Source organism: Pinus tabuliformis, chromosome 4_1 (assembly GCF_031772625.1).
Source record: "Pinus tabuliformis cultivar Carrire ecotype Pingquan chromosome 4_1, CPIR1, whole genome shotgun sequence".
Lineage (NCBI taxonomy): Eukaryota > Viridiplantae > Streptophyta > Pinopsida > Pinales > Pinaceae > Pinus > Pinus tabuliformis.
The window spans coordinates 958,773,570-958,845,658 of record NC_142303.1 but is presented as its reverse complement, the minus strand read 5'-3'; the positions used below and the strand labels follow the sequence as shown (position 1 = coordinate 958,845,658).

Sequence of the window (72,089 nt, the reverse complement as noted above, 5' to 3'; positions counted from 1 at the left end):
CTCGAGGACTTATTTTTGTTTCCATTCTGGGACTGTCCTCATAGAGATAAGGCATCTCCATTCTGGATCTCTATATTTTCCCACCTCAACTCCTATGACAATAAGAATGAGACTATTTCATCAAACTTCTAGGTAGTTGTATTTCTACCTATTGCAACAACCATACTATCCCACAAATCTAGTAGAGAACACAACAAACTGATGCACTTGTCTTCATCCGAAATTTTTATATTAACAAAAAACTAGATTACCACAGTATTAAATCCGTTCACATGTTCTATCATTGAGTCTCCATCCTTCACCTCACATTATACATTGTTTTCTATAGGAACAATTTGTTCAACAGAGACTTATATCAGTACAAAGTCCCTAACTTGACCTAAAAATCATTCATTATAGCTTCCCCTGATACATTCAATAATATTGAATGTAAGATACATAACCATATTGTGCTTTTCCTTCTAATCCAACTTCGCCCAGTCTTTTGTTGACAGTGTTTTTGTTTTAGTACCCAGATCTATTGCGATCCACTGATCTTTATCCACCATGAGATCCTCCATCTTGAGCTTCTACAACTCAAAATCTGACCGTTAAATTTCTTGATCTCTATCTTTCCACTACTCGCCATCTTCTTTCACTGCAAGAATCGATCCTGCAAATCTCCCACTGAACATGGTCTACCACAGGCCCGAGCAAAACCCCTCATCAACAAATGCATCCCCTTGAAGTAAAAAAAATGTTGATACCAAATGTAGCTTTTAACCTTGTACAAAATCTACCTACAAACGAATTGTTAAAAATAGAAATATATACAATAGCAAGAAACACAAAAGAATACATAGATATTTTACCCTGGATCCCAAAACTAGTACTACCAAATTGATTTTTCATTAAATTGCTTTCACTGTTACAATAAATATATATACATGTCGAAGCATTCATAAACCCCAATCCATTAACCCTAGATTAGAACATAACCATAGTTCCCTTGACTGGATCTACAAAATACCATGGGCAGAAAAATAGCATGCCCAAAACCATGTGTGAAATCCATGCATAAAACCATAGGTAGCTCCGCCCACCTAATATAGGGTCCAAAAAAAAATTCCCGGGGCCCTGCCCCAAACCCCATACAGGGGGGCTACGACCACCCTAAAACCCCTCGATAGGATGGGTTGCACCCCCCTATGACCCTCCTGCTACACCTGGTGCAAAAAATGGGGGGGCTATTGCCCACCCCCATGACCCCCTCATGCATGCGACTAGTCATGGAAAGAATATAGCACACACCCAACATCCCTAACAAAGGAATATCCTATAACGGTGGTTGTGTGGTGTCTTCTACAACTAAATGGAGAGAGACCTGGCACACCTCCCGGTAACGGGGGTAGTCTTTGAAAACTTCTAGTTCAAAGGGGAGTCGTAGGGTCCCCTGTGGTGTCGAGTAGAGGGTGTGTTACATTGTGTGATTGAGGGAATGAGATAAATCTCAAAGAAAGTAAATCACATACATAAAACAAAGCTAAAATAAAATGATTACTTTCCCTTTAACTTACACTATGTGATCAATCATACGAAAAAATGGTTTTCATTTGTTTTTGTATATGATAAAAGAACCTATAAAGACCTATTCATCCTTTCCACTCTCAAATTAACTGGGACTTATAGAGATATATTCTGATGGGTACTAGGGAAATGCCCAAAAGAACTAATGATGCTTTCCAGCAGTTGAAGAATCAACCAAGGCAACAGATGAGGCTTTAGTGTTGCCCGCATCTCCACCTATAGGGATGGGTTCCCTAGATTTTGGCCACTAAAGTACCCTTGTCCCACATGAGAATTCAATTCTTTAGCTTCTTGGTAGTCAGTTACTAGTACTAAGCACTAGACGGGTCTTGTAGCCCCAAATAGTAGTGCACACATTGGACCTAAGTTGAACCCCCTTTGAATAGGGTCTTTGCCATGCTAGGGTATTATTTTTAGTGGGATGATTGAACGATTTTAAGATTCACCCTAAAAGTCAACTTCTATGTTTCAAATATGTAGCATGACCATGGTGTATTATGGGAAACCTACCCCTAATGGTATTAACCTGAACTATTATTTCTTTTGTGGCCCTTATGGGGAATTTAGTTGGTTCAAGTTACAACTTCTTTTAAGAGTCTTTCTTTTCTTAGGGTGTGATATGTAAGCCAAAACAAGCTAAGTACAAAAAGCTCCGAAAACTGGATGCTTTCTTATACAAAGGTTATAAAATCTTAGTGTGTGATTTGTTATGATGTGCAAGTGGGAAAGTGAACATACAAAGTGTGATAAGATGTGGATATGTGATGATCCTTTTCAATATCCTCCTAATTACACTAATTTTTTATTTTTCCTTGCATGAAAAAGAAATAATGCATGGATAATGGGCCACTTACTCTTTTTCCTATTACACTATGTGAGTTTCAACAAAGGGAGATGGAAACTTAAGTTCTTTAAGAAAGTTTTCATATGAAAGCCCAGGTTCATCTAGGAGACACAAGGGAAGCAGAGATTACTTACTTTCTATAATAACACTTAATCCTAGTCCCAAAAATGAAGAAAAATAAATGCTTTGGTTAGTAACAAGATTTGTGGATCATGGGCCACTTACTCCTTTACTAATTAAGCTATGTGAGAAATGTAAAACAAAAAAGAAAAGATAATATAATTACCCTACTAATTGTGATTAGTAAAGCAATTAAATAATCTAAACTGGCTGGAATTTTTTTTTACAAAGGTGAATCCAATTCAGTAAATGCTCCCAATCCCTTGAGAAAAGTGAAATTACAATGATTTTTATGCTTTCTGGAAACTATGTGGATTTTACTATGCACAGATGCGCCTGTGTGTCTGTCTGAATAAAAGTCATGCTTGCATGTATATCTAAACAAAAGTCGTGTAGTTGAAAAAAAAAGAATTAACACTCAAGCTTTTCAGTCGACAACAGGTCCCATGGGTCCTGCAAAAATTCCAAAAAGATGTTGCACACCCAATGAGGTGATAATGCAGAGAGAGGGTCCTACAAACACAACCGTTAGAGTAAAGAAAAGAAACTAGTGGAGTCACCAATTATTGTAATAGTGTTTTGTAGCAATAGGATACCAAAAGACACCTCCTTAGTAATTGGTTGTTCCCTGCAAAGGAATACAAACAATTTGGTTATTGTTAGTAGACAAGCATGAAGAAACAAAGCATTGAAAATGGTGAGAACAATGCATATATAAACATAAACTAAAACAAAGAGGTAAACACACAAATATTGCTTAATGAAGCAAACAAGTCAACAAAATTATGGAAAATGACTCCCTTTATTGATTGTTGGTGGTAGAAGATGAATACTAAACACTTCAAGGCAATTATTTGAGCTATGGTGCTAAAAAATCCTCAGCAAGGAGGTTCCTTTCCTCAATCTCTTTGCAAGCTTCTCCTCTCTATCAAAGAAGTATCAAGGCTCTCTCAATGGTGAAATCCTCTCCACACTAGAATGATGGATTGCTAAGAAGAAACTCTTCCAACACAATAGTGCTCTACTTTTTCTGCTTCAACAATGAAATGAAGGATTTCTCTAATAGAAATTTTTCCAACATAACATTGTCTTCTCTTTGGTTCTCCCATGGCCTATTTATATAGAATTTTTTGAATCTCTCTTCCCTCTCTTGGTTCATGAATGAAAGTGACTTATGAGTAGGACAAGAGGATTCCTTTGAGGGTTACATATCTTCAGGGTGACTCGAATTCAGTTTTCCTTGACTAGAACATGTTAGGGAATCATATTCCAAGTGTGGGAAGTGGTCCTGAATTTGTTGAGTCAGCATTTTCTTCGACCGCGTGGCTTTTGAAGGAAATGTCACGCGGTTGTAATTTGCTTCTGAGGATAAGTCACACAGTCCAATTTTATGCCTAAAACCTCAGGATAATTTTTATTTTTTTTAACTTCATAATGTCTTCAGCTGGAAAATCTTCACTTTTACGTTCTCGTGGATGAATTTGGGCATCTTTCGGATTGTACAAATATTGTACGATTTTCTGGTGTTAACACCTAACTCAATGGAAGAAAGAAGTAGCCAAGGCGAGGAGAATAATCTTGGAGGGAGTGTGAGACCACATTGTCTCAAATATCCATGGGAAAGAAACTCCTTTCACAATGTGGAAGGCACTGGAAGAGTTGTTCGAGAATAGCAGTGATCATAGAAAATTGGCCCTCAAGGATAAGCTTTGAAACATCAAGATGCAGAAGAATGATAATATTATGTAGTATCTTAGCATATTTACCCAAGTTCATGATGAGATTGGAGGGGTTGGTGTGAATGTTCTAGAAGATGACCTAGTGAGCCTAACTCTTCTAGGCCTTCCCAAAATCTGGCACAACTACTAGGACTCGATGAACGGGAGGGAGAAATTAACAAATTGGGAACGCTTGTGATCCAATTTGGTACAAGAAGAGATCAAGCATAATGCTAGAGATGGAATATCACCCAAGGGAGTGGATAAAGAAAATTTCGCATTGGTTGGAAACAGAAATAAGGGAAAAGGGAAGAAATATCAATCCAAACCAGAATCCATCCAAGGGGGCAAGAAGAAAGACTTGTCCAAAATAAAATGCTTTAATTGTCATGAATTCATGCACTATGCTACAAAGTGTCCAAACAAAATTTTTGGAAAAAAGAGCTTAGGAGGAGCAGTAGGTGAGGCATTAGCTTCATAGTTTAAGCTAGACTTCACCATTGTTGCATGCGTATCCAACACTATGATGGGGAGTGTGTGGTACTTGGACTCTGGTGCCTCGTTCCACATGATAGGGTGTAGAGACTTTTTCAGTGACGTGGAGGAGAATGATCTCCAGATGCATATTGATGATCCGAAATTAAACAAGAACACAACAAATTACAGATATAACCATAAATACAGAGATGCGGCACAAATAACAATTCATTTCATTAATATCAAAATACTGAAATATGCTTACAAACAGAATAGAAATAAACTAGCTCGGACGATGGTAGCTTATCTCTTAGAAGAGATATGACGGATACATGCCTACGAATTATGTTGCAATGAGGCTCAAGGGCCTATTTATTATTGAACAACAAGGAAAAACCCTAAACAACTAAAACCCTAACCCAAGGAGATGGAACACCAAGATTTTGGGGGCCCCGTTGGGGTTAGTTGGGCAGGAAACTTACCGAAGTTGTAAATTGGTCATATTATCTCCATTTGGCACATACGATGAGTTTTTGGAAAGGTTTCTTTGAGTACTACAAAGTAGTACATTGCCTATGTATATGGGCCTGCAAAAAATGTCGTTTAGGGGGTCAAAACTGCTCCAAAAGTTCATGACCTGAAAAACTGCTAAAAATAATTAATGTTGAATTAAACAAGGAAACAAATGAAACCAACTAGAGGTCTAGGTGGAATAGGCGGGTGGCCACCAATATCCACCTGGATCAATCCTCTATCCTTAGGAAGCAATGGTCCACATTACGTGTAGAGCCTCCATGAGGTGAGGAAATTTTTGTTGAAATTGGTCCCTAGTGAACCACTTGGCACGGAAACTAAAACGGGAACTGATACTGTTACCCGTTTCGTAGAGATAGCAAAAAAGTGACCTGATTTTGAAAAGGAGCGATGCAGAACACATTTTTTTTAGAGCATAGTTTTTGGCACTTTAATTTTTTTTATGTACATTACGTTTTAGAATGGTAGTGATTTTCATGCTGATCTAAAAAAGTGAGTATTCTGCATCACACCCTTTTTTAAAAAACCCTGTAAATTTGATAATTTTGGACACTTTAAATTTGTTAATGTATTAAGTGTGGATATTTTTTTTAAAGTTTCATTTTTTTACACTTAAAATTTTTTTATGCTAATTTTTTTTATATAAAAAAACAAATATTAAAAAATAAAAAATAAAAATAAAAATAAAAAAATCTCGTAAGCAAAAAAAAATTGGAAAAGAATAAAACAAAATTTAAAAAAAACTTTAAAATTAAGTAAGTAAAAATAGAAAAATTAGAAAAAAACAATAACAAAAACTAAAAAAATATTAAAAACACACTAGATTTTAAAAAACAGAAAAGAAAAGATAAGATATTAGAAAATTAACAAAAAAAACATTTAAAAAAATACTAAAATTAAGATTAAAAACATTTTAAAAAAAACAAAAATATACTCAAATAAAAACAAAAACCAAAAAACAATTAAAATTTAAAAAACATATATATATTTTCAAATTAACAAAAAAAAATCAAAAAACATTTAAAATTAAAAAAAATATCTATTTTTATTAAAAAAACATTTAATTTTTTTATAAATCTATATATCTTTTATTAAAAAAAAAGTTAACATTAATATATATAGATATATATATATATAAACACACATACGTTTATTTTATTTTTTAAATAAATAATTTTTATTTAAAAAAACTACTAGCATTTCGTTTTATTTTTTTTATTTTTTAAAGAAACATTTAATATTTTTTAAAATATAAATTTCATACTTAAAACATTAAAAAAATTAAAAAATATATTTTTTTCCTTTATAAAAATTGTAGTTGTTTTGTTTTTTTTTAAATAAAATTTTATTTTAAAAAAACGTTAGTCCAGACTGGGCGATTCCCGGAATCGCCTAGCTGCTGCCTGGCCGTCCCAGGGCCGCGCCCCCACGGGCGCCTAGGCGACTCTCGGTGTAAGGTCCTTGGGTACGGGCGCGTTCGGGCGCCGGGCAAAGTCACCGTGCACGGGCACACGGGCGGGCGCTGGCGACCGGCGGGCGGATCTGCACGGCGAGCGAGCGAGGCTGCACGGCGGGCGGGTCTGCACGACAGGCGGGCGGGTCTGCACGACAGGCGGGTGAGCGCACACGGGCAGGTGAGCGCACACGGGAAAGCGACGTTTCAGCAAACTAAAATGCGACGAAAGACACTTGGGAAGAAAATTAACTAAGTGTCATGTACGCATGTTATGTGAGCACATATGTTATGTAAACATATAAAGATAATAAACAATAAAATATAATAAAGCCGACATCATAAAAGAAATGACGTGGGGGCATTCATATTAGTATTTAAGAGGTCGGCCCAAAGATTATATGCCATGATGTGACGTATATATATGGGAGGGCTGCTCCTCATTCAATCATCATATCTTCGCACTATTCATTGGTACAAGGGGTAAAACAACATAAGGGTAAAGAAGACTACGCATATCTCATGCGTAGTACTTCTAAAGTGTAGTTTTGACTTAAGTGCGATTTGAGGTGTGAAGGTGGAAGTTGTGTGCGGTTTTATGCAGGATTTGGTAGGGAGGTTGAGTGGCTCGGGTAAGCACTCCTTCTTATGCAAAGGTGCATGAAATGTTGTAAAAGGCAGGTGGCCTGTCTTTTGTAAAAATTGGTTAAGTGTGAGACTTGGTTCGGCCAAGACACACTTGTTGTAAAATCTGATATTCTTGATATAATAATATTGTTGGGCAGACTGTTCGGGAGTTGCCCCTCCCTTTGTACTTGATTATTGTTGATGTTCTCGGTTTATTGTTCATGGTTAATAATTGAGAATGGTCTTCAGTAAAGTATAAAGGATGATGCTTTATTCGGTTGCAAAACATAAACTAAGTAAGTTCATGTTGAAGTAGGCGTAGTCCACGAGTGTTAGTATTGTTAAAAAGAAAGCGCTTGGTGGTGCCGCACCTCGCTACAAGCGGTTGGAAGATCACCGCAGGTGTAGGGGCGTGACAGTTGGTATCAGAGCTCGGTTGGAGCTGGTGAGCAAAGGTTGCTCGTGACAGTGACAAGGATACTTGCAGGTGAAGGAGACCGTTTCACACGAAGTGAGACAAGGGTCGGTTCAGGTTGCAGGTGAAGATGTCTATCTTGCAGAAATTGGGTTATACATCCTTCAAAGAATTCGGAAGGAGTCTACTTGAAGAGTCAGAAAGAGTAACACAAAGATTTGTAGAATGTGGCAAAAGGATGTTTGAAACAAGGGATGCTCTCCGTGCCTTGGTTAAGGAAGGGGTTCCTGATATGGGGGAAGCTCTTCGACTTGCAAAGGAAGGAGACTTGATTGAAGCAGAATTCAAGGAGCTCGAGATAAGACAGAAGGAATTGAGGCATCTCATAGCCTTGAAGAGGGAGGCTGAAGCTGAGAAAGAACTTCTTCAACCCGGTTGGGCAATGGAGCAAGGTGAAGTTGCAGATTGTGCCATCAAGGAAGAGGAAGCCATGATGATCAAAGATGTTGAAGACATGACTACGATGAAGGATGAACTTGAGGATGATCAAGTTGAACCAGGATCGTGCAGTTTGTCAACATGTATGGATGAGGTCACTCATATGGAGGAGCCTCATGATGATGATACTTGTGTTTCATTTGGGCATTTGGGAGATGGACCGTGTGCAGGAAAGGGCAAAGTCAGTTTGCCAAGACAAGGGGACATCTTACCATGGATGACTATGATGGAACCTTGTATGAAAGAGCAAGGATTGTCAACCGTTGCAGAGCTTGTTGGGGCTACTTGTGACCTTGTGATGGAAGGTGCAAGAACCCGTGACAAGGGTGGAACTTGATGATCGTTGTGGAGGATTGGGTCATGCTTTAGCCACATGAAGAATTGGCTAAGTGCCCGGCATGACTCATGGACAGATTGAGGAGGGCACACACTTGTGATGTTTTGGGTGGAATTCTCATGGCCAAGACTAAGAGATAGTCTTGATGGACACTTTGGTGGAGGAGCTATGGTGGAGGGACTCATGACATGATGATGCAATGATGAGATGGTTGAGTGACCGAGTTCACTAAACCGAAGTTTGAAGACTTGGATGAGATGGCCAGATGTTGTGATGTATCTACTTGGTTGGACTACATGGGCAGCTTAGTCATGGACATCAGGTTGGAGACTTGAAGACATGGAGCATGGCAGAGACCTATGCAAGGACATTGTGTGGAAGCACTTGTAGAGATGTCAAGGACATCCAAGGAGGAGTGCTAGGGCAGGAATGTTATGCAGGAGGACTTGCTAGTGTGACATGGGAACTTGAGGATGGCACATTGCAGATGATGAAGAGGACTTCATGGACCTGAATGGGGCACATCAAGAGTTGATCAGATTGGAGACTTGAGGATGGCACATTGCAGATGATGAAGAGGCTTCATGGACCTGAATGGGGCACATCGAGAGTTGATTGAAGACTTGAGGATGACACATTGCAGATGATGGAGGGGGCTTCATGGACCTGAATGGGGCACATTAAGAGTTGGTTTGATGAGATGGTCTCTTCACGCTGAGGAGGCACACATATGGATGATGGTGCAGGGATGGCTTGGCATCAAGCATCATGACATGTTGCAGATGAGATGGATGGAGTTTCCATGGACCTGAGCATGGGTTATGGAGATACATACTTTGGTATGGGGAGCTTGGTGGCAGTGGTCACTAGGCCGAGACATAGTGGAGAAAGAGTCTCTACATATGTTGCAGGGATGTTTGATTTGTGTGGAAAGTTCGACATCGTGGATGATGATAATCTTGGTGGATGGCTACCAGGATGGTATGTTGTCGAGGACGACAATGATTTCAGGTGGAGGAGGATGTAAGGTCCTTGGGTACGGGCGCGTTCGGGCGCCGGGCGAAGTCACCGTGCACGGGCGCACGGGCGACCGGCGGGCGGGTCTGCACGACAGGTGGGCGAGACTGCACGGCGAGCGGGCGAGGCTGCACGGCGGGCGGGTCTGCACGACAGGCGGGCGGGTCTGCACGACGGGCGGGTGAGCGCACACGGGCGGGTGAGCGCACACGGGAAAGCGACGTTTCAGCAAACTAAAATGCGACGAAAGACACTTGGGCAGAAAATTAACTAAGTGTCATGTACGCATGTTATGTGAGCACATATGTTATGTAAACATATAAAGATAATAAACAATAAAATATAATAAAGCCGACATCATAAAAGAAATGACGTGGGGGCATTCATATTAGTATTTAAGAGGTCGGCCCAAAGATTATATGCCATGATGTGAGCGTATATATATGGGAGGGCTGCTCCTCATTCAATCATCATAACTTCGCACTATTCATTCGTACAAGGGGTAAAACAACATAAGGGTAAAGAAGACTACGCATATCTCATGCGTAGTACTTCTAAGGTGTAGTTTTGACTTAAGTACGGTTTGAGGTGTGAAGGTGGAAGTTGTGTGCGGTTTTATGCAGGATTTGGTAGGGAGGTTGAGTGGCTCGGGTGAGCACTCCTTCTTATGCAAAGGTGCATGAAATGTTGTAAAAGGCAGGTGGCCTGTCTTTTGTAAGAATTGGTTAAGTGTGAGACTTGGTTCGGCCAAGACACACTTGTTGTAAAATCTGATATTCTTGATATAATAATATTGTTGGGCAGACTGTTTGGGAGTTGCCCCTCCCTTTGTACTTGATTATTGTTGATGTTCTCGGTTTATTGTTCATGGTTAATAATTGAGAATGGTCTTCAGTAAAGTATAAAGGATGATGCTTTATTCGGTTGCAAAACATAAACTAAGTAAGTTCATGTTGAAGTAGGCGTAGTCCACGGGTGTTAGTATTGTTAAAAAGAAAGCGCTCGGTGGTGTCGCACCTCGCTACAAGCGGTTGGAAGATCATCGCAGGTGTAGGAGCGTGACACTCGAAATCGCCCGGCCGCCCATGGCGGCGCGGCCCTGGGCAGCACAGCTGCAAGCAGCCACACTTTTCCAAAAGAGGAGGAAGAAATGTAAGTTGAACCGATAAATTTAACCCTGTTTTCAATTATCGCACATGGCACGACCAAAACATCTCATAAAAGATCCGAAAGTTAAACTTAAGAAATAACAAGTGAACTCTGGCGTCGAGGAGTAATTCGGGAGGTTGCCGGACGGGAAAACTAGCCATAGCGTCCATGAATCGTTTCACTGACTTTGATTAATGTCCTATAACTACACGAAGGATGCTGAGAGTGACACCAACGATGAATTTCAAGTGTATTGAGTGGCAAGCCCAAAAGCCACCCTGTGTGAATTGAAGGTGCTTAAAAAAGGTTCATAAGTGCAAGTTGGGTTCTAGTCCCAGCCCTGGAGACGGAAATTAACAATATTCAACGTCATATAAAATATTTAGGCGCTGTTGAGGGAAAATTTACAAGCTGCCAGTTATTTGTTTGTGTATAAGGAATTCGGTCATGACAAAGTCGAAGCCCAACCCATATTAGGTATCTGGGTGTGCAGGATTAGGAGCCAGTCGCATGTCTGGTTGATGTACAAATTCTGATCTGAACTACGTGTCAAACATTCTTGGAACAATAGGTATAACGCACTCCTTCAATGGTGCATTCAATTCTTTTTCTAAAGGGTTAATTCTTTTTCTAAAGGGTTATTTAAAGAGGCGATTTTGATATCGAACTAGTCAACGTGTCAATTCAAGTTGTTGCATGTAGTCTCAAAATCTTGTTCGTGAGAGGAAGTTTGTTCATTAAAAGAAACTCATGCTTTAGAATCCTTTATCTCTGATTGTGACTCTTTCCAGGGAGAAAAACTATATACATAATTTGAGTGCATTAAAATGCAGCAGTGTCATTATTCAAATAACATGTTGATATTTGGCTGGTGAATTCCAATGTATGGTTGGACTAAACTGATGATAAGACATTTTATTCAACTGGTTACATCCAAATCCAGGTGTTTTGATGGGATTCAGCCAAAAGATTCCTTGTGGAATGTTAAATATGTACCGATAATTTCATGTGAAATTTTAAGCATATACCGACGAATTCACATAAATAAATCTATGAAAACATAGAAATAATTTACTGACATCAATATTATAAAACTTTTAACACTCGTGGCAATAGAGCCATAAGTAGAAGCATAAAACTTATGAAGAGAATTTACTAACATGAAGATTATATAATTTATGGAGAATAGTATTCATAAAATATATTTGAAATGGATTTGTTAACATAAATATTCAAATTGTAAATCAAACAGATTTATTGTATCAATAGTGCATTTTTCATTTGTATTTAAAGCTTGTGAAATAAAAATGAAATATTTTTTAAATATAAAAACAATATCTACTATCTTAAATAAAAATATTTTAATAAAATAATTAAATAAACAATTTAAAAATATATTTTAATTAATTGTGTTTTATTATAATAAAATATTTTAAAGAAAAAAGTATAATTGGAAAAAAAATCTAATTATTTTTTAATAAAATTAATAAGAGAAATATGTATAATTCATCATATTTTTAATATAAAATTAATATATAATATTTAAATACTGACGCAGCTAAATTGGTTTTTTTTTTTTATAAAAAATTATTTTAAAAGCTTTTATTTTATTTTATATATCTATATATATATGTTTTTGAAATATTTTAAACATATTTATTTTTAAATCAAAATTATATTTCTTTCTTCCGTTTCTAAATGCTTTTTGTTTTAAATCAAAAATATATTGTTTTTTAATTTAAATGTTTTTTATTTTATTTTATTTTTTTAATTTGAAAATATGTATGTTTTTTAAAATTTTAAATGGTTTGTTTTTATTTTTTAAGTTTTTTTTAATGTTTTTAAGGTTAATTTTAGTAGTTTTTTTGTTTGTTTGGTTAATTTTATATATATTTTTTTTAATTTAATTTGTTTTATTTTATTTTTTTCCTTAGTTTTGTATATTCCTTTTTAAAATTTTTCTATTTTTAATTTCTTAATTTTATAGTTTCTTAAATTTTTTTTTCCCAATTTTTTTTTAATGTTTACCACATTAATTTTTTTGAAAATATGTTTTTCTTATTATTTAATTCTCTATATATATACATATATATTAGTTTTTTAATTCTTATTTTTATAGGTTAATTTGCTTTTTTTTTTTTACACTTTTATGATTGATTTTTTTTTTTGTTAATTTTTTTTTATGTTTGCTTCTTCTTCTTTTTGTCTTTTTTGTATATTTGATTTTTTATTTTTGATTTTTAGTTTTATGTTTTGTTTTTTATATATATTTTTATTTACATTTTGCTTTTTTTTTCACTTTTTATTTTTATTTTTTTTCATTGTTTTTATTTTCAATTTTATGTTTTCATTATTCTTTTGAAATTTTAATGTTTTTTGGAGTCATGATAAAATATTTTACACAATTATTTTAAAATGTTGTAAATTTCCCTAGAAAAAAAAAGTGTTATTCCAACATCAACACTTTTCGTTTTCATGGTGTTTTTTGCACAATTTTTGCACATAAAAATTCGATTTTACTCGCATTTTTTAAAAATATTGAAAATTGACCCTAAAAAAAACAACCGTTGTTCCAGTATACACATTTTTCGTTTTTAGCACTGTTTTTCATGTTTTTTCGAGGTTTTTTGGCCAGAGTTCCCATTTTGAGTTTACAGTTCCCGTTTCAAAGTTTACATCGATTTGCCCTAGTGAAGGAGTTGGATTTCTTTAGAAACTTGATGTAGCTAGATCCTTTGTTGGCGATTTTTCTTGATCTAAGTGTTCATGATCTGATCAATTGTGGCTTGTTCCATGCATTCCAATTTTAGCTCTGTTGGTGTGAGTTGTTCTGCAATATCGAATGTGTCCAACAATGGTGGAAAGTATGGTCGAAGGTGGTCCACATTGAACACTAGGTGCATACCAAGGAATGGTGGGATGCTCAGCTCGAAGGAATTGTCCCCTACAACCTTGGTGATGGTGTATGTCCCATATCAGAGTGGGTGAAGCTTACAGCGGCATCCAACAAGGCACTCCTTCTGCAAATGTAGCCAAAATTTGTTGCCCACCTAGAACTTGTGTGACACTCAATGTTGATCATGGCGATGCTTGTACTTAGCATTGGCTCTGTCCAATATATCATTGACTTGTTGGCAGATGTGTTCAATGCACTCAATGAAGTTGTGAACCCTGTTGGCTTCATACTGAATGTGAACCAAATCTGCCTGAGTACTTGCAAATGGTATGGCTACATCAATGGGACATAATGGTTGAAATCCCAGGCCTACTTAAAATGGGATATGGCCCATTGAGCTATGTGGAGCTCTGTTGTAGTTGTGTTGGACATAGGGAGGGTTTCATCCCATGTGTGTGGATGCTTCAATTTGTACATGCACAAAAATGTGTACGATCATCATGTTGACGACCTCTATTTGGTCATTAGTTTGGGGGTGGAACATCGTGAACTTAGTAAGTTTGGTATCCAACATTGACCAGAGACTTGACCAAAATGCACTAAGATTTGTCTTGATATAAAATAATGGACTGTGGGATCACAAAGTGTACCCACACTCGCTCAAAGAAGAGCTTAGCAGTGGCCTCTGTTGTGATACTCTTCTTGCAGGCCGCCATGATGGCCATCCTATAGAATATGTCAATGACCATGAAAACGTAGTCGGTGTCGTGCTTAATAGAAGGAAGGCCCAACATGTAATCCATGGAGATGGACTCCCAAGGTCAACTAGGAGTAGGTAGAGGAGTATATAGGCCTTGCTTCTTGATGGTTGGTTTGGAAATGGCAAAAGAAGTGCATGATCTAATGTACTTCACAACCCCCTGACAATGTTTTGGCCAGTAAATATACTTCTGCAGTACTGCCACTATTTTCTCTATTATGAAATGTCCAACAACTCGACTATAGTGCGCCTCCAAAATCATATTTGCATGCTTGCTTGAAGGAACACATATGTGTCCCAACTGGCATAACAATGCATCATGGAGGTGAAAATTTGGAATTTTCTTACCTTTGAGGAGTGTCTGGTATGTGCTATCGAATTATGGATCGCTCTTGTAAAGATGCAGCCACTCCGAAGTCTCATGCCCATAGGAGTCAAGCATAGTGATCATTGCCATGATTGGTGGCCGACTGAGGCAATCTGCAACATTATTGGTGTTTCCCTTCTTGTACTTAATGTTCAAATGGAACTGTTGCAGGTATGTGGACCATTTCTGATGGCGATCGTTCTTAAACTTCCCTTGAGTCTGTATGGACTGTAAGGGTCAGTGGCCTGTGTGGATGACTGTTTCCTTCCCCGTAATGTAATGCTTCCATTGAGGGACTTGACTTAAAGGCCAAGTGATATGAGGGAACCCCAACACGAACTTGTTATAGAAATTGGCAAGACCCAGAAAGCTACAGAGCTCTATTAGAGAGTTTGGGGTTGGCCAATCCTGAATGACTTGTATCTTGGTTGGGTCCACATACACACCTTACTCATCAATGGTGAACCCCGGATATTGAACTTGGGTCATGCCAAAAGTGCATTTCTCCAAATTGGCACACAACTTGTGTTGTCGCAGGGTTTGAAGGACTTGTCAAATATGGTGGAGGTGCTCTTCTTAACTCTGGTTGAAGATCAAGATGACATCTAAATACACCACCACAAATGCCTTGGTGAAGGGTCACAATATGACTTCCATCAATCTCATGAAGGTTGCAGGGGCATTCGTTGACCCGATAGGCATGACCAACCTTTCAAAGAGGAACTCCTTATATTTGAAGGCAGTCTTCCACACATCAGAGAGTTTGATCAACACCTAGTGATAACCAGACTTTAAGTCAATCTTGTTGAAATATTTGGTCCCCTTGAGCTGGTCCAGAAGGTCATCAATCTGTGGGATTGGGTACCTATTCCGGATAGTGACCTTGTTCAGCACCTAATAGTCAACACAGAGTCTCCAGGTCTATTCCTTCTTCTGTACCAATACAATCAGGCTCCCATAGGGTTATGAGCTTGGCCTAATGTGCCCTTTCTACAATAGCTCTTGAATATGCCTCTTGATCTCATCGTTTTCTAGAATAGAGCATCGATAGATCGATCCATTGGGTAGCGGCACGCCCAGGGTTAGATCGATGGAGTGCTTGAATTGACAGTGCAAAGTTACCCCTATAGGTGAGGCAAAAATGTCCTTGTACTCCTCCACGACCTTGTCCATCTACTGTTGATGTGTGGAGGATCCCAGTTTGGAAGTCATGGCCACAACCTTCTTCCTGCCCTAAGTGCGATTCATAAGGAAAAAAAATTTCTTGGTCTCGAAGATGATCTTACTACATTGCTTTATAGTGATCAAATAGATGGCGGTAGGTCGGGCTACCTCTGGTATCTTGTATAACTTATTTCCCAAAGTAATAATCATAGAGCGAGGTTTAAACTCATATACAACATGTCACTTCCACAAGTATGGTTGTCCTAATAATACATCACAAACTTCAAGAGGAGAAACATCACACATTACCTCATCCGTGAAGGGCTTGATGTTGTAGGGAAGGCAACACTACTGGACAATGCGAAGATCTCGTCCTTAGTGAAGCTACCCAATGGTGTACGACTGCAAATGTGTTGTAGTCAGGAGGCCCAGTCACTTCATGACCTCTGCTGAAATGAGGTTTTTTTGGCTCCCATTGTCAATGAATTGCAACGGAGAACTCTTCACCCACATCTATGAGTGGAAGCGGCGTTCCCCCTGCTCTCGATCTTTAGGCTCATTCTTTTGGATCTTGGTAGTGACCACGGTGGAATTGGGCTCTGCGTCAATGATATGCTTCCCTTTTTCATTCACCTTGTCAGGTTTTGACTTAGAGTCAGAACATGCGTCTGATTTGGAAGCCTTCAACTTAGCCACTAGTGACTGCTTGGCTCGACACACACTTGTGTTGTGAGTGGAGCTCTTATGGAATTCACATCATTTTCCTGTGTCCTTCTTCGTCTTCGTGGTGTTTTTATTTACTTGCGACTTCGGTGGGTTGTCCCAGTTCACCTCGCCTTGGCTCTTTCCTTTGCTCTGTGGTTTAGGGGTGCCTTTTCCTAGCTTCGAATTCATAGATCCAAAGTCTCACTTCTTCTGTTTAAACTTCTGCTCAATCTTGACAACATATCGGTACATCGTACCAAGTGAGGATATGTCCAAGAACTCCATCTCGTCACAGATGTACTTGTGTAGATAGTTGCGGTACTTGAGTACCAAATGCCACTCAAAATCCTTGATACCTAGCTTTGTATGAAGAGTATGGAAAACATTTGTGATATCTTGCACATCTTGGTCCCTTCCCTGCCGTAGCGTGGTGCACTTGATGTATTTACATTCATAGCTCCCAATAGGGTAATATTGTTCATTGATGGCGTCTCAGAAGGAATCCCAAGTGGGTGCAGCTAAAAACAGTGAGGATTCCCTCTCATCCTTTTGTTCACAGTAGGTTTCCCACTAGTCCTTGATGTGTGGGCGTCTTTGAGAAGTGCAAAAGTAATATTTTCCTGATTGGAAAAGTCACAAACTGAAAAAATATCCTTCCAACATATTTAACCATTTATCTACAACATCTTCATCTATCTGGCCCTCAAATATGGGAACATCGAAGTTAAATTTCACCTTAAAAGGAGTGACACCTCCAGGGTGGTTTCTGGATGAAGATGAGTCGCCTGTGGGTAGTCGTCGAAGGATCTGTGCAAAGTTATCCATAAAAGTGTTCCTTTGTCACTCGAGGGCTTTCTTGAGCAGTGTTTTGAAAGGATCTCTTGCCCCCTCGTCTTTATTTTCTTCCACCATAGGAGGTTGTTGGGGTTTGCGAGGCTGGTCTTGCAAAGGTTCAACCAATTTGATTCCTAACTCCTTAACCCTGACCTCATTGGGGACATGCAAAGAAAAATAGAGAAAGAGAAGACCACTCTAATACTTCTACTCCAAACTTAAACATGAATGCAAAAAATTACAGATATAACCATAAATACAGAGATGCAGCAGAAATAACACTTCATTTCATTAATATCAAAGTATTGAAATATGCTTACAAACATAATGGAAATAAACTAGCTCGGGCGATGGTAGCTTATCTCTGAGAAGAGATGTGATGACTACATGCCTTTGAACTATGTTACAATGAGGCTCAAGGGCCTATTTATTATTGAACAACAAGGGAAAACCCTAAACAACCAAAATCCTAACCCCAGGAGATGGAACGCCAAGAGTTTGTGGGCCCCGTTGGGGTTAGTTGGGCAGCCAACTTCCCGAGGTCATAACTTGGTCATATTATCTTTGTTTGGCACATACAATACCTTGTTGGAAAGGTCTCTTCGATTACTACAAGATTTGTAGCAGGCCCCCGCCTATTGCAATGGGCCTACGACGAAAAAAAATGTCGTTTAGTGGGGTCAAAACTACTCTAGAAGTTCAGGACCTGAAAAACTACTAAAAATAGTAAATGATGAAATAAATAAGGAAACAGATGAAACCGACTAGAGATCTAGGTGGAATAGGCAGGTGGCCACCAATATCCACCCGGATCAATTGAGCTTGGGGATGACAGAAGGTATAGTACTACAGGGATCAATACAATAACCTTTAAGAGGGAGTTAGGATACCCTCTTTGCCTGAAAGATGTCATATTTGTTGCAGGCCTAAAGAAGAGTCCCATCTGTGTAGCAGTTTTGGAAGATAGTGGTTATGATGTGATCTTCAGCAAAGGGAAAGCATTATTGAGACACATAACCATTAGACAGGTGAAGCAGATTGAGGTTTGTGTGAAGAACCTATACAAGTTGGATGTGAAATATTGTGCTACATTAAGCAGTAAGGCAGAGAAAGAGTAGAGTCATGATTTATGTGAGCTCTGGCACAGAGATTGGGCCATTTGCATCATGGTGCCTTGAGTATTATGCAACAAAGAACCATTGACGTCCCTAAAGGAGCACTTGAGCAGTAGGATTTCTACAAAGGTTATACCTTGGGGAAGTATGAAAAATCCACATTCCATGATTGAGACAACAAAGCACATGCAGTCTTCAAAAGAGTCCACAATGATGTTTGTGGAACTTTCTCAACAACCTCCACTGCTAGGCATAAGTATGTTGTTATTTTTATTAATTATTTCTCAAGGAAGTGTTGGATCTTCTTCACATGGAAGAAGGATGAGACATTCTCAAAGTTCGTAGAATTCAAGGCACTAGTTGAGAAAGTGACTAGCAAGAATGTGAAGGCTCTCAGGAGCGACAATGGAAGTGAGTATGTTTCGAATGAATTCAAGGATTTTTGTGTGAAAGAAGGTTTTCGAAGAGAGTTGACAACACCCCACAAACCATAGCAAAATGGGGTGGCTAAGAAGAAGAACTAAAGCATTGTGGGAGTTGCAAGAGCTATGCTACATTACTAAGGCCTACCAATGAATTTGTGGGTAGAGGTATGTAACATAGAAGTCTACTTGCAGAACCAGAGTCCTCATCGGGTTATTGTTATGATTACACCAGAGGAGGATTTCTCGGGGAGAAAGTCGGATGCGTCTCACTTCAAGATTTTTGGGTTACACCGAAACTCCACACAATTACGATGTGTACTACCTTCCCTCATAATGGCAATTGTGCAAATGGATGTAAATTTTGACGAGGAGAAAGTGACGCGATGCTCTCTTGAGAGGGAGCTTTAGATCCCACAAAAAGAGGAGATTTTGGCTCCAAAGGAGGAGGCCCGAGAAATTATGGAGCAACCAAAAATAGAGGAGAAGGGAGTGGAGACATCCACTTAAGCAAAACCATCCAGAGAAGGCAGAAAAAGAACTAAGGAAACTGATAGACTTGTGCAGGATGCGAGGGAGAATGTGGGAGCTCCTTAAAATTTGCGTAGGCAAAGGAGGTCACCTGAGAGGTACACTAGCTACATGGCTCTAATGATTAAGCTTGTAGAGACCGAGCCATCCTCTTTCGAGGAAGCAGTTGAGAAAATTGTTTGGGTTGATGTAATGGTGGAAGAATATGAATCCATCATGAAGAACAATGTTTGGGAAGTGGTCCCAAGACCAAGAGATAAATCAATTGTGGCTTCGAGATGGATTTTCAAGGTTAAAAATGTAGCAGACTGAATCATAGAGAAGTATAAAGCCATATTTGTGGCCAAAGGATTCTCTCAAGTTGAGGGAATTGACTATGAGGAAACCTTTTCTCCCGTAGTAAGGTATTCATCCATTAGATCAATTATTGCACTAGATGCACAGATGGGGTGGAAGATCCACCAGATGGATGTAAAAACAAGATTTCTCAACAGTGTTATTGAAGAGGAGGTGTACATATAGCAACCAGAAGGTTTTGAGACATTTGATTGGGAGTCTCATGTGTGCAACTTCATGCAAGCATTGTACGGTCTCAAACAAGCACCCTGTGCTTGGTATACCAAGATCGACAATTATCTCACAGGATTTGGCTTCACCAAAAGTGAAGCATATTCGAACATCTATCATATTTTGGTAGAAGGTAAATTACTTATCTTGTTTTATATGTTGATGGTTTAATATTAACAGGTGATGAGCAGCTGATCAGCTCTTGCAAGGAGGACCTTGCAAGGGAATTTGAAATGAAGGACATGGGTCTCATGCACTACTTCTATGGGCTGAGAGTATGGCAAGGTGATGGGGAATTATTTGTGCCTCAAAGCAAGTATGCCATCAAGATACTACATAGATTTCACATGGAGAGCTGTAAACCCATGGAGGCACCTCTAGGTACCAACTAGAGGAAGGAGATTGTCACTTCAGGTGAGGAAGTGGATGCTACCATTTACCGACAGTTAATGGGTCCACTGATGTATCTTTTGAACACACGATCATGTATACACTATGCAGTCAACCATTTGAGCCAAGCTATGGTTAGTCCAACCAAATTATATTGGAAGAAAGATAAGAATGTTTTACGATACCTTAGAGGCACTACCCAGTATGGATTATGGTACAGACAAATGGAGAGAGTGAAGTTGTGTGGCTTCACAAATGCAGATTGGACAAGGATTCCACCTAACTAAAAAAATACATCAAATAGAATTTTCAATATTGGATCTGCAACGATTTCCTGATATAACAAGAAGCAAAAATTTGTAATACTCAACATTAAATCTTATAAATAAAATAAAACTTCTCCCATTTTTAAAAAAAATGTATTCGTACCCAAATTCCTCCCAATATCTCCCTTAAATCAACATGGGCTAGGTAATCTAACACTACACACTTACCACAAAACCACTTCTTATCATATTGCCCTAAAGTTCGTTTCAAATGGGGTAATTTAACACCATGCACACTTACTAGAAAACCATTTTTTAAAGTGATCTCGTGAAGAGGAGATTGTGGATAACATTAATAATTATCTTCCAAGTGCTTTTAATAAGATGGCTTCTTATCATTTCATTATCATCTCACATATTAATTTTCCCTCTTATACATTTTTTTGGGTGCATGTATGGTATCCCTTTGGAAATTGGGCCCAATAATACTTTTATTTTTCAACTCCGTGTTGCACCCACACCCACTTCTAACATAAAGTATGTCTCTCACGTACTGAATTTTGCCATCATGTCTCCCATATACTGAATTTTCCCACCGGTGTTTCCATCATACTTAATTTACATTTTCTTGTAATATCAATCAAATCATGACATTCAGTTGTGAAAAAAGTAGGTTGTAGGATATAGCACTAAGGAAAAAATGCATCGCGGGATGTACATTATTGAAAGAAAAATATAGTGGTGTCCGAATCGCACCTTTATGTGGACGTCATTATGGATTCAAATTAAAATTTATATTAAGTAGTGATAAGAATTAGTAGCGGTGAAAATTTTGTGTTTATATATGTTGTTTAAGAAATGGTGTTAAATGTTTGTGAATTTTATGGGTGGTAAAACATATTGTTGAGTAATTAAAAGGAAAGGAAAGTTAGTATGTTTTAATTTTATTTTTTAGGTTTAGTATATAATTTTAATTATGATATTGTTTTATAAGGGTGTTAGAAATATTATATCAACAAAAGAGAAATGATTTTATATTTGAATATTGGATTAGGTTTATTAGATAAGTTCTGATTTTATATTTGAATATTGGATTGAGGTTTATTAGAGAAGTTTTTATTTTGTTTAAGATTTTTTATTTTATTCATAGTTAACTATTTATATGTATTTTAGATAAGTTTTGTGGGTGTTGAAATAAAGTGGAGTTGAAAAATCTAAGAACCCAATTTTTTGTATTGTTTTTGTTTTTATTTTCAATAGTTCTTTTTATAATATTTTATAGAGATGGTCAACTCCTCATAGGTTTTTGAGAATAAGTGCTAAAGAGATGAACATCATTATGAGAATAAGTGCTAAAGAGATGAACATTGAAATGATGGAATGAATTTTCTAGACACAAAGTGAATCATAAGTTGGAATGAATTTTCTAGACACAAAGCGAATCATACATTGATATAACAATTTTTATTGAGGAAATTGATAATATGGATAAATTTAAAAACTATCCCAAAGACAATGTGTTGTGAACGAGTTTACTAATAAGACTCAACATAGTTATATAATCTCAAGAACAATGAAATTAAATTGAAAGTGTAAATAAATGAGAATATTAAATTTATTAATGAGAAGAGATAAGTTTCCATGAGCGAATTAATATAACAAATGACTCATACTTTGCTTGATAAGAACTAAAATTTTAATTTTTTATCTTACTAAATTTTTATAATTAAAAAAACAGATACCACATTATTATTTATTTATAGTATATATTTATCTTTTAAAAATATTTTTATCAATAAAAAATATAATTTTACATAAATTTTAAAAAATAAAAAATAAATTAATATATACTTGTTTTAAAACATAAGCACACACTCACTAATTATTTTCTATTAAATTTGTAAAAGTTAAAAAATAAATATATGATTTAATACCATTAAAAAATTCATTTTTTAACAAATATTCTTAATTCATAATATTTAATTTTTAAAATTATAATGGATTAAAAAAAATAAAAAAATGCCACTCAAATATCAATAGAGTAATCACTTGACTAACCTGGCCAATCCAAGTAAAAGCTGACAACTTGAAAGCCATATATATAATTGTGTGTTTTCTGTTTTCCACTTCGCTTTTTATTTCCAATAAAAAGTTTCCATCTGTCTCTGAAAATTCTTAAAGAAAGCACCTACTTTTTTTAATCAAATCCATGTGAGTTGTACTCTAGTCCACAAAAAAAAAATTCAAAAATACACCAAATGTCACAGTTAAATCACTTCTTTGAAAAAAATAAAAAAATCTAAAAACCATATCTTTTTCTGCCTGCTTTCCCCACTATTAAGGATTCAAATGATAAAAGTATAATATGATTGTAAAACAACTCAGCTGACCCTTTTGTCTCAGCTTGGGCACTATATATTTTCCCTCCATCGTCTTACCAGTCGAGCTTCAGATTGGAGCGAAAAGAACCCATACGGCAATCTCTGAATAAAGATGGGCAATCTCTGAATAAAGATGAGCAGTGACCCTTTCTTTCTCAGATCCAGATCTCCTGTTATCTCCTTGGTTCCCTTGCACTGATCATCTCCTTGGTTTCCCTGGGCTGATCATCTCTGTCACAAAAATATATTCATTTATATATTTTTCTGTCTCTAGTCTCCAGAATATGATCTAATGGTTAAGTGGGAGGTTTGATCCTACAACTATTATGGTCCAATCCCAAGCAAATTTATATATGCATGAAAACTGCTCCAAATAAGACTTTCGTCGGTTGAAAATAAAAAATATTCTTATACCTTCAAGTCATCTTCTCTGCTTTCCTCAATTGGGCATTTGTTTTCTCCATTTGGGCTCTAGTGTACTGGAATTTTTTAGCATCTGGGGCAGTACCCAACAGCCAAAATTGCAATAAGCAGAATCTGTGCAATGACGTTTATATGCGTGTATATACTTGGAGGGCTGAACACGAAGGTGAAAAATCTTACAGAGGAACCCATTGATTTGCAGGTAAGAGTGGGATCCATTCTCAAAAAGGCCTACACTGTCAAAGCCGGCAGAGCAAAGACTTTGGATTGCAGAAAGATGTACATGTCATATGCTCCTTCAAGAACCCACGGCGCTGCTGCTTTGTTCTTTGATGAGAGTTGCCAGCCGTACGTTTGGATCCACAATCCCAACGGGTTCGGCAGGATGGTGAAGCAGCAGTATGTCAGCTTGGAGGATCTGAGAGACTTCTCAGAGATCAAGATTTACAAAGAGGCAGGGAGAGACAGTCTTTCTGTATACAAGAAGCCCAGGTCAGATTTGTGCTGAGCACCCCAAAAAAACAGTTTACAGCAATCTGCAGCTATAGTGAAGTATAATACTGTGTTTTCTTTCCGTTACACTGACACAGTTTACAGCAATCTGCAGCGATAGTGACGTATAATACTGTGTTTTCTTTTCATTACACTGACTGGTTACCTGTTTTATGCATTTAGTGACTAGCGGTAGGTTATCTGTTTTACGGCGTTGATAGTTGTAACCGGCATTTCCTAAATGGTTTGGCTGGATTTTATCATAATATTGCCAGAATTCCCGTTCATTTTCTGAGCAAATTTGAAGCTTTTTTAGACTTCTTGATCATTTGGGTTGCAGAGTACCCACTTTTTTCAGCATATGTGTGAATACCCATCAGCCAAAGTGCGTATAAGATGAGATATGTATAGTATACCCATCAGCCAAAGTGCGTATAAGATGAGATATGTATAGTCTAATATGATATTTATGTGTATATATAAGTTGATTATTAAGTGGTCTGATTCCGAGTACGATTATCTATTTCTGAATTTCTTCCGTTGAAAACAAATCAGAAGAAATATAAATGAGGGACCAAAAATCGAAAGTGTGGATTTTGATTTGCAGAGGCAGGGAGAGACAGTTTTGTTGTTCCCATAAATCCACGGTCAGATGTGTGTAGAGGACCTTAACCAAAAACCATACGGAGCTTTTACATGTGCGGTGATCGTTATGGATAATACTGTGTTCTGTTTTTATTTTGTTGCCCGGATAAGTTGGTAGATTCTCTCTCCATATAGATAGAGATGTAGAATTAATGTAATTTAGGTATTCCATTGTTTGTTAGTATGTACTTTAGTTTCAAAATCTTTGTTGTAATATTGATGGTAACTTTTTAAGATGTCACTCTCCAAATTTTTTGAGCATAGGAATAAAATTTTAAATCAAACTAAATAATTAGGTTTTTTAGGTCAGATAGACCAAAGTTTGGTTTCAATACACGTTAACCATCATTATCATCATCATTTTTTTATAAAAGTTTTTAAAATATTAATAATAATAATCATGGTTTTTTTATTATTTTTTACACAACCCTGATTCATATTTTAATGAAAAAGATTATTAGAAAGCAAAAATTAACAATAATATATTTTTCCTCATATGAAATAGATTTTTTATATATTTTAATATGAATTATTATTTTATATTCAAAATAATATTAAATTACATTATTGTTTTTTAATTTTATTTATATTTATAAAGTTAATTAATATAATAGAAAATTATTATTTTTAAATTTTATTTATATTTATAAAATTAATTAATATAATAGTAAAGCATAATATAGTATATTGGAATATTAATTAAATATAAAAAACTGAAATAAAATATATTTAATAGTAAAAATTAAAGTACTATAGAGATTCTACCAATAGATCACCTGATAATGCAATAAACTAAAGCAATATACATGATCTACTTCTACAAACAAACTTGTGGAAGCTTAATCGAATATGAGCAATATCAAACGGAACACATATAACAGATAAAAAGAAAGCAAACACACATGAACACAGAAGATAACTCTAGGGAAAGCCTCAACTTAAAACCCCAATCTCTATATTATCATACAAGTGGAAATATCTCAGATTACACAAAAGCCTTAGCTGAGTAAACTATCTAGCTCTCAGTACAATCTCAAAATACAACTCACAAACTGAATAGACACAACATATGCCTTTCCTCAAGCCTCCAAGCCTCCTATTTCCTTGCGCAGTTTCTGTTGGGGTCCAATGATGCCACCTATGTGAATTGGCCTCATTACACACTCACTAAACTGAAGAAGTAACTGCGCAATCCTCAAGGAATGAATTCCTTCTCATGCAAGAGATATCCACAATGGAATATTCCTACAACTGATAGTACAATGTCCCATCATCTGATCTCAACTGGGTCTTTGACTGAACTGACATGCATGAGTTATTTAGGAGAGAATATTTAGTTATCTGAAGTGTAGTAGTTACATGCAATCATGCATTAACTAACTGAACTCATAATCAGTTCCTCAAACTGTTGGAACTAATCTAACTGGACTTAACTCAGTTAACTGAGCTAACTAATTACAACTCAAATTACAACTCATCCTCATCTCCTTAACTAAGGGATAAATTTCTCAATCAAAGGAGAAACGGTTGCATGTCTTCACAAAGACTTCATGTTTAATTTTCTCCAACCAATTAACTCAAGATGAATTAATTAATTATTAATCAAACAGCTGCTAAGAACATATTCGGATTTTACTTCTCAATTTTAGTTAAGGGACTAACTAAAATAGGAAGGTATCCTGAAATGCTATTTATGGCAGTGCTATTTTTAGCACTTTTATATTTAGCATTTTTTGTTGCTATTTTCAACACTCCCTCTCAACAAGAAATGGATTATCACTCACCCCAATCATGTCTCTGTGGAACTCGAACTTGCATTTTGACAATGCCTTAGTCAAAATATCTGCATCCTGCTCCTCGGTCGAAACATACAGCAACAACATGATCCTCTTCACCATATAGTCTCGAAGACGATGGTAACAGATATCAATGTGCTTGGACCTGTCATGAGACACTGGATTTTCAGAGAGTTTCATACAACTCTGATTATCGGAATAGATCACGGTTGGATCCATCCTCTGACCAAACAATCCCACTAGAATCTTCTGCAGCCAAATGGCCTCGCATGTTGCCTGACTGGCAGCCATGTATTCAGCCTCTACTGAGCTAAGTGCAACTGACCTCTATTTCATGTTGTACCAATAAACTGCAGCCGAACCAAGGTTGAAGATTCCTCCAGAAGTGCTCTTCCGGTCTGTTGGACTCCCAGCCCAATCCGCATCTGTGAAGCCTTGAAGCTTCACTCCCTCTACCCATCTATACCACAATCCATACTAAGATGTGCCTCTGAGATATCTCAGCACATGCTTCGTTGCCTTCCAAAACAGCTTGGTAGGCTGAACCATAGCTTGACTAAGCTGGTTCACCGCAAAGCACAAATCTGGTCGTGTGTTCACTAGATACATCAATGAACCCACAAGTTGATGATGAACAATAGCAGCTACTACCTCACCTGAAATAGCATCCTCCTAACTCCAGTTACTAGCTAGAGGAGTTTGCACGGGCTTGGAATTCTCCATGTGGAATCGTCTGAGTATCTCATTGGCATACTTTCCTTGAGACACAAGCACTTCCCCATCCTTCTGCCACACTTCCATGCCTAGAAAGTAGTGCATAAGACCCGTTTCTTTCATCTCGAACTCTCTTGCAAGGTCCTCCTTGCAAGAATTGATCAAATGATCATCACCTGTCAAAATCAGATCATCAACATAAAGAACAATGATCAGTGGCTTACCTTCTACCATGATGTGGTAAAGGTTTGCATCCGCTTTACTCTTGGTGAAGCCCAACCTGGTGAAATAGCTGTTGATCCTGGTGTACCAGCACGAGGTGCTTACTTTAGCCCATATAATGGTCGCTTGAGTCAGCACACATGCAACTCATGATCGAAGGTCTCAAATCCTTCTGGCTGCTCTATGTACACCTCTTCCTCAATTGTGCCATTAAGGAACGCAGTCTTGACATCCATCTGATGGATCTTCCAACCCATCTGAGCTAATAGTGCCAACATTGATTTGATAGATGATTACCTTATTACAAGAGAAAAAGTCTCATCGTATTTGATCCCCTCGACCTGTGAGAAACCGTGGGCAACAAACCTTGCCTTGTGTTTCTCAACACTCCCATTAGCTCCCTACTTTACCTTATAAAGCCATCGGGAACTTACCACCGACTTGTCCTCCGGTCTTGGGACAACATCCCAAACATTGTTCCAAATGATAGAGTCGTACTCCACTACCATCACATCAACCCACACTGGTTGCTTCACTGCTTTCTCGAAAGAAGAAGGTTCGGTCGCTGCACACTCCCCAACCAGGGCCATGTAACCAGTGTACCGCTCGGGTGATATCCTCTGTCTGTGCTGAGAGGATGGCTGCCCCACATTCTCTTGCACATCAATCTCCAATCTGTCTGCTTCCCTTGAGCGTTTCTGCCCATCTCTGGAAGACTCAATATGAGTGGATGTCTCCACTCCTGGATCCTTTGCATGTGGCTGCTCCATATCAGTATGAGGCTCCTCCTCCTTTGGAACCAAACGTTCATCCTATACATGCAACTTTAGCTCCCTCTCAAGTGATACTCGCATGGCTTTCTGCTCGTCGAACTTTAGATCCCTGTACACCACTGTCCTCTAACTGGTAGGCAAAAACACCTGATAGTTGTGGGGTGTATCTGTGTACCCCACGAGTATCCCCAACACAGCAGTTGGATCTAGCTTCTTTTGGGCATCTTTGGTCACATGGCAGTAAACCGATGATCCAAAGATTCAGAAGTGACTCACATATGGTCGCTTCCCGAAAAAGGCCTCCATTGGTGTCTTCATCCCCAATATACGGTGAGGACTTCTATTCTACAAGTATACTATTGTATTGCATGCCTCAACCCACAAATGAAGTGGCAGGATTTAGTCATGCAACATCGCTCAAGCTACTCCCACTATCGATCTGTTCTTCCTTTCGACCACCCCATTCTGCTGTGGGTTATGGGGTGTCGTCAACTCCCGTTTAATTCCTTCTACAGCGCAGAAATCCTTAAACTGTTGGGAGACATACTCTCCACCATTGTCACTTCGCAAGGCTCTTATTTTATTTCCATATTCTTTCTCTGCCAAGGCTTTAAACTCACAGAACCTCAAGAAGGCCTGATCCTTCTTTTGCATAAAGTAGATCCAACATCTACGAGAAAAATCATCAATAAAAATAACATAGTACCTTTGTTTAGCAGTGGAGGCTGTAGAGAATGGTCCACACACATCTGAGTGAACTTGCTCCTGGATTGCTCCAACTCTATTGTCTCGATCCTGAAAGGAAGATTTTTCATACTTACCCACGGTACAACCTTTGCATGTATCCATTTTCTCCAGGTTCCACTTGGGTAGTCCGGTAGGAATTTGTTGCATTATCTTCAAGGCTCCATGGTGCAAGTGGCCCAGTGTTCTATGCCATAGCTCGCCAACATCTTGGCTTTACACCAACTCAGCTTTGGAACTCAATTTAGCACCATCGTCTACCTCCAGCTTGTAGAGATTCTTTAATCGAATCCCAATTCTCTTGGTTTGTCCAGTGCTGATATGCCTCAGGAATACCTTTCCTTTACTAAGGACTACATCATAGCCTTTATCTTCTAGCATAGCAATGAACATAATATTCTTCTTCAGACCCGGTACATACTTTACATCAGTGAGGGTGAGAGGAGCTCCATGCTCCCTCTGAAACACAACTGTACCTTCACCTAAAACACAGTACTTTCCATCATCGCCCATCTCGATGCGCATTTGGAGATCTTTCTCCTCCAAGGTATTGAATAGATTCTTGTCACCAAACATGTGGGAAGAGGCTACACTATCCAGGTACCAAACACATCCCACCATGGATGAAACCATGCATGTGATAAGAGAGAAATCCAACTCGAACTATAAGGCAAGTGCCTCACCTTCAGATCCCATCGAGGATCCCTTCTTGGATTTCTTCTATGGACAATTTGTTGCAAAATGGCCCACTTCATGACAATGAAAGCATTGCACTTTCGATTTCTCAAACTTCTTCCCACCATGGGAAGAACTGGATTTGGGATGGGATGCCTTCCCTTTCCTAGTGATGCCCCTACTTCAAGTCTACCTCTATGCGGATGGGCCAGTGGTCAAAGCCCATACATGGTAGAATCGAGGCCTCATAGTAGATGTCTCTGCTGAGCAGATCTTCAGATTCCAATAACCGATCTAGTCGAGAGGCCACTAGGTGAAGCCCTCCCCTACAGTTATTCCAAGTGTGTATTCCGTTAATATTTGGAATGTCTACCAAATGTAGGTCTGCTTGCATATTCCTGAACAATTCCATTTCTGGTTCCTCTCTTCTTATTCCCCCTTTTTTCTCAGCTAGCGAGGTTATCAGGTTGAAGTCTCCCTCTATCAGCCAAAGTTTTTCATTATGCAATTGACTTAGCTTCCCTATGCTCTGGAGGAAAGCTTCCTTCTCTCCTGGAGTGTGAGGCCCATAGACTGCCGAGATTAAAACCCATTCCCTGGTTTCAATGTGCTGAAATCGCCCTGACAAGATGTGTGGCATGCCCATCCAAGAATCCACCATTACCTCTGTAGGGTTCCAGATTATGGCAATACCTCCCGCACTCCCTTTTGCATCTATTGCTACTGCTTCATACTTAGGTCAGAATCGTCTAAGTATTTCCTCTATTTTTTCTCCTGATACCTTTGTTTCTTGGAGGAGCACTATATAAGGCTTCTCCTTTTTCAAATGATCTTGTAAGTATCTCTTCTTACCTCGGCTATTGAGGCCTCTCACATTCTAGGAGATTACTATCATTGAGAAACTTTGTGTAGTTGGTGGAATACCACTGATAGCGGTATTACCCTTCCAGAGTTAACTAACATCTCGCCCACCATTTGGATTGATTCCTGAAGGTTTTTCCTTCCCATTTTCTTCCCTCCTTTACTTTGGCTTTGCTGCTCCTGCAAACTTCCCAATTGCATCCCAGGTTGCTCCATCAGATCTACCTATCTTTGGCCTTGATTAGCCATGTATTGCTGGAACGTTTCTCTATACAGTTTCTTTTGGTCTTCTAGAATAAATCTCTCATCTAGGTGTTGTCACTCGTTCAAAAGCCTTTTCAGGACTGCTTCCTCCATGCTCAGCTCCTCCTTTAATGCATAGACCTCCATTTCGGTGAGATCAATTGATTTTTCTGGTTCCTCTTTGTCTATCAGTTCTGTTTGTGCTTTCCTCTTGGATGTGGTTGTTGATTTGGTTGGCTCTTGGACTTGATATTGGTCCTCTGGTAGTTCTGCCTCTCTTAAGGTTTCCCCTTCCTCTTGCAACACTTCAAACCTATTATGGCTTACCCTTTTCTTTTGATGGTTGGATCCTTGATTCTGCTGCCCCTTTGTGTTCTTCTTTTTGTATGGAACCTCCTTAAACCCCTCATTCTTATCTTGTGGTTCAGTTTGTTCCCACAAATGCTTTAACTTGTCTATGCTCGGTTGGTTCAGTGGGCATGCTTTGTACAGATGACCGCACTCATGATAGCAGCGACAACAAAATGGTATGTGCTCATAGTCCAAGGGTTGTTGCCACACCTCTTCTTGATATTCCAGCTCCATTGACTCTAGGAGGGGTTCCGATATATTCATATAAACCCAGATGTGGGCATATGTGGTATATCTTCCCCTTTGAGTAGACTCTGCTATTTTCACAAATCTTCCCATTGAGTTACCTATACCTTCCAGAATTTTCAGATCCCAGAAATCGACTGGTAGGGCAAAGAGGTGAACCCAGACATGAGCTACTAGGAATTGCTCTTTGTCTAGGTTGTAGCATTCCTCCCAGTATCTCATGAAGAGACCTGCGTTATGGTTGAAATAAAGGCCATTTTCAAAAGCCCTTTTCTTATCTTGTAGATTCGAGAAGATTACTGTAAAAAAACCTCTCGCTCCCAAATTGAGTTCTATATGGCCTTTTGGTTGCCATTTCTGTTGGATCCATTTGATCAAGTCCTTTTCTGTTGACCAAATGCCAATAAACTTGCATATCATTACATGGTCTTTCATATAGCTGCGATACTTCTCTAGTTTATTCATTGGTATCACAAATCAAAACTTCTCAGTTGCACAGGGAAGGCATTGCCCTCGGATTTGTGACTACCATTGGGCTTCGAGAACAGGGTTAGTGCTAGGGCCGACACTCTCAAGGGAACTGGGTTGATGGCGTGGTTTACCGCTTGACTCTCCAGCGACTCCACTGTTGTAAGAGGGGATCTCTCCCCTCCGTCCAGGGCTCTCATCGCCCCTGTCAGATTCAGGCTCTGTCATATCGGCGACAGGGTGATTAGGCTGAAACCCATGTTCTTGTAGGTTTACAGAATCCTAGCAGATCAAATCATATTGTGCATGTGTGTTATTTCTTATTGCGTGTTTGAGATTGTTGTTTTAATTTGTGAATTGAATTTCGCAGATTAGTAGAGTAGAATTGTCTCTTGATTTAGATTAAAATTTCTTGAGCAGTTGCAATTCTATCACCATATTTCTGCATCCGGCAAATCCTCCTTCTAATCTTGCTTTGCCTTCTCCTTGAAGAAGCTTGCCAACAACGACGTTTTGAAAGGAGAGGTAACACCCTCTTGCCTTAATACTCATGTTGTGAATGTTTATAATCGACAATATCTTAAATAAGTAAAATTTTAATATGAAGCAAAATCAGGGAAAACCCTAACCTTTCAGTACTTCATAGTAACAATTCCCTTCTAATTGTAATGGGAGAACCACTTCACTGTATAAACATAACATCCATCTTTTTAATTATCATTATATCATAAATTAAATCTTATAAATAAGATAAACTCCTCCCATCTTTAAACAATGTATTCGTTCCCAAATTCCTCCCAATATCACCCTTAAATCAACACGGGCTAGCTAATCTAACACTACACAAATACCACAAAACCACTTCTTATAATATTGCCTTGAAGCTCGTTTCAGGGAGGTAATTTAACACCATGCACACTTACTAGAAAACCGTTTTTTAAAGTGATCTCGTGAAGAGGAGATTGTGGATAACATTAATGATTATTTTCCATAAGATGGTCTCTTATCATTTCATTATCATCTCACATATTAATTTTCCCTCTTATACATCTCTTTGTGTGAATGTATGGTATCCCTTTGGAAATTGGGCCCAATAATACTTTTTATTTTTCAACTCCGCGTTGCACCCACACCCACTTCTAACATAAAGTATGTCCCCCACGTACTGATTTTTCCCATCATGTCTTCCATATACTGAATTTTCCCACTGCTGTTTCCATCATACTTAATTTACATTTTGTTATAGTATCAATCAAATCATGACATTCCATTTTGGATATAGCACTAAGGAAAAAATGCACATTATTGAAAGAAAAATATAGTGACGTCCCAATCGCACCTTTATCTAGACGTCATTATGGATTCAAATTCAAATTTATATAAGTGTTGATAAGAATTAGTAGCGGTGAAATTTTGTGTTTATATATGTTGTTTAAGAAATGATGTTAAATGTTTGTAAATTTTTATGGGTGGTAAAACAGTTGATAAGAATTAGTAGCGGTGAAATTTTGTGTTTATATATGTGGTTAAAAAAATGATGTTAAATGTTTGTAAATTTTATGGGGTAAAATATATTGTTTAGTAATTAAAAAGAAATGAAAGTTAGTATGTTTGTTTTTATTTTTATTTTTTTACGATTAGGTATATAATTTTAATTATGATATTGTTTTATAAGGGTGTTAGAAATATTATATCAGTAACAGAAATGATTTTATATTTGAATATTAGATTGAGGTTCATTAAAGAAGTTCTGATTTTATATTTGAATATTGGATTGAGGTTTATTAGAGAAGCTTTTATTTTGTTTATGATATTTAATTTCATTCACATTTAACTATTTATATGTATTTTAGGTAAGTTTTGTGGGTGATAAAATAAAGTGGAGTTGAAAAATCTAAGAACCTAATTCTTTGTATTGTTTTTGTTTTTTTTTTTCAATATTCCTTTTTATAATATTTTGTAAAGATGGTCACCTCCTCATAGATTTTTTTAGAATAAGTGATAGAGAGATGAACATTGAAATGATGGAATGAATTTTGTAGTCACAAAGTGAACCATACATTGATATAACAATTTTTATTGAGGAAATTGATAATATGGATAACATTAAAAACAATCTCAAAGACAATATTGTTATGGATGAGTTTACTAATAAGACTTAAAATAGTTATAAAGTTTCAAGAACAATGACATTAAGTTTAAGCTGAAGGTGTAACTAAAAGAAAATATTAAATTTATTAATAAAAAGAGATGAGTTTCCATTAACTCATTAATGTAATTAATGACTCATACTTTAGTGGATGAAAATGAAAATTTTAATTTTTTATATTACTAAATTTTTACAATTCGAAAAACATATACCACATTATTATTTATATATAATATATATTTATATTTTATTTTTTTCGATAAAAAATATAATTTTACATAAATTTTTAAAAATAAAAATAAATTAATATATACTTCTTTAAAACAGAAACACACACTCACTAATTATCTTCTATTAAATTTGTAAAAATTAAAAAATAAATATATCATTTAATACCAATAAAAAGTTCGTTTTTTAAAAAATATTCTTAATTCATAATATTTAATTTTCTTAATTCATAATATTTAATTTTTAAAATTAAAATGGATTAAAAATAATAAATTAAGAATAAAATAAAATAACAAACCACTCAAATATCAATAGAGTAACCACTCAAATATCAATAGAGTAATCACTTGACTAACCTGGCCTAAAATTAAAAAAAAAAAAAAAAAAGTGCCACTCAAATATCGATAGAGTAATCACTTGACTAACCTGGCCAATCCAAGTAAAAGCTGACAACTTGAAAGTCATATATATAATTGTGTGTTTTCTGTTTTCCACTTTGTTTTTTATTTCCAATAAAAAGTTTCCATCTGTCTCTGAGAATTCTTAAAGAATCAAATCCATGTGAGTTGTACTCTAGTCCAAAAAAATTCAAAAAGCAGTTAACTTTTTAAAAATCAAATCCATGTGAGTTGTACTCTAGTCCAAAAAAATTCAAAAATACACCAAATGCCACATTTAAATTACTTCTTTGAAAAATAAAAATAAAATGTAAAATACCATATCTTTTCTTCCTGCTTTCCCCACGATGGAGGATTCAAATGATAAAGGTATAATATGATTGTAAAACAACTCAGCTGACCCTTTTGTCTTAGCGTGGGCACTATATATTTTCCCTCCATCTTCTTGCCAGTCGAGCTTCAGATTGGAGCGAACAGAACCCATAGGGCAATCTCTGAATAAAGATGAGCAGTGACCCTTTCTTTCTCAGATCCAGATCTCCTGTTATCTCCTTGGTTCCCTTGCACTGATCACCTCCTTGGTTTCCCTGGGCTGATCATCTCTGTCACAAAAATATATTCATTTATATATTTTTCTGTCTCTAGTCTCGAGAATATGATCTAATGGTTAAGTGGGAGGTTTGATCCTACAACTATTATGGTCCAATCCCAAGCAAATTTATATATGTATGAAAACTGCTCCAAATACGATTTTCCTTCAGTTGAAAATAAAAAATATTCTTATACCTTTAAGTCATCTTCTCTGCTTTCTTCAATTGGGCATTTGTTTTCTCCATTTGGGCTTTAGTGTACCGGAATTTTTTAGCATCTGGGGCAGTACCCAACAGCCAAAATTGCAATAAGCAGAATCTGTCCAATGACGTTTATATGCGTGTACATACTTGGGGGGCTGAAGACGAAGGTGAGAAATCTTACAGAGGAACCCATTGATTTGCAGGTAAGAGTGGGATCCATTCTCAAGAAGGCCTACACTGTCAAAGCCGGCAGAGCAAAGACTTTGGATTGCAGAAAGATGTACATGTCATATGCTCCTTCAAGAACCCACAGCGCTGCTGCTTTGTACTATGATGAGAGTTGCCAGCCGTACGTTTGGATCCATAATCCCAACGGGTTCGGCAGGATGGTGAAGCAGCAGTATGTCAGCTTGGAGGATCTGAGAGACTTCTCAGAAATCAAGATTTACAAAGAGGCAGGGAGAGACAGTCTTTCTGTATACAAGAAGCCCAGATCAGATTTGTGCTGAGCACCCCAAAAAAACAGTTTACAGCAATCTGCAGCTATAGTGAAGTATAATACTGTGTTTTCTTTTCGTTACACTGACACAGTTTACAGCAATCTGCAGCGATAGTGACGTATAATACTGTGTTTTCTTTTCATTACACTGACTGGTTATCTGTTTTATGCATTTGGTGACTAGCGGTAGGTTATCTGTTTTATGGCGTTGATAGTTGTAACCGGCCTTTCCTAAATGTTTTTGCTGGATTTTATCATAATATTGCCAGAATTCCCATTCATTTTCTGAGCAAATTTGAAGCTTTTTTAGACTTCTTGATCATTTGGGTTGCAGAGTACCCACTTTTTTCAGCATATGTGTGAATACCCATCAGCCAAAGTGCGTATAAGATGAGATATGTAGAGTATACCCATCAGCCAAAGTGCGTATAAGGTGAGATATGTATGGTCTAATATGATATTTATGTGTATATATAAGTTGATTATTAAGTGGTCTAATTCCGAGTAAGATTATCTATTTCTGAATTTCTTCCGTTGAAACCAAACCAGAAAAAATATAATTGAGGGACCAAAAATCGAAAGTGTGGATTTTGATTTGCAGACGCAGGGAGAGACAGTTTTGTTGTAACCATAAATCCACGGTCAGATGTGTGCAGAGGACCTTAACCAAAAACTATACAGAGCTTTTATATATGCGTGCGGTGATCGTTATGGATAATACTGTGTTCTGTTTTTATTTTGTTAGCTGGTTAAGTTGGTAAATTCTCTATATAGATAGAGATGTAGAATTAATGTGATTTAGTTATTCCACCTTACTGGAATCTCTGTGTATTGTTAGTTTTAGTTTTAAAATCTTTGTTGTAACACTGATCTTTTTAGCTTTTTAGGATGTCACTCTCCAAATTTTTTGAGCATGGGAATAAAATCTTACATCAAACTAAATAATTCATTTCTTTAGGTCGGATAGACCAAAGTTTGGTCTCAATGAACGTTAACCACCATCATCATCATCATTTTTTAATAATTTTTTTTTAAATAATAATAATAATAAAGCCCATGGGGCTTTGGATTGACGGTGAATGGGTGCACTGTTAAGGCACTCCTTGCGATAGGTCACCGGTTCAAATCTCAGTGGGTAGTTAGGTTAGTCTTAAACTAGAAAATAAAATAATAATGGTTTTTTATTCATTTTTTTAGTCAAAGCTGATTCATATTTTAATGAAAAAGATTATTAAAAAGCAAAAAATAACAATAATATTTTTTCCCTACTATGAAATAGATTTTTTATATATTTTAATATAAATTATTATTTTATATTCATAATAATAATAAATTACATTATTGCTTTTAAAATTTATTTATATTTATAAAGTTAATTAATAGAATAGAAAATTATTACTTTTACATTTTATTTATATTTATAAAATTAATTAATATAATACTAAAGCAAAATATAGTATATTGGAATATTAATTAAATATTAAAAATTGAAATAAAATATACTTAATAGTAAAAATTAAAGCACTGTAGAATTTCTACCAGTAGATCACCTGATAATACAATAAACTAAAGCAATATACTTGATCTACTTTTACAAACAAACTTGCGGAAGCTTAATTGAATATGAGCAAGATCAAACGGAACACATATAACAGATGAAGGGAAAACAAACACACATGAACACAGAAGATAACTCTAGGGAAAGCCTCAGCTTAAAACCCCAATCTTCGTATTATCATACTAGTGGAAATATCTCAGATTACATAAAAGCCTTAGCTGAGAAAACTATCTAGCTCTTAGTACAGTCTCAGAACACAACTCACAGACTAAATAGACACAACATATGCCTTTCCTCAGCCCTCCAAGCCTCCTATTTCCTTGCGCAGTTTCTCTTGGGGTCCAATGATGCCACCTATGTGAATTGGCCTCATCACACACCCACTAAACTGAAGAAGTAACTAGGCAATCCTCGAGGAACGAATTCCTTCTCATGCAAGAGATATTCAAAATGTAATATTCCTGCAACTGATAGTACACTGTCCCATCATCTGATCTCAATTGGGTCTCTAAATGAACTGACATGCATGAGTTATTTATGAGAGAATATTTAGTTATCTGAAGTGCAGTAGTTACATGCAAGCATGCATTAACTAACTGAACTCACAATCAATTCCTCAAATTGTTGAAACTAATTTAACTGAGCTTAACTCAGTTAACTGAGCTAACTAATTACAACTCATCCTCATCTCCTTAACTAAGGGATAAATTCTTCAATCAATGGAGAAACTGTTGCATGTCTTCACAAAGACTTCATGTTTGATTTTATCCAACTAATTAACTCAAGATGAATTAATTAATTATTAATCAAATAGTTGCTAAGAACAAATTCAAATTTTACTTCTCAATTTTAGTTCAGGAACTAACTAAAATAGGAAGGTATCTTGAAATACTATTTATGGCAGTGCTATTTTTAGCACTTCTATATTTAGCATTTCTTGTTGCTATTTTCAACACTCCCTCTCAACAAGAAAGGGATTACCAGTCACTCCAATCCTGTCTCTGTGGAACTCGAACTTGCATTTTGATAATGCCTTAGTCAAAATATCTGCATCCTGCTTCTCGGTCGAAACATACAGCAACAACCTGATCCTCTTCACCACACAGTGTCAAAGATAATGGTAATGAATATCTATGTGCTTGGACACTGGATTCTCAGAGAGTTTGATACAGCTCTAATTATCGCAATAGATCACCGTTGGATCCATCCTCTGACAAAAAAATCCCAGTAGAATATTCCACATCCAAATGGCCTCGCATGTTGCCTGAGTGGTAGCCATGTATTCAGCCTATGCTGAGCTAAGTGCAACTGATATCTGTTTCCTATTGTACCAGGAAACTGTAGTTGAACCAAGTTTGAAGATTCCTCCAGAAGTGCTCTTCTGGTCTGTTAGACTCCCTACCCAATCCACATCTTTGAAGCCTTGAAGCTTCACTCCCTCTATCCGTCTGTACCACAATCCATACTGAGATGTGCCTCTGAGGTATCTCAGCACATGTTTCGCTGCCTTCCAAAACAGTTTGGTAGGCTGAACCATAGCTTGACTCAAGTGGTTCACCGCAAAGCACAAATCTGGTCGTGTGTTCACTAGATACATCAATGAACCCACAAGTTGACGATAAACAATAGCATCTACTACCTCACCTGAAGTAGCATCCTCCTTCCTCCAGTTACTAGCTAGAGGAGTTTGCATGGGCTTGGAATTGTCCATGTGGAATCGCCTGAGTATCTCATTGGCATACTTGCCTTGAGACACAAGCACTTCCCCATCCTTCTGCCACACTTCCATGCCTAGAGAGTAGTGCATAAGTCCCATGTCTTTCGTCTCGAAATCTCTTGCAAGGTCCTCCTTGCAAGAATTGATCAACTGATCATCACCTGTCAAAATCAGATCATCAACATAAAGAACAACGATCAGTGGCTTACCTTCTACCATGATGTGGTAAAGGTTCGCATCCGCTTCACTCTTGGTGAAGCCCAACCTGGTGAAATAGCTGTTGATCCTGGTGTACCAAGCACGAGGTGCTTGCTTCAACCCATATAATGCTCGCTTGAGTTAGCACACATGCGACTCATGATCGAAGGTCTCAAATCCTTCTGGCTGCTCTATGTACACCTCTTCCTCAATTGTGTCATTAAGGAATGCAGTCTTCACATCCACCTGATGGATCTTCCAACCCATCTGAGCTAATAGTGCCAACATCGATCTGATAGATGAGTACCTTACTACAGGAGAAAAAGTCTCATCGTATTTGATCCCCTCGACCGGTGAGAAACCACGAGCAACAAACCTTGCCTTGTGTTTCTCAACACTCCCATTAGCTCCCTACTTTACCTTATAAAGCCATCGGGAACTTACCACCGACTTGTCCTCCGGTCTTGGGATAACATCCCAAACACTGTTCCAAATGATAGAGTCATACTCCACTACCATCGCATCAACCCACACTGGTTGCTTCACTGCTTTCTCGAAAGAAGAAGGTTCGGTCGTTGCACACTCCCCAACCAGGGCCATGTAACCAGTGTACCGCTTGGGTGATATCCTCTATCTGTGCTGAGAGGATGGCTGCCCCACATTCTCTCCCGCATCAATCTCCAATCTGTCTGCTTCCCTTGAGCATTTATGCCCATCTCTGGAAGACTCAGTATGAGTGGATGTATCCACTCCTAGATCCTCTGCATGTGGTTGCTCTGCATCAGTATGAGGCTCCTCCTTTTTTGGAACCAAACGTTCCTCCTCTGCATGCAACTTGAGCTCCCTCTCAAGTGATACTCGCATGGCTTTCCACTCGTTGAACTTTAGATCCCTGTGCACCACTATCCTCTGACTGGTAGATAGAAACACCTGATAGTTGTGGGGTGTATTTGTGTACCCCACAAGTATCCCCAACTCAACAGTTGGATCTAGCTTCTTTCGGGCATCGTTGGTCACATGGCAGTAAACCGATGATCCAAAGATTTGGAAGTGACTCACATCTGGTCGCTTCCCGTAAAAGGCCTCCATTGGTGTCTTCATCCCAATATATGGTGAGGACTTCTGTTCTGCAAGTATATTGTTGTATTGCATGCCTCAACCCACAAATGAAGTGGTAGGCTTTGGTCATGCAACATCGCTCGAGCTGCTCCCACTATCGATCTATTCTTCCTTTCGGCCATCCCATTCTACTGTGGGTTATGGGGTGCCGTCAGCTCCCATTTAATTCCTTCTGCAGCGCAGAAGTCCTTAAAATGTTGGGAGACTTACTCTCCACCATTGTCGCTTCGTAAGGCTTTTATTTTATTTCCATATTCTTTCTCTGCCAAGGCTTTAAACTCACAAAACCTCAAGAAGGTCTAATCCTTCTTTTGCATAAAGTAGATCCAACATCTACGAGAAAAATCATCAATAAAAATAACATAGTACCTTTGTTTAGTAGTGGAGGTTGTAGAGAATGGTCCACACACATCTGAGTGAACTCGCTCCAAGATTGCTCTAGCTCTACTGTTTCGATCGTGAAAGGAAGATTTTGTATACTTACCCAAGGTACAACCTTTGCATGTATCCGTTTGCTCCAGGTTCCCCTTAGGTAGTCCGGTAGAAATTTGCTGCATGATCTTTAGGGCTCCATGGTGCAAGTGGCCCAGTCTTCTATGCCATAGCTTGCCAACATCTTAGCTTTGCACCAACTCAGCTTTGAAACTCAATGCAGCAAAATCGTCTACCTCTAGCTTGTAGAGATTCTTTACTGGAATCCCAATTCTCTTGGTCTATCCAGTGCCGATATGCCTCTGGAATACATTTCCTTTACTAAAGACTACATCATAGCCTTTATCTTTTAGCATAACAACGAACACAAGATTCTTCTTCAGACCGGATACATACTTTACATCAATGAGGGTGAGAGGAGCTCCATGCTCCCTTTGAAACACAACTGTACCTTCACCTGATACATAATACTTTCCATCATCACCCATCTCGATGCGCATTTGGAGATCCTTCTCCTCCAAGGTACTGAATAGATTCTTGTCACTGAACATGTGGAAAGAGGCTCCATTGTCCAAGTACCAAACACATCTCATCATGGATGAAACCATGCATGCGATAAGAGAGAAATCCAACTCGAACTGTGAGGCAAGTGCCTCACCATCAGATCCCTTCGAGGATCCCTTCTTGGATTTCTTCTGTGGACAATTTGTTGCAAAATGGCCCATTTCATGACAATGAAAGCATCACACTTTCAATTTTTCAAACTTCTTCCCACCATGGGAAGAACTGGATTTGGGATGGGACACCTTCCCTTTCCCTTTCCTAGCCTTACTCGCAAGGCTAGATTTTCTTCATCATCTTGCTTTGATGAAGATCCATCTCTGGTGCTTCTTCTTATCTCCTCCTGCATCAGATTCGACCAAAGTCATTCCCAATCTGGTAGTTTATCTCTTCCATTTACCGAGTCTTGGTAGCTATGCCAGCTCTTAGGAAGACCGAGGAGAGCTAGACTCACCATGTTGTCATCGGCTGTCATGATCCCTACACTTCCAAGCTCATCCCTGCAGGTGGTGAGCTTGTTCAAGAAAGTAGAGATCATGTCGCCCTTTTCACACTTGATTTTCCGAAGCTTGTCTTTCAACGCCAACTTCCTCTGATCATTGTTGTTCTGATATAGATCCTTCAATGTTTTCCACATTGAATACAGTGTCTCCTTTCCATGGAGGCTCAAGACAATATGGTCTCGAACTCCCTCCAGGAGGATTCTCCTTGCTGTAGCCACACATTTCTTCCATTCCACCAATTCTTGGGCATTAGCTGTTGTGGGTTTGGGGACTTCTTGATCAATGAAGTCCTTTAAACCGTTGTCCTCTAATACCACTTCCATGCGATCCTTCCATGCTATATAATTCGAGCTACCATCAAGGGCATACTCGAGTCTCAAACCGTTGAACGCCATTGGTGAAATTGAGATCTGATAAGAACTCGATTTCTATAATTAGGAACTTGAAACTTGAAACTTCTCCTTTCTTGTATACTGTTCTTTGCTTTGATCACCTTTGCTCTGATACCATGTAGAAATTCCACCAGTAGATCACCTGATAATGTAATAAACTAAAGCAATATACTTGATCTACTACTACAAACAAACTTGCAGAAGCTTAATTGAATATGAGAAAGATCAAACAGAACACATATAACAGATGAAGAGAAAGAAAACACACATGAACACAAAAGATAACTCTGGGGAAAGACTTAGCCTAAAACCCCAATCTTTGTATTATCATACAAGTGGACATATCTCAGATTACACAAAAGCCTTAGCTGAGAAAATTGTCCAGCTCTCAGTACAATCTTAGAATACAGCTCACAGATTGAATAGACACAACATATGCCTTTCCTCAACCCTCCAAGCCTCCTATTTCCTTGTGCAGTTTCTCTTGGGGTCCAATGATGCCACCTATGTGAATTGGCCTCATCACACACTCACTAAACTGAAGAAGTAACTGCGCAATCCTTAAGGAATGAATTCCTTCTCATGCAAGAGATATCCACAATGGAATATTCCTGCAACTGATAGTACATTGTCCCATCATCTGATCTCCACTGGGTCTTTGACTGAACTGACATGCATGAGTTATTTATGAGAGAATATTCAGTTATCTGAAGTGCAGTAATTACATGCAAGCATGCATTAACTCACTGAACTCACAATCAGTTCCTCAAACTGTTGGAACTAATCTAACTAGACTTAACTCGGTTAATTGAGCTAACTAATTACAACTCATCCTCATCTCCTTAACTAAGGGATAAATTCCTCAATCAATGGAGAAATTGTTGCATGTCTTCACAAAGACTTCATGCTTGATTTTCTCCAACTAATTAACTCGGGATGAATTAATTAATTATTAATCAAATAGCTACTAAGAACAAATTTGAATTTTACTTCTCAATTTTAGTTCAGGGACTAACTAAAATAGGAAGGTATTCCGAAATGTTATTTATGGCAGTGATATTTTTAGCACTTCTATATTTAGCATTTCTTGTTGCTATTTTCAACAAGCACTTATTTCATGATTTTATATTATTAAATTTTTGAAAAACATAAAAACTAACTGAATTATTATTTTATTTTAAATTATTATTAATTATAAAATAATTAATATTAAAATTAAATATATTTCTTTTGCTACTTTTTTATAATGATAAGTAAAGGGACAATTTAATTTTGGTTTGATATCTCAAATCTAGTACTAAAAGATGATGATCAACCCTTAACAATTGTAGGTCAGCTCTACCATTTTAGGTGAGTACAAAAGGAAGTTTAGATTTCATTTAAGCTAATATTGGAAACTTATTTTGAATTTTCTGTGTTTTGCACCCAAATCGTATGCATACTATCCTATGGTAGGCTATTTCAAAATGAAAGTCAATTTAGGGGTGCAAATGGCATGTTTTGAAGATATATTATTGGCATATCCCATAGCCCTCAAACTATGGACCACTAAATAAGTCATTTCAAGTGCCTAAGTTTTCTCAGTAGTTACAATTAGGGATCTTGCAAGTGGTGGTATTGAAGTTGTAACAAAACTTGGTTGATACCCTCTTAGAGATTTTTTTGGACTAGTTTTGAAATTGCAAATAGGAAAGAAGTCAACCATGTAGAAAATGAACTCTAGAAAGAAAGATAAGTAGCAATGTGTAAGGTGACAGTTTGAACCAACCCAGGTTTCACTTTGAGAGATGTTGGTTTGTTTATGAAGAGGATTTCAATACAATAGCTTTGTATTAACATGCATGGAAGAGAAGAGCATCATATTTGATTAAATTATTTGGTCTTAAACATGCCCATTTGAATTTGTCAAGTAACCACGAAATTTTCCACCAAGAGTAAGACATGCTCTTTTGTTGTTGTTAAATCGCCTATCACATAGGCTCTCTTGCTTAATTTCGATACGAAGGTTGCTCTGGAGGGCTTCCCTCTTATAAACACCTTTGCATTCGGTATAGTCCTTCATTCAACCAGTTGGTGGACTAAGGTCTTATGTTGGTCGATCAACTTTGTGTTCAGCTTTGGTTCGATTTTAATGGCTCGTCATTTGTAGTGTAATTCAAGCGAGGTCAGTCGTGTTAAGGTTCCTCTACAATTCGCTGTAAGGTTTACTCTATGTTGCACTGGGTTGCATGGTGGTTGAAAGCGTCATGTGGCCATGATACAAAGATTCGAGGCTCCTGGCATGCACAACATGGTTTCGATGCCAATCTCTGTTTCTTGTGGTCTCGTGGTTCATGGTCATGTTAGCCAATTAAGGATATCCAACATGTATTACTTCAGGTAATCCGTGGCCTCACGACTCAGCTCAGTTTTTCTTATATGTGGCCCTGCTCATCTAAGTTCCACGGTGGTAGTTATTCACTCTTAACTCACTCCAAGAATGTCTCTCTATGAAATTATGGATGCTCTACATTTTGACGACTAATTCTTTGATGAGATAGGCTTGTGTGCCTATTGTCCATCTCCTAAACATTATAATCCATTGGTTTTTTTGGATGCCATAATCAAAAGAGGTCAATGTAATCTCTAGGTTCTGAACTTATACTACTGGTCTGATCTTCCTTCAAAAATACCAAGAGTAGGAAGCCATATCTTATGTAATGTTTTTTTGAAGTAATAAATAGTCAAACATTTACACACAAAAAAAGTATATGCCATCATTGTGTTTTTTTCTTGTTGTGCCACACACATTATATTATTTACAAGCCTAGATCATATATTAGGTGGTCATTTCTTTGCTTATTAACCATGTTTTGGGTTTGCTACAAGTCATTGGCATATGCCCTTTGTTATATAAGAAGATTGGATTTTGACTATTTCATAGTTTATATGATATAGTAAGAAATGTTGATGAATTAACTACCCAATGTTTTGCCTATTGAACATTTTTTTAGCTTAGCAAAGAATAGATGTGAATCCATTTGAAATTTTGAGGTTTAATATCCACATCTCATGCTATCCATAGTCATCATAAGAGGCGCCTAATCATCAAACTAATTATGAGTGAAACAAAAAACCTTTCCAAGTGGGAACTACCATTTCTAAAGATATATATTTTCTTTGTGGAACCACTTTAACCTCATGGGGTTTCTAACATAAATTTTTCATATCAGTGAATGTTGAGGTAAAGAAATAGTAGTAGAACCAATTTAATTCTGGATGATAATGTGATATTTTTGTTTGGAATAACATTTTGTCAATGTGCCACTTTTAATGCCGTGTTGCATTCACACATATCACACACAAGCAAATCTGAAAAGCCTTGGAACAATTTTGCATATAGATATAGGACAAAACTGGATATTTATCTTCGTATTAGGGGGGATTCCTACCTAGGTTTTGCAATTAGAGCTCGAGAACTTCATTCATTTAGACTAATATAAATCAAAACCATGCCATAGTAGAGGAGAGTAAATGTTTCCTTCTATAAATAATCTCTACTTTGTTGAAATTTTATTTACATATCATTATCATTATTAAACTTTTAGACCAATAAACCTGTCTTTTCATATTGGTAATATAAATATTTTTACACTTTAATATAAATATATAAAATAAAATAAAAAAGTTAAAAAATATTTTACAATTAAAAATATACATAATTATAATTATAATTCATATAATAATAACTAAAACCATAGACTTAACACCTAATATAACAAAAAGGAAATTATCAATAAATTTAATTTAAAAAATAAATTTTAAATATAAAAATAAAATAAATTTATATAACAAAACCAAAATATAATGCAAACTTATAAACCTAAAAACTCCTTTTAATTATCGTCATTTCGCAACCTTAAATCCCTTTTAATTATCGTCATTTCGCAACCTTAAATCTCGTAAGTAAGATAAACAATTCCCATCTTTAACCGATGTAATCATTCCCAAATTCCTCCCAATATCACCCTTATTACCTCAAATCAACATTGGCTAGCTAATCTAACTCTCCATACACTTACCATAAAACCACTTAACCGTTCTTTTATTTTTCTTTCAACTTCAGGTTGCTTGCAGCCACACTACTTCTTACATAAAGTAGGTTTCCCACATACTCAATTTTCCCTCCCTGGTTTCCCTTTTGTTGTCAAAGGTTTCATGATACAATATCTTCACAAATTAAAGCTTCACAAATGCATCAATCATCAAATTTCTCAAAATACCTACTTTTCCCAAAAATACAATATCTTATATTTTTTTTTGGGGTTGTCTATACCTGCTTTTCCCAAAATACAATATCTTATATTTTTTTTGGGTTGTCTATATATGTGACAAATTTATTTGTTTGAATAACATATTTTTTATTAGAATTTGATATTAAAAATTTCAAAAAATCTTAATGTTTGAGTGTTTGAATCTTTTTTTATACTGGAAATGGATTCAGCACCATTATAAAAAATCTCTGGCAACCAAAATTTTGAAGTTTAACAGTTGTAACCCAAATTTTCAAAAATTTCAGTCAGCTTTTGTCATAAACTTGAAATTCCAAACCAAATAATTGTTAAAATCATTAGAGTAAAATATAGTATATTGAAATATTAATTAAATATCAAAAATTGAATATATTTTCCAAACTAAATAATTGTTAAAATCATTAAAGTAAAATATAGTATATTGAAATATTAATTAAATATAAAAAATTGAAATAAAATATATTCAAGGGTAAACATCAAAACACTTTTTTCATGATATTATATTACTAAAATTTTAAAAACCATAAAAACTAATTAAATTATAACTTTATTTTATTTTATTTTTACTGAAGCAAGTGTCGATCCTTCTATTGCATTAATTGGAAAAATAGTTTACATTAAATACAAGTATCTCCCTGACGCCAAGGAGACAGAAAAAATTAGAAAAAAGCCCGTAGGGCAAGCCTCTTAGCTTTACACAGAAAAACATTTAACCCAAGAAAAGCAAACCAAAAGAGCCTCTTGGCCTTCTGGAAGCCCACGAAGACTCCCGCCTCCCAACCCTCGGAAGAGCCCAATGATTTGGGCCGTTCATTTCCGCAAACAAACAGACGGTCGAGGTTGACATCGCTCCGACAAGACAACTGAAGTTTAGCAAAACCAATCCTCCAAGCTGCATGAGCAAACTAGACCGTTGATCCACTCTGCTAAATCCTACGGTGGAGAATTATATCGCACCAAACAAGCTGACCCCGCGATAGTGTGCGATGAAGGGCGGTTTCCCAAACCACCTCCCTGCCACGTGTAGGATGCTGATTGTGATCGCTGCGAAAACACAAAAACCGTTTCCCGTCTGAGAGCGGTGCGATCAGCTGAAAACTGCCTATGAAGCGGTTTTGCTCTCCAAATCCCAAAAATCGGAAAATTCCAACTGCCGGAAGAACCGGGATTCCTCCCGCGCCTGCTGTTCCTCCTCGCCTGAACCTGGAATCCAGAAAGGAAGAGGAACACTCCCTTAATGAAGGAATAGTGATGACCATTACGCTCACCCCGATGAACAATGATATCCATCTCACTGACTCCATTTAATCATTTCCTGCCCCTCGAGCCCAATAATCGTAAATTTCCTTGTCCTCTGCGGCTTGAGCATCGCAGATAGCTTTTAGCCTGCTTGGAGGCATCTCCTGCCATTTCATTTCGATTCTGCAATCTGAATTAATCACTCCTTGGTTGGCCAGTAGATCTGCAAGTTTATTGGCCTTCCTCCGAACATGATTGAAGCTAACCGTTCGAAGGCACTGGAGATGTTTTTGGATTCTCTGGTACACTTGTATAAGTCTCCATTGTTTTGAGACCCTTTCAGGCGCTGTACCATAGCTGATTTTCTTAACTGCATTTATAGAAATCTCGGAGTCTGCTTTGATGAGAACATTTGAGCTGTGAGAATTATAACTTTATTTTAAATTATTATTAATTATAAAAATAATTAATATAAAAATTGAACATATATACATTTAAAGTGGAGGCTCTCATATTAACTCTCTCTTCTAGGATTTCAATGCACATTAGCACAAAAAAAAAAATCTATTTTTGGACACCAGGTATGCTTCCATGGAAGTTATACTTTAGTTTTCCCTATAAATGAGCTCTTCTTAATGTACCCCTTACTTAGGTTAGAAAACCATAAGGAATTGGTAAGAAGGAATGTGTGAATGGATGAATTTATGACCTCAACTCTCAAAAACAAAGATTAGTATGGATGGGTGTGAGTTAATGATGGTTTCTCATGATGCCTTAATGATAGTACAAACTTTGAAAAACATGTAACTTGGAGGATGATTAGAGGTAGTTATCTAATGAATTTGAAGATGGTGTAAAAAGATGTCGGAAAATGAGTTGGTTTTATTAGTATGCTATTTATCATACAAAATATAATGTACATGTTTGTGTCAGTACAACTTTTGAGAATCTAAATGATAGAATCTTGCTACAAAAACTTTTAGATTTGTAGAGAACATATTGTTCTTGTGCACAACTATTTTTCTAAAATTTATTAATCTTAATTTTATATATTGGTTTAAATTATGAAAGTCAATATATCCTTGAAATTGCAATTTCTTCCATTAGTGCAACCTAAAAGGGTCTTAACATTATCAAGCAAACCATTTTTTTAAGATTGTAGGTCTTAATGTCCTCTCGAGCACCATATAATTTTTTTCCCAAATGGTTAAGGTCCCTAAATGATAGAAGAGAAATATATGAGGGATGTATTTTAAGATTTTGATATAATGCAATAGAAAAATGTATTAAAAATAGTAAAAGCTATTCATTTTTTAAAATAATTATATATTTAGAATCTACATAGTCAAATCTATATATGTATGTAGTTTTATGGACAACAAATTTGTCTAAATTATAGAAATATAGTGTAAAACATAGAGATATGTATGTGTTTTTCCAAAAAGTGATGTCTTCACGTATTTGTAGCCCAAACCATGAGGTTCATGATCCCAAACATATATTCAAAGAAGTCAAATCATCATGCATGTAGGATTCCCACTAGGAAAAACCTAAATTCAAAAAAGCATGCGTGTGTTTTTAGCATTAATAATGAATGTGTTTTCCTAGTGCCAAAATTGCATCTATGTTTCTAGTGTTAGAAACACACGTGTTTCTACATCTAGTGAATTTAACACATGGGAAGTGGCTGAGGTGGGTTTGGTGGGTGGTTGGGAAGGGTGAGAGAGGAAGGGATGGAGGGGCCAGGGGGTGGGGGAGAGAGAGGGAACAGGGGGCGAGGAAGAATGAGTTGGTGGTGAATGGTTGAGTTGAGTTTAGGTGGGGTGGGGAGGGTGAGAGAGAGAGGCAAAGAAGGGTTGAGGGAGATAAATATAGAGAAGGGTAGGGAGGGGGGCGGGGTGTTGGATATAATGAGTTGGTTAGTGAGACTCAAAAAGTAAGAAAGATAAGGAAAGAAGGTGGGTAAGGGAGAGGGAGGGAGATATGTGTGGTTAACATAGGGAGGAAGAGAGAGACAAAATTGGAGGGGTTTGTTATCAAGGAGGGGTTGAAAGAGAGAGAAATTGTGTGAGTGAGTGAGAGTGGGGAGGGGAGAAGAGAGAGGGAGAGAGTGGAGGGGGAAGAGAGAAGGACAAGTGAGAGATAGAGAGATGATGCAAGGGGAAGAGAATCAGAGAGGAGGAGGGAGTGAGGAATGGAAAGACATAGAAGGATAAAGGGAGGGACGTAGATATAGAGCTAGATGGGAGGGAGAGAGAGAGAGAGAGAGAGAGAGAGAGAGAGAGAGAGAGGAGTGAGAAAAGGAGAGAAGGGGGGAGAGAAAGAGAGAGGGAGATAAGAGGGGATGAGAGAGAGAGAAAGAGAGTATGAGAAGAAGAAACAGGGAGAGAGAAACATACAATGAGAAGAAGAGGGAGGGAGAGAAAGAAACATAGAGTGAGAGGGAGAGAGAGACAAGTAGATATGGAGAGAGAGTGAGAGAGAGAAAGAGGTAAATATGGAGAGAGGGAGAGAGAGGGTTGGTGAGATAGGGAGATAGATAAGAAGACATGGAGGGACAAAGAGATAAATCTAGAAGGAAGAGACAAAGAGAGGAAGAAAGAGATAGGGAGAGAGGGAGAGGTGGAGAGAGAGATAGAGAGAGAGAGAGTGGAAAGAGAGGGATAGAGATAGTGAGGGAATGAGAGAGAGGGGGAGAGAAGTAATGTGAGGGGAAATGCGGGGGAGAGGATGAAGAGAGACACAAAGAGAGAGAGAGAGAGAGAGAGAGAGAGAGAGAGAGAGAGAGAGAGAGAGAGGGGGGGGGGTAAATATGGATAGAGAGAGGGGGGGTGGTGAGATAGATAGATATATAAGAAGACAGTGAAAGACAATGAGATAAAGCTAGAAATAGGAGAGATAAGGAATAAGAAAGAGATAAAGATAAAAGGAGAGTGTTAAGAGATAATTTTTCCTAGAGTAGTAGGTTACTTTAATCCCAACAACCTTTTCCCAGATCTTGCCCAGGTGGTGTGTGCGTGTGAATAAAGAAGTAGGGAAAGCAAATAAGAAAACCCCAAACAATTCAGATTACAAGAGGAAAAATGGCGAGCATACATTTTATCATTAGATCCTTAATTCTATTTGATGAAGCCATCTCTAGGAAGATCTCCCAAGAGAACCCAATCTTCCTGCAAGACAATGTTAGTGCCAAAACATAACACATTAAACATATAACATGTAAAAGAACATATGAGATAAATTTGGGGGAAATTTGCATTATTTTCGTCCCTTAATAGAACTGGAGTACATAGGCAATTTTTCTAAGCCTTTGCCCTTTATGTTTTTCCTAACCTCTATGCTCACTATTTCTGATGCATAATTTTATCGTGGTCACAACTCTGACAACATTCTGACATAAGTTCTTTTCTTCTCCATATGACTAGTGAAGAGCTCCATTTATATAGATTTTCTTACGATTGACCTTCATTACACCTCGAAACGTTGTTTACTATATCAAGATGATGATTAAGATAGAACAGATCAATCATTATTTCAATCAACAATAATTATTTTAACCAAAGTTGTTAATTTTCACCGAATCTAATCTTATCTAATCGAATTCTTGCATTGTTTCAGAGCTCTAGTGCAGATTTGGTGTTGACAGCCCTTTGTTTCGGTCCCCACCACTACGCAGGAGTGTTACTAAGGTATTCTATTTTGGTTCCCACAACTAGGCAGGAGTGTTGATCCCAAAAAACACTTGTTTTCTGATGTGCCACCAACCACAAAATTATCCTCATTCTTGCCAAAGGATGTGTTTATCTTCTTGAACCTAGGGTGTGAATTTTTGAGTTATACAGATGCCCCATAATGTATGAGGTCAAAAGAGAATCTGATGGTTGAAATATATTACAATAAGTGGACTAGTGAGTGAGGCATAGAGAGATCATTAGCAAGAGACATGTAGAAACTCAAAAGTATAAACAAATTCGTAAAGAAGTACATCCCCGAGGTAGGCATACCCATACTTGATATTGAAAGAATAGAACATAGATTCCCACACAACATACTATGGACTGATGTCATCAAGGACTAGTCATGATACAATGTAGATCTTTGACACAATAGCTATCAGTAGGGTTGGACACTGATGTGAGTGCCCCCAATGATGGCCCTCAAAGTACATAATATGTTCTCCAATCACAGCTTGTAGAAGGAAATGATCATGAGTGAAGTGGCCTTGATACCCCAAGGTCTTTGAAACTTCCTGATGGTACGACTCTACTACATTTGAATGAATGAGTTGATGTTGATCATGTAAGGAGATTGCCTTATTACCAAGCATTGATGTATCATGTTCACAGATGTGAGGGATACCAATCATAATGAAAATGGTTCCCAAGGTACCTAACACAGGCTGCAAAATTTGAATGAATGAGATAAAGTCAAGAATTTTGCATAATCAGTCAACATGGGAAAATGATGAAAACACAATGCAACCACGAGGAAACTTGCCACTGATGACTGCAAGCTACAAGGTACTAGAATGTTTCTAGATCTACATATTGGATAAGGTGTTGAAGTTGACATGAAGAGATCTGTTGAAGGATGTCCTTAATGTATTCCCCATCATCAACACGAAATTAGCAGCAACATAAGGTCTCTGATGATAAGAAATGAAGAAGTGATGTACAATTGACATATGGATGGCCAAAAAAAAGGTAGAATGATACGTATAGATGGTCAAATATTGACTGAGACTTCCTTTGAATATATAACAACATGACAAAATAGTTAACTTACTAGCATAGATCAAAGAATACCGACATACATGATGGTGAAAAAGGAGGAAGATCACCAAAGCCCATAGATTGGAAGGGTAACCAATCAAGTAAGATATTGACTCAAGCAACAGAGTGACTCAACTTAAGATGAAGGTGTGGTTCAAAATTATGGAAAAAACCAATTACAAGCGTATGACTCAAAAAAGTTCCATGTTCAAGGGTGAAATACAATTTCCAAGACAAAGATGTGGTAGTGAAAAGATTCTCCCCCCCCCCCCCCCCCCCCCCCTTTTATAATGTATTCCCTTCATAGTTTAATGAGTATGAAAGAGAATACAAGTAAGCTCAATAGGTTCCTTTTTTCGTGAATTTTATACTAAGGTCGAAAAAGAGATAAAAGTACACTCATGACCTTCTCATGGATTAATGAGCTTGAGAATGGATAATATATTGCTTGTCGACTTTCAATTTAACTAATGAGTAGGAAAAGATGGAAATAACTCAAAGTTTTCATATAGGTTTTATGAGCATGAAAATATGGTAGCAAAATAAGCTTTGGATTTTCATGAGTTTAACGAGTAATGAAAAAAATACTAAAATAGACTCAACATTTTCATTTAGATTTAACGAGCACAAAAATAGAATAAAAGGAGCTTGGGATTTTCATTATTTAATGAGCATGCAAAGAAGACCAAAAGGAAGCTCATTCCAAAGAGAGGAGTGGTGTAATAGTATGCATCTAGTTATGAGGGGTAATGACAAAATTGATCTAAGCAGAGGAAAAGTGTCTGGAAATGGAAATCCACTCTTTGCAATGGTCTCTCTAAGAAGTGACGGTTGTAATATGGAAGCAAGGATAATGGAGAGGCAAGAGGTCGAGCATGGATGCAAATCTGGCAAGAAAAACAAGGGCAAGCATTGGTATGCCCATCTAGCAAGACGTTGAGGACCATGAGCATAGGCGATCATAAAGCAACAAGATAGTAAGTGTGGAGCACCCCTATAGGATGATAGATAAAGAGAGGCATGAGGCTCAAATTTGATGTAATGGCAAGTACCAAAGCGGATACTCGAACCTACGAATAACTGCATCATGGACACTAAAACAAAAATCGGGTGTTATTCCATTAGAGAAATTTTGAGTTAAAAAATATGCCTCAAAACAAAATGTATAACAAAAATAAACTTTATAAGAACCAATAGGATTCAATATGATGATGTCAACCATGGGTAATGATTCACCATTTTTGGAGTAAAAAGGTGAAAAGATAAAAATAAATAAAAAATTTACTTTTTCAACTAATATTTTCAACTTAGGTCCCTATGATTTTACTCAAATTTCAAGTGGGAGAACTCGTTGAATGCAGAATTTAATTTTGCATATAAGGAGTACCCATGTTTCATACTTTCACATTTTCTCAAGGAGTACTCCTTGGATGCAAACTTAAATTCCACATCCAACGAATTCTCCCGCCCAAAATACGAGTTGAAATAGTATTTTTTTTTCTTTTTTCCCTCCAAAATGTGATGAGGTAATCTAATATTATTTTATTATTTCCACTATTATTTTATAATATTCCTTAGGAGGCCCATTTTAGATCTCAAAATTTCTCTAATGCTAGGTTGCCCATGAAGGGTAGGTGCTATTGCACAAGTTAAGGCATGCAAGGAGTGGTTAATGTTGCAACCTTGTGGGATAGGCCCTAAGGAAATTTGAAATGGTGACAGAAAAGGCTATTAATGGACTGACATGATCAGTGAATCCTAGTCCTATATGCCAATTTCAGTGATATACCTCCGAGCAGTAGTGAAAAAGGATGAAATCCTTGGAAACATGTTTATTATATGAGTCAAAAGTCCTTTACAAAATCGTTAATTGTTAACTTCGTAGCTTGGGGACAAAATTCCTTCTTTGGACAACATTCCTCATCAAGAAAGGCCCCTCCTAGCCCTTGGAATAATTTAATTTGGTTAAGGAAAAATGTATTTTTAAAGTGGAAACCCTCATGAGAACAAAAGGATAGGTCAACTTTAAAGAGAAATTGGACACCCTTGGAAGCATATAAATTCAAGTCAACTGAACCTCATTTGGACATCATCAATAAGCATCCTCTTATCTCTATTCTTTGGTTTTGGCTCGCACATGCCTAAGTTTGATTTGCGAAATTGGATCATATAGGTCTAAAATTGCAGGGTCTAAGCTCGCACGTGTGATAAGGGAATTTGATCTATAGCCATAAGGTTGGAACAAAGAATTATTGGTTGTATCCACTCACATGATAGGGTGTTCTTTGTGGCTGGAGAGTCACAACCATTGTCATGGTCACTAGCTCCATGTGGCTATGACCTAAGATATTTTGACAGTTGACCATAGACTTTGAATGTTGACCGCAGGTTTCGAAACTCTCATTTGAATAATATATGTCTATTGGGCTCATATTTTGGATATTGTTTGGTTGGTTTTGTTGGATAGTCTTGTGATTGGTGAATTGGAACATTTTACTCTCTCTTTGTTGAACATTTTATGACAATTCAATAAGAAAAATATTTTGAAAGGGATTTCCCCCTTGTGGGGTTTTCCCCTAGTCTTTGACCAAATCCACGTGTCTCGTATTTCTCTTGATTATATTCTATTGTATTTTATATTTATTTTTCTATCTACAATTATTATCGATAATTGAAGAATAAATTTGTGTTGAAATATTGATAATTAAATAAAAGAATTGGGTTAAAGCAATTGTGACAACATAGAACAACAGAAAATTAACAAGATATCAGAGCTAAGTTGAGAATAAGTCCAAGGAGCTAAGAGACACGAGCAATCATTATTAAAAGAAGTTGAAGCAACCTATTTAGTTTGGTTATATGTCTACCTCTTACTTTAAGGATAATGAGAATTTGGGAGATTGAGTCTAACTTTGTTGCATGGAAGATCAGATTGGAAGTTATACCAGATGACACTAATGTTTTGGAATATGTGCAAGGAAGGATACCTAATACTTCATCAAATACTTATGCTCCTATCAAATTTAAGTACAAGAAAGGTGAGTTGAAAGCCAAGAAAAATATTATTGATGGTTTGCAAGATCATTTACATGTTTATGTTGGTAGCTTGAAGAAGTCTAAGGATATTTATGACAAGTTGATTGGGATGTATGAAGACAATAACTTGAATCACATACTCTCTTTGAAAAATAAACTCAAAGAAAGGAATATGAACAAGGGTGAATCCGTACAATCCTATATCATTAGAGTATCTCGTTTAAGGGAACAATTGCAATCTGTTGGTGAACAAATATATGACAGAGAACTAGTGGTGGTGACTCTTCAAAGCCTTCCTCCTATTTGGGAAACCTTCATTACTACTTTAAGCAACAATAATGTTCTTCCACCATTTGATGAGCTCGTTGTTAAATTCACTCAAGAAGAGGCCAAGATGATTGCAAGAGGAATAATTAAAAAGCATGAAGAAGGAGAGCCCTCTACATTTGTTGCTCGAGACAAGGGAAAGGAAAAGGAAAACCATATGGTTCAAGAAGGAATCCTCTTGAGTCAAAGGTCTAGTAGAATATCAAGGAATATTTAATGCTATAGTTTCCACAAGCATGGCCACTATGCCCAGGACTGCCCAAAGAAGAGAGATGCTTCAAGGTCCAACTACACCAACAATCATGGCTTCAACAATAATAGGTTCAAAAATAGAAGAAGAAGTGATGATCGAAGAAGAGGAGATGATAGAAGAAGAAAGGATAATATAATGAGAAGAGACACTCCAGATGACTACAAAGAAGGCCATCATCCTCAAAAGAGTTCAAGAAATTCCAGGCATGAAAATATTGTAGCTGCTAGTCAATATGAATATATTATTATTTCATCTCTATATTGTTCTTCCCCTCCGGATTCTTATGATAGTTGGTTGATAGATAGTGGGGCTTCTAGACATTTCTATGGGTACAAGGAAGTCATCTCTAATATGGTTGAGAAGGAGACAAGTTTGAAAATAATTCTTGGAGACAATTCTACCATAGCAGTTGCTTCAATAGGAGCAGCCCTTGTTTCACTTAATAAGATAGCATAAGGAACTGCACTTTTAATCTTGAATTTGTTTGTAATCAAACTCTTCTGATTTTTCTCAATTTGTTTCCACTGCATGTCAAATGTACTACTGGCCCGTAGTTCACAACCATAGAGAATAATCGGAATCACTAGAAGCCCAAAAAGAGTTTGAGTGGTTTTCCAGTACCATAACTCTGCCTCTCTACATCTATTTTGAAAAGCATAAAATGCTTTCCAACCCCCCAAAGTTATTTTATTTCTATAACCATCCCAACATAGATTTTTGTTGAAGTCATTTCAAATGTATTTGTAATCCACAACTTCTTCCAGAATGTTTCCTTCAAAGTAGAACTTATGTTGGTTATGTTTTCTTTTTTTAAAGAAAACCACTACTTTCGTTTAGCTGATATTGACTTGCATCCCCACACTTCTACAAAAATTCTCAAGGGATAGTAAGTGCTCTTGCAAACCAAGAGTTGATTCAGCAATCAGAATAAGGTCCTTTGCATACAAAAGAAGCCTTATAACAAACTTTCCCAAATATATACCATCAACCCCTTGCGAATTTAACCACTCCTCAAGCTTGTCGATATATAAACCAAAAAGGGTAGGGACAGTGGGAAACCTTGCTTGACCCCGATATCGCTTCTAAAACTTTTAAAATTGCCTACTAAATTTCTAATTTTGACTTTCACCTCTTCATACAGCCTTGCACAACTGCTCTCAAATGTTTAGGAACCCTGAGTTCCTCCATTATATGTCAAAGATAATCCCTAGGAACCGTGTCAAACACTTTTCTGAAATCAACAAAGAAACAAAAGACTTCTTCCTTTTTCTCCCAATCTTTTTCAATGATGTGACTTAAAGTTATATGATGATCAATTGTGGAATGTTTAGGTCTAAAACCTGCTTTCCCTTTAGCGCACTTATCTCTTTCTTCCGCCCACTTTCTAATTTTATTTTCTAGCATGCTTCCAAATAACTTTGCAAACAAAGGGTTTATCATGATGGTCCTATAATTTGAGGGATTATTAATGTCACTGCTCTTGAAAAGAGGTATTGCCAGAATAGTTGTCCAATCTGTGGGGAGCCCCAGTTGTATGATGTTGTTGAAAATTTTTGTAATGTGAGGTGCAAGGATATTTGAGCCCCACTTTAGATATTCTGCTTGGAGTTCAGCTAAGTATTTTGATTTTCCAACACCCAACTTCTTGATACCCATCTCTACCTCTTGCACCATGAAGAGTTCAATATCAGTGTTGACCAAGGGGCGAGGGTCAACCTTGGGATCCTACTCATAGAGTTGTCTTGCACAGTCAAACCATTTAGAAGTTGTAGTACTATTTCTAGTTTGTATCTTTCTCGGTTGGAGATCCTTCCAAAATAATTTGGAATTATTTTTCCGAAGGAAGATTAGTTCTTCCCTCCTTGAAACCATGAAATCAACCTTTTTCTTGCTTAATATCTGCTTGTAAGATTTGAGCTTTATGTTGCCCTTGTTTGACTCTTTCCACATTCTCCTTGAAGTGTTCTTCTCGAAAAAAAATGCATGTATATTATTAAAAAAAGGTTTAATTGATTATTTAAAAGGGTTTCGAGAGTATTACTTAAAAGGGCTTCCACATGTAAATACTTTTGTTGCTTCTAGAAAAAGACTTTGAGGTCTTCGTTGCAAATGAGAAGTTTAAATATGCTCATGTATTTTTTTTATAAAAGGGCTTTGTTAAAATGTTGATTGTTTTTTTAAGAAGAGAGTAAAGAGAGTTAGACTTGCAATGTTCAACTTGTGTGAGAAGACTGTGAATAAATGGAAAAATCCAAGAGGCTAAGAAAGTTGAAGCAACAACTAGATATGTATGAAACGTTTTTTAAAGAATTGGAAGTGAAGAGGCAAAATAACACCTTTCCATTGAAATGCATAAAAGAATCTGTGGATGACAACATTCTTCCCCTGATTTCAGATGTTAAGACATCCAAGGAGGCTTGGGATACCCTTGAAAGGAGTTTTGGTGTAAGTGGGAGCATTGAAGTTGAAGATGAAGGTGGATCTATAGCAGCAGATCTACAATGAGATGAAAAGTTTGTTGAATCCCACTATGCTCAGCCATAAGTGGATGATGATTGTGAGGAATGTGTAGAAGAAGCAGAGAAGGAGCACATATATGTTCATGAACCCCACTATGCACAGTCACAAGTGGATGAAAATTTGGTGAATCTAACAACAAAGCTTGTTGATGAAAATTTGGCGAATCAAGAAACAATGCTTGTTGATGATAGTGAAGTTGCGATTGGAGCAATGAATGTTATGGTAAATCCAACAATTAATATTGTTGATGTAAACTTTGATCAAAACATGTTGGCTAATGATGAATATTTGTAGGTAATGCAAAAAAAAACATCATATTGACATGATATTGTTTGGTTATATAATCTCACTCGAATCTGAAAACCAAGTGGATGACAACCTATCTGCGGTAGCACAAGTTACTATAGAAGTGGAAGAGACAAAGATATAGAAAAAGACATAGAAAAAGATAGAGTGTAATATCCCCAATTTTGATTTTTCATTTAATAGGATTAATGAAGTTTTATGGGGAAGAGCTAAACCTAGAATAATTTTGTAATCAGGGCATTGGAGACATTTGGGTACATGGGACTTCGGAGAAATCCAAAATTCCAAACTTAGTGGAATGTGGGGGCCACCCTCATGGAATACACACCCCTTGGAGGAAAAGTCAATTATGTGGGAATGGGGTTGAAACAATTGGGTAAGGGGCCCACAAGGGAAAAGGAGACAAAAGTTATAAATAGGGGGTTGAAGGCAACATAAAGCACTTTTTATCATTTGACATTTTATGAATTGTTGCTCAAGTTGTCCAGTTGAGTCACGTGTTGTTTAGCACCAAAGGTTTCCAATGGGAAACATCACCCTCTTCTTTGGTGGACCACAAGTGCCACCCTAGGGAGGAAAATTCTACTCATCTTTGGTAATTGGGAGGATACAATGACGTAGCACGAGTTTTTGGCATCAATGGGAAGTAGGAAAGGGAGCTATGTAGGGATTGGAGAGTTATTGTGCTAGAGGTAAGAGATATGTCATTTCTAGGCTATTCCCTCACATATGTAATTACCAGAAGCAAGAAATTTCTAGGAGCAGTCATGTCTTTCTTAGTAGAATGAATTGATGTGGTTGGGCCCACGTTATTTTTCCCTAGGACTATGAAGGGAGTGGTGGAGCTTTTTGTGGGAGGCCACGTGAGAGGGATTGAGAAGTTGGGTTTGTTTGAGATTTGATTAGAGGGGAATTGGAGGAGATTTCCCAGATTTTGAGGAGAATAAAATGATCCAACTATCACAGATGGAATTTTCTAGTAGTAGAGGAGGGCCAAGCATTTTTGGGTCAATTTTGGAGCATCAAAACTAGGACAAAAATTTTCTAGGCGTTTTTAGGAGAGACAAAGATTAATTTGTCATAATTCTCTAGGCATATTTGAGGGGTTAAACAAGGGTCCCAAGTCAACTAGTATCCAGAGGAGTTACGGAAAATTAGGCTGAAATTCTGAGGTCAGCATTTGCCTAATTCCTTCATGGGTTTTTGTGGGGTATTGATGGAGAGCCCGTGGTTAATATCCCATAATTTTCTGAGCACTGGAGGAGGCCCTAACAACCATTTTTTTCCATCCAGCATTGCAGATTTCAAGGGAAGTGCGCATAGAGGAGAAGTCTCTTCCCATCATCTGGGCACCTTTTTTCTCACCTGGGATTTCTATAGCTTGCCTTCGGCAAGTCCAGATGAATTTGTTATTTCCTATTGTACTCCCACCATCATATATAATAAAATGGCTCAACTTCTTTGGGGATACATGATTAATGTTTTGTTATTTTGCGGTGTTTTGATTTTTGGTTACATTTAAGAGATTTATAGTTGTTATTACTTGATATTTCCATTAGGAATATTACAGTAGTATTAGAGCCATGATCTTGGCCAGTTATGGGGAAGTCAACTAGATCATGGAATATTCGTGCATGTATACACAGTGGTGGGGTTAATAATAAATGACCCATGGCTCAAGGGGGATTTAATATGCATGAATTCTTGACGCAGTGGATGAAGGTGTCAGACCAGATTTATCCTCTTCCTTACTTAAGAGACATTAGAGTTGCACAAGCTATGGGGGTGCAACCATCTACGCAGGATTGTGGGGCGCAGGTAAATACAACCATTATGATGCAGGGGTCAACCGTGTTCGAGACTTCCTTGACTATGCCGGTTGACATCTTAGTGGAGAGAGTATATCATACCCCAGTATTGCCATCCGTTGAGGTGGTAACTTGGGTTGTGTTCGAGTTTTTGGGTGATAACAACACATAGAAGATGGGTGAGGTTCTAGGAGACATATCCACCCTGCATGAGGTGCCAAGAGATACAGAGGTATTGGACAATGGTCACACACAATAGTCTCATCAGTTTCAGGCCAAGCTTCTAGCATTAAAAAGGAAGACCACATTGGTATGAGAGGCTATTCTACATCAGAATGAGGAGCTGCAGGGCATGAGAGTGGTTTATGCTGAGTCAGCGGCCAAGCTGGCTCACAATGGGGAACAATTGGATTCCCTGATGGTACAGTTAGAGGGCACATTGGAGAGTCAGAGAAAACCTCTTCAGGCATACATAGATGGGGCTAGTAGAACTGTTGGGTCACCTTTTCCCATTAGAGAGAGAGAGAGACAAAGCTACCTAGTCAGATCTCATGTGTTGACCTAGATAACATGATGAGATGATCGGAGTTGCACATGGTGCAACATCCACATGTTCGGGTTTTATATGTGTGGGAGTCATGGATTTGATCCCTCTCTTGTGGTTGGATGGCACGAGATTTTGAGTTGGTACTCGATGGAGTGGGCTATGGAGATGGTGGTGGACTCGAGTGTAGCTCAACATGAGCTTCCAGGCACTAGGGATACCAGAATCCCAAACTGGCATTGGAATTCGGGTGGCACTATCTATCATTCCCCACATATGTCGGTTGACTACGACCTGGATGGTACAATTGACCTTGCAGTTGAGCATGCATATTTGCTAAGGTAGTTTCGGTCAGCAGCAGTAGCCAACTAGTTTATGGATAAACTCCTTGGGATGTCTTGGTATGATGATTGTACATGAGATCACAGGATGATTAACATACTCTGGAAGGAGTTTTTCAAAGAAGGTGGCATTGGTAGGCCACTAGATGGTGCCTTGTATGGAGCCAGGGATTCTTCACATTTTTGTGGGGCAGAAAGGACGCAAAGGAGCAGAGCAGTGGTGGTGTCAATAGTGACACAAAGGGTGATTCACTTCTTGGATCCCTCAGGGAGGATTTGGAGTGGAGATCCATTCATTGACGATTATAGTGATGTGACGGTGGAGGGGATGATACTGATTGGGTGTGGGATGACATGTAGAGACACAATTCTAGGCCATCACATATGGGGATATGTGGGAGCATCTAGTGTTGAGAAGTGGTCCATAGGTGGACATGGAGATGAATGGTGGTGTGTCGTAGTGTGTTGGATTGTGTTGTGGAGTAGGAGTGTTTTACATCACATTGAGTACACAAAGGGAGTGATAGGTTCCTTGACATAGATAGGGAATGAGATGGTATATGGTGGTATAGTGGTAGCCAAGTATATCCTGTGGTGTGATAGGCTATGACATACATTGCCATTTCAAGGAGTGTGGTGGTACTTGGTGCTATGTAGTGGCATATGGTGTGGCATGGCGAGCCCTTGGAACATTGCCTCCAATGAGACTTGTGGATAGGGACATTAGGTGTACCGTCAAGTGCAACTTACCCGGGATTGACAAGGACGCATTTGAGCTCCTGAGGATGCCATGTTTAGCAGAGACAGGTCTTTGACTAATTTATCAGCAGATTCGAGGTAGAGAGAGGGGAATCCATAGGGTTTTTCTTCAGTACCCATGCAGACTCTTGATCATACCCTTGGGGACCTACCCACCATGACTCTCTAGTTGAGACGTTTGGTGGAGGCACGAGCTGATGGATACAGGCTTAGAGACGAGATGGTTTATTGTCGAGGTAGAATAGGTTCTACTCCTAGGCTCACATGCGGGGAGTCGATTGCGAGCAAGCTGTATGATGCACTTATGGCAAGTAGTATGAGGTGTCACAGGAGCCTAAGGGATGGTGGATGGTAGACTTCGTCTATAGGAGGGCACCCAGAATCTGAGAAGTATCTATGAGTATCATTAGGAGTTGGGATAACAGATTTCACTGCATGGTCTAGTAGAAGCAGGGCAAGTTGGCATGCATGGGACAAACTCTTGATACTTGGGGTCCACCCATGGGAGGGTTAGATATGAGGGCCAGATGGGTCCTAGCAGGTAGCAACGCTACATAGTAACATACCGTGAGGAGTAGGAGTTATGAGCTCCCAATATGGTTGGGGGATCCAGGGATCTGTTTGGAGGGTGGAACACTCCACTTTATGATGAGAAGGGTCATGGAAGAGGGTGATCTATTTCAACTTGAGTTTGATACATGGGGGATCGCTGAAACCTCCACTGCATGGTGAGATAGACTTATCCTGTTATTGCTTAGGGTTAAGATTGGTAGTGGATGGGTAGATATTGGAATAATGGAGATTCCTAGGTAGGATGAGCTTGGCCTTCATAGATTTTTTTCCACTAGGACCCAGGAGAGGAGGATACAGTCTACACACGATGGGGAGTATGTCATAGTCAGAGCAACGCAACGTCATCATGGTAGCACCACCATGAGATTAGCAGGGGACCTGAGAATTATAACTCTTCACATCTCAATAACCTATAGGGATGAGCTGACTGCTACAGGGGAAGATCATGCAAATCTTCCATTGGGCTTTAGTGAGTCACTAATGGAGTGGAGGACTTCATTAGCATGGCAGGTTGGTTAGTAGGATGATATCAGGAGAAGCTCACGTGAGCGAGATGCTATCTCGACAACGATTGGGTGGTATCTTCGAGAATATACTCTTGGAGTGCATGGGATGGCCTATGTTGTAGGAAAGCTTCACGGGGAGTTGGGTATAGTGCCACATTATCATGATCTCCTACTCATTGATGGTCTATAGTGGACTTCTGGTACTTATACTAGGCAGGATAACGAGTGGAGCAAGGGGAGCTTCAGGTTGGATAGGATGGATTTGGATCTTGGTATTGAGGGATTCCTTCATTACAAGTCAGTGTAGAGGTCAGGGACGATTCATTGGCACATACGGGATCCTGGCACATTTCGCAGTGACAGTGGGGGAGTAATAACTATAGATGATGCTTGTTTAGGCATTGCTTAATGACATGAAATTTTTGGCAGGGAGGACTGTAATATCCCCAATTTTGATTTTTCATTTAATAGAATTAATGGAGTTTATTTTGGAAGTGTTAATCCTAGCACAATTTTATAATCAGGGCATTGGAGACATTTTGGGTACATGGGACTTAGGAGAAATCCAAAATTCCAACCTTAGTGGAATGTGGGTGCCACCCCTCATGGAATACACACCCCTTGGAAGAAAATTTAATTGTGTGGGAAGGGGGTAAAAATAGTTGGCTAAGGGACCCACAAGGAAAAAGAGGCAACAATTATAAATAGGGTGTTGAAGGAAGCATATAACACTTTTGATCATTTGACATTTTACACATTGTTGCTCAAGCTGTTCAGTTGAGTCACAAGTTTTGCTTTTATGCAACCATCTCACAAAATAGAAGAAGAGATAGATCAATGACTTCAAAATTAGCCTCTTCGAGGGGGAAACCTCCTTTACATTACACAAATGAACAATTCTTGGATGATACAAATGACAATACCTCTTTTCTATATATAGGAGTCTAAGGGGTCACAATATAATCAGATCCTACATAACAATAATATTGTAAGGTCATAACAATAACAATAGTGGGATTCTATGGGGCACAATAATAACAATATGGGGATTACATGGGCACAATAATACAATAAGGGGGTTGCATTAATAACAATAAGGGGCTACACTAGTAGTATAGGTACCTAACATGCCCCTCTCCTTCAAAAAAGTGTTGTCCTCAATGCTTGAGTAATTATGGATGCTTCTCTATAAAATTATCATTTTCCCATGTGGAATATTCAATGGGCAAGTTCTTCCACTTGATGAGATACTCGAAAATTGATCGATTCTGTAGTTGTGGGGTTCTTGTTTCCATGACTACTTCAGGTTCCAATATTATTTTTCCTTCCTCGTCAAGTTCTAACAATATTGTTTGAACTGAGATCTGTTCACCTATAACCTTATTTAAGCATGAAACATGGAGAACTGGGTGCACTTAGGAAGATGTAGGAAGCTCTAATTTGTATGCCATAGTACCAATCTTTTGCAACACCTTGTAAGGACCATAATACTTTGGTGATAATTTATTATCCTTCTTATCTTGCTTGAGGGACATTTGTTTGTATAGTTGTAGCCATAAAAATACCTCGTCACCTACATCAAAAGTTTTTTTGCTACAATGTTGATCTGCCTGTTGTTTCATTCGATTATGTGCTAAAGAGAGGTTATCCTTTAAGAGTTGGAGGAATTGTTGTTAATGTTCAATGTGATCTTCCACTGCTTGAACCTTAGAATGATTTTCCAAGAACTTTTGGAGATCTGGGGAAATAGATGATTTTGTTGATTATCTTTCCTGGTTTCCCCACGATATGCTTTAATTCAACTTCATTTCCTTCCCAAAAAAAATCTAAGAAAATTTCTTGAAAATTAAAAGCTATCATACCCAAAGATTGTAACCATTGGACTCCTAGTACAACATCAACACCACCAATTGGAATGGAAAGCATTGAAATATTCAATACATATTCTCCCATGGATAACTTGATATTATAGCACTTTCTAGAGAAATTTATGGTTCCTCCATTTGCAACCAGCGCTTGACGCTCTGGCACTGGATATAGGAAGAAATTCAATTCCTTGACTATCTTACAATGAATAAAATTATGGGCACTACTTGAATCAGTCAACACTATTACCTTTTTCTTCTTGATATGTCCTTCTATCTTGAGAGTTTGAGGAGTGGTAATTCTCATCAATGCATTACATGATATGATCATATTCATTTCTTCTTTCTTTGTGGTTGATTCCTGGTGTATATCCTCCTCTTTTGACATTTCTTGTTCCTTTTCTTCCTCCTCTTCCCAATCTATGTAGATTAATTTCTTCTTAGCACACTTATGACCTTTAGTGTATTTTCTATCATGTCAACTGTAACAAATCCCTTTTGCTATTTTTCCTTCCAATTATTGTGGTGTCAACCTTGTAAGTTGTCGAAGGCTAGGAGCAACAACACTTCCATCTTTATAGTTGTGAGTGGTAAGATTCCTTGTTGCCATAATTTTACTTTTAATTTTTCTTGCCAACCTGAATGCCTTCTCCAATGAATCGAGTTCCCAAATATGAACCTCATGTTGGATGTTATCCTTTAAAGTCCCTATGAATACATCAATCCTATGCTCCTCTGGAATATCATTTACCCTTATATTCAATTTTTGGAAGCCCTCAATGTACTCCACCATTGATCCCTTTTGTTTGAGACTTATCAATTAGATAAAGAAGGTGTTTCTCTTTGTATCCTCATAATGTGCTATCATTTCCTCCATAAAAATTGACCAGTTGACAAGTGGTTGACGAGAACAAATCCATCTATACCATACAAGTTGATTTGGTTCTAAATATAAATATGCAATACATGCCTTTTGTGAGGGTTGCACATCATGTAGATCAAAATGTTGCTCCATTTGAAGTATCAAAGTTACCTGATCATTGTCATCAAACTTCCTCATATCTATCTTTGCAATGTGGTGGCTCTTAAATCCCACATTAGAGTATTTAAAATTATAATTGATATTCCTTTTGTCTTCATCATGATTTTCATGGATTGCCTTGTCACCACTAGGACACTTTTTTTCTAGCAACTTTACCAAACCTTCCTTCAAGCCCTCTATCTTGATATTCATTATTGATTTGATGTATGATTTTAAACCATCATTCAAAACTCCCATGTCTCTTTTTATACCATCTATATTAGCTTCCATTCCATTCTTCAAACCATAAATCTTAGCTTCAGTTACTTTTTGTGAGAGCGAAATTTGTTGCACTTGGTCGCGTAATTTTGATATATCATGTTGCATTTCTTCCTCTTCTTCATGTGTCATAGTAGAGATTTCGGGTTGCTTACTAGGTGTTTCCATTTTATTTATTCCAGACATAAATTAATGATATTTATGCTTCACTATTCCCTTTGAATCACTTCAAACTAATTTTTCAAATAAAACTTATGCAAATTTTAAAACATACACACATTTTTCTTGCTTTGTAGGAGCTCGATATTGAATCTATTGTACCTATATAATTTCAGATCTCCAAAGTCTGAAATTTCATCCTGTGGTAACCATTTGAGTCCTCTTTCCAACCCCACAAGTCTGATCGATATTGGATTTTCCAAGAAAGCGGTAGGTCCAATCTCCCACGATGACTTGATTATAGACTAGTTCAATAGAGCGAACTTGTACGAAGTGCCACGTGTCATTGTTTCGACCTTTGGCCTTGAAAACAATACCCAAGAAACTAAAGTACATCCTCTTTTTTTTTTTCTTTTTATGAAATTTGAATCCGTTGCACAAAGAGAAATTTATGATGATTTTCCCAAGGTCACCTGTTAGAGATGGAATTTGGGAGCTTGCAAAAACCCTAACTTCCTTGGATCATATCTCCGAAAATATAGCAAAACAAGATTTGAATTTTTACACGAAGTTCATCTGGATTTCAGATCCTTGTGATAAATTTTTTAGCTTCTGAACCTTTGTAGAAAAAATGTTACAGCAAAAATTCCACGATGACATGTTTGTAACACGAAACCCTAGAATCCAAAGCTCTGATACCAAATGTTATGAAACCAACTCACAAAATAGAAGAAGAGATAAATCAACGACTTCAGAATTAGCGTCTTTGAGGGAGAAAGCTCCTTTACATTACAAAAATGAACAATTCTCGGATGATACAAATGATAAGACCTCATTTCTATATATAGGAGTCTAAGGGGTCACAATATAATTAAAGCCTACATAACAATAATATTGTAAGGGCACAACAATAACAATAGTGAGCTTCTATGGGGCACAACAATAAAAATATGAGGACTACATGGGCACAACAATATAATAAGGGGGTTGCACTAATAACAATAAGGGGCTACACTAGTAGTATAGGGACTTGACAGTTGTTTAGCACCAGATATTTCCAATGGGAAATCTCACCCTCTTCTTCGGTGGACCATAAGTGCCAACCTAGGGAGGAAAATTATACTCATCTTTGGCAACTGGGGGGGTACCACATAGTAGCACGAGCTTTTGGCATAGTAGGATGCATGAAAGGGAGATACATAGGGCTTGGAGAGGTATTGTGCTAGAGGGAAGAGATCTGTCGTTGCTAGGCTATTCCCTCACATAAATAATTGCAAGAAGGAGGAATTTCCAGGAGCAGTGGTGCCTTTCTCAGCAGAATGAATTGGTGTGGCTTGACCCATGTTGTTTTTCCCCAGGATTGTGCAGGGAATGGTGGAGATTTTTGTGGGAGTCCCAATGAGAGGGATTGAGGAGCTAGGTTTGTTTGAGATTTGATTGGAGGGGAATTGGAGGAGATTTCCTAGATTTTGAGGAGCATAGAATGCTCCAACTATCACAATTGACATTTTTTAGCACGAGAGGAGGGTCAAGCATTTTTGGGTCAATTTTTGAGCATCAAAACTAGGATAAACCCTTTCTGGGTTTTTTCAGGAGAGGTTAAGATTAATTTGGCAGAATTTTGTGGGCATATTTGAGGGGTCAAAAATGGGTCCCAACTCAGTGAATGGCTAGAGGAGCTAGGGGAAATTGGGCCAAAACTACGAGGTCAACATTTGGCCAATTCCTGCGTGGGTTTTTATGGGTTATTGGTGGAGAGCACGGGGTTAATTTCCCAGAATTTTCTGAGCACCGAAGGAGGCCCTAACAACCATTTCTTTCCATCTGGCAATGTAGATTTCAAGGGCAGCGCAGAGCATAGAGGAGAAGTCACTTCCCATCATCCGGATACCTTGTTTCTCACCTGGGATTTGTCTAGCTTGCCGACATTTTTTCTTGCCTAGTGTACTCTTGCCAAGATATATAATATAATGACTCAACTTCTTTGGGGATAAATTGTTAATGCACTATTATTTTACAGGGTTTTGATGCTTGGTTGCATTTAAGAGATTTATGGTTGTTATTAATTTAATATTTTGATTAGGAGTATTACATAGAGGCAGAGGCAAAGAAGGAAGCACACAAAGAGAAAACAAACACAGAGGCAGGAGGTAACAAAGGAAGCAAAACAAAAGAAAACTCTCATTACAAAACAGAAGGAAGAGAACCAATGTGGTTATGCATATGTTTTTACATTTACAATTGATTTCTAATGTGCAGGTAAACAAGACAATTATGAAGAAGAGTTAAATTTCCTTGAAGCATGGCTTGCAACACAATGCTTTGATAACGTCTACATAGAAGTTGCATAAATAAATGTTGAAGACAGCTTGGATGATGAAAACATAATTGGAATTTTCAGGTATTTGAGCCTTGAAGATTTTTTTTTAATTATTATAAACTTATGTTGTAGTAAATTGATGATGAAGATCACAGAACAAAAGATGAAATGTGACAATAGTCCACATACAAACTGATTTTTGAAGAAGTCTAGGACATGCTTAGACAACCTGAAACATTGGAAGACCCGCACCAACGAATGAATAGACTTAGCTTTAAATGATACAACAAAGAGAAAAAGATAAAACAATTTAGAGGCTACAAGATTTGGATGAAGAGAAGAAGAATTTTTTTTTTTTTTTAAATTGTAAGCCTCGCTAAGACATAGACCAACAAGTATCTTAATTAAATTTTTATGTGATTGAAATTAAGAGGAAACGTTAGAGAATCTAATTCCAACCACCTGCTAGGTGTCATAGTCGTCCATCCAAGTGTCATAATTAGTTGAGTTTAGTCCAGTTATCTTGAATTCAATGCAGTCTTATTGTAATCATTTATTATTGATGTTTCCAAAATAATCTTATTTCAACTATTCATAATATTAAAAGAAAAATTCTCGACTTTACATTTTCTCTCCATTCTTTATCAATCCCAAATTCCTCTGAATATTACATTTATCTCAATTCCTCCCAGTATTACGTTTATCTCATTTCAACCCAGAGTAACTAATCTAATACTACGTACACTTACACTATATACACTTACATTAAAACCATTTTCTATTTTTTATAATATTACCTTGAACTCGTTTTAAGGTAAGCTAATTTAACATCATGCACACTTAGCAGAAACCGGTTTTAAAATTGTCGGCTTAAAAAGACAAAAGACGATAGAGATAACATAATAATTCTCTCTTCCAAATGCTTTCCATAAAATGGCCTTTTATAATTTTAATATCATCTCCCATATGAGTTTGGCTTCTTATACTTTCTTCTTTACCTTTGTTGGTGCATGTATTTTATCCCTTTGGAAATTGGGCCAATAATACTTTTTATTATTCAACTCCGCGTTGCACCCACTTCCCACAAAGTATGTGCCCCACATACTCAATTTTCACTTGAGTGTTTCCCTCGTACTTAATTTTCACTTTGTATTCCCATAAATTATGTCTCCCCTACTTTCCTCCCACGTACTCAATTTTCCCTCCGTTATTTCCATCATACTTAATTTTCACTTTGTTGTGAGAGTATGATGATGATATTGAATGTTTAAGCCAATAAAATCATGGCATTTCATTGTGAAAAAGCAGGTTGCAGGTTGTTGGATATAGCACTAACTAAAAAAATGTACATTATGTACGTTATGATTTCATTGTGAAAAACAGTTGGTTGGATATAGCACTAACTAGAAAATGCATCATGGATGTAAATTATTGAAAGGAAAATAGGGAGGGGAAACGGTACCAATCTCACTTTTATTTAGACATTTTCATTATAAATTCAAATTTAGATTTTACCAATCTCACTTTTATTTAGACATTTTCATTTAAATTCAAATTTAGATTTTACCAATCTCACTTTTATTTAGATATTTTCATTATAAATTCAAATTTAGATTTTTTATTTTATTTTATTTTATTCATGTTTAGATTGAATTTAAGTTTAGATGAAAGACATACAGATTATTTAGTGAAATGTTTATTACTAGGATTGTTTTAATGAGATGTTTATCATTAGGATTGTGAGTTTAGGTTGAATCAATATCTAGGATTGTGTGACTCTGAGTTGAGTCAATATCTTTCTTGGGAAGTTCAATTCTCCAAACTAGCTTTCATTCCCAATCCCTCCTCACGAGATTTAAACCTATAACCAAGCAAGAACTATTATGTGGATCAAATTCATATTTATATTGAATTTGCCAATAAAAACATTGATAAAAATAACTAGTAGTGAAATTTTGTATTAAAATTAAAATTTCCTGTTTTATATGTTGTTTAATAAAATGTGTTAAACGTTTGTAAATTTTATGGCTTTTCAAATATATTGTTTATTAATTAGAAAGAGATGAAAGAATATTTTTTCCATTCATATTATATTTATGTTTCAAGAATGTATTTTTAATTATGATATGGTTTTATATGGATACTATAAAGATTTTCTTAATATAAGTTTATCAAGGAAAATGAATTTATATTTAAGTAATGAATTTAGGTTTATCAAGGAAGTTTTTATTTCGTTTATTAAGCCGAGAGACTCATTCTACAACCCAGTGTGGAGGTTATGGGTAAGTGTGTCTCTACTCAACTTGGAGTTGAGACATGTCCCTCTTAAAATAAAATAAAATATTCTCTAAATAAAAAATAATTGTGAGCAATAATAAAAAAGAACAAGGAAAAATTACACATTGTATTTTACACTCTAAAATAAGTTTGAACCAAAAGAAATTCCATCCCTCTCAGCTCATTTTAGATCCTTGCTTAAGATGGATTTATGTTGGTGATATTTTATTCAATTAGTAGCTAACTAACTATATGTATTTTAGGTAAGCTTTGTGGAGGTTGAGGTAGTGTGAAGTTGAAAAGTCTAAGAATCCAAATTTTGGCATGAATTATCAAATCAAGGCTTTGCATTGTATTTGTTCATATATATATAGTTTTGCACAAATGGTTACCTCCTCATAAGTTTCTCAAAATAAGTGTTGGAGAGATGAACATTGAAATAATGGAATGAATTTTCTTGACACAAATTGAATCTTTAGCAACACATTTATGACTAACATTGATATCACAAATTTCTTTAAGGAAATTGATAATATGG

At 37.2% G+C, this 72,089-nt stretch overlaps 2 protein-coding genes across 2 annotated transcripts; both read left to right on the top strand.

Annotated features, from left to right (window-relative positions):
• Positions 1–23,158: 23,158 nt before the first annotated feature.
• Positions 23,159–24,570, top strand: LOC149179341 (uncharacterized). Its single transcript, XM_089423820.1, has one exon. The coding sequence runs from the start codon at positions 23,698–23,700 to the stop codon at positions 24,082–24,084; it is 387 nt and encodes a 128-aa protein (XP_089279946.1). The 5' UTR covers positions 23,159–23,697; the 3' UTR covers positions 24,085–24,570.
• A 10,395-nt stretch (positions 24,571–34,965) lies between these two features.
• LOC149179340 (uncharacterized) lies at positions 34,966–36,155 on the top strand. The gene has a single exon (XM_089423819.1). The coding sequence runs from the start codon at positions 35,498–35,500 to the stop codon at positions 35,882–35,884; it is 387 nt and encodes a 128-aa protein (XP_089279945.1). The 5' UTR covers positions 34,966–35,497; the 3' UTR covers positions 35,885–36,155.
• Positions 36,156–72,089: the final 35,934 nt, after the last annotated feature.

What these genes read in the sequence shown, in the direction of transcription:
- LOC149179341 (XM_089423820.1), top strand. Translation starts at nt 23,698, where the DNA reads ATGACGTTTATATGCGTGTATATACTTGGAGGGCTGAACACGAAGGTG.
- LOC149179340 (XM_089423819.1), top strand. Translation starts at nt 35,498, where the DNA reads ATGACGTTTATATGCGTGTACATACTTGGGGGGCTGAAGACGAAGGTG.